General features: G+C 43.9%; 1 non-coding gene and 1 pseudogene across 1 annotated transcript; both read left to right on the top strand.

Annotated features, from left to right (window-relative positions):
* The first annotated feature begins 42,318 nt into the window (after positions 1-42,318).
* Positions 42,319-43,210, top strand: LOC117723458 (ADP/ATP translocase 2 pseudogene; annotated as a pseudogene).
* A 16,714-nt stretch (positions 43,211-59,924) lies between these two features.
* LOC117723571 (small nucleolar RNA SNORA17) lies at positions 59,925-60,052 on the top strand. The gene has a single exon (XR_004608680.1). It is a non-coding gene; the product is annotated as a small nucleolar RNA SNORA17 (small nucleolar RNA).
* Positions 60,053-72,089: the final 12,037 nt, after the last annotated feature.

The raw sequence follows: 72,089 nt of genomic DNA, 5'->3' as shown, positions 1-72,089 counted from the left end.
TAAGTGAGAGCAATTGGGCCTGGCGACAGCGAGGCACATCCTCTCGGCGAGGGTGCCAGGGCTCAGCTCGGCGCAATTAGAGCTGAGTGTCTAAATCGGCCAGGCCCGCAGCGGAGCATGTCCCAGCTTCCAGCCCGCCAGCCCTACAGCCACCCACAGGCCCCGGGAGGCCAAGCACCACGCCTGGCTCCGGCCTCTCCCTGCCTAGGCTGTCGCACCCCCATCTTGTTCCCTGTGTCTGCCCTTTCCCTTCCCAGGCCAAAGGATCCGTCCTCTGTGCCACTGACTGGACACTGTGCCTTCTGAGTTTATTCGGTCCCAGAAATTCCAAGGCAGTACATTCTGCCAGCTCCTCGAAGTATGCTGATGGTGTTATGTTTATTTCACAGTGGAGGAAACACTTTTGCACACTAATAGTGAGGATCCAGGGCTTGCACCTGACCTCTGACTTCAGCATCTCCAGCTCCTGACATCACACTCAGCTTTTCAGGGAGGGACCCATTGGGAGAGACCCATGGCTCTAGCTGTATATGTAGGGGAGGATGGCTTTGTTGGACATAGGTGGGAGAGGAGGTCCTTGGTCATGTGAAGGCTGGATGCCCCAGTGTGTGGGGGGAATTAGAGGGCAGGGAGGTGGGAGAGTAGAGGCACACCCTCACAGAAGCAGGAGGGAGGAGAATGGGATGGGGGAAATGGGGAAATGGGGAAGGGGGATAACATCTGAAATGTAAATAAATAAAATATCCAATAAAAAATTAAACAGAAAAGAAAATGATGTATTCTACCAAGTACCTAGAGAATGGTTGCAGGAAACTCAGACTTCACTGCACACATCTTTCCTCCACTGGCTCTACAATCATTTTGAGGGAAGCCTGAAAACTTATCTGCCCGCCCCTGTAAACATCCTCAGTTGATGGAACTCTGTTCCTGCTGTGCCAAGCCAATAGCTGGGGTGAGCACAACAGGGGCCAGAGCCCTGATAAGAGCAGAAGAGCCTAGGAGCCACACAGGCAAAAAGCCACCAGCTGTTAATGCGACTTTGGAGCCAAACCTAGAATGGGTTAAGGCAGAAGAGACAGGAGGCAGATTATAGCTGCGATGGAGTTACCTGGTTATAGCCATGATAAGTTGAAAACACAATCAAAAATACATTTGCTATAGCTACCTACCAAACATCATAGCCTAGCCTGGCTTCCATTGCCCAGAAGGCTCACATTAACTTACACCTGGGCAAAATCGAGTAAGGCAGAGCTGGCTTTCTAGGAGCTGATGGTCTCATTCGTACTCAGAGATGGGTGTTTCCTAGACAAGCGATGCAAAAAGAGAACCACAGCATCCGAACCCACTGACAGAGAGCAGAGCACGCTGCAGAGGGTTGGATATGTGCTTTCACAATCTCATGGCCCTAGAGAGGGCCAGACGTCAAAATTCCAGGGAACTTCTTCTGAATGTGCATCACCGTTCTACCATCATAAATCTGGAAAAGTTTTAAGTCACATCACAGTAGGTCAAGGATCGTGTATAATCCAACCATCTCATTTTTCAGTTGAGGAAGCTGAGGCCTGAAACTTGTGGTTGTATGACGGGAACAGAATGGCAGGTGACCATCCCCGTTTTATATGCATGGCCATTGAATGCTGTCACCTGAAGGGAACCAGGGCCAAGGTCCAAAAACCTCTATCTAGTGCTTTGGAGAATTTCCCTAATCCTGAAGAAAGAGGAGACTAGAACACTGAAGCCTCCTTCTTCTCTCTTTCCTTCTCATCCATGTTCTCCTGGAGAGTGGCGTGAGTTGAGAGGATCTTATTTTTATTTTATTGTCTTCTAGAATTGTTTATTTCAGTTACATATTCAATGTGAATTCACTTCCTCGCTTAAGGACACAAACATTTTCAAGTATACTGGTTTAGCCTTCCCTTCTCCCTCTCCTTTTTCTTTTTCCTCTGAAATAGGTTTTCCCGTTTGTAGAGCAGCTTTTGATTCACAATCTTAAGCAAAGCACACAGATTCCTCACACACCCTCTGCTTGTGCAAATCCATAGCCTCCCCATACCCAACACCTACCACAGTAGCACATTTCTACGGTTTCCATGCTCTTAATGTTTGAGGCCTCTCTCCTACATTCATATGCTGAAAACCAATCTACAATATAATAGAATTAAGCAGAGACCTTGAAAGATCAAGGTCTCCAGGGCTCTGCTTCGTGGCTTTCATGATGCTCTCATAAAAGAGATCTGAGGGATGTATGTTTGCCTCCTCTGTCACATGACTGTACACAGAAGATCCCCGCTGTGAGAAATGTGCCCTTACAGACAATGGATCTTCTGGGGCGTTGGTCTCGGAGTTTCCAGGCTGCAGAACAATACATTTCTATTGTCCTCTCAGCAAGCCATTGCCTGAATAGTCTCACGCAGCGAAGCTACATTGACACATCACTTGTCACTCAAAGCCTGTCGACTAGCGATGTCACATTTACTCTTGGCATGCATTCCCTGGGCCTGAATAAATGTACAATATGTGTCCACCACTACCGTGTCACACAGAGTAGACTCACTGCCCTCCAAATCTTCCACACCCCGCCCCTCTAACTCACAGACACCACCAATATTTTCACTGTTAGCGTTGTCTTACCTTTTCCAGAATGTCTTATACTTGGTGTAGCAGAGTGATGCGCTCTCAGATAGCCTTCTTCTACTTTAGGATATGTGGAGATTCCTTTATATCCTTGCATTGCTCCATAGCTCACCTCTCCCTTTTGCTAAGTAATATTCCAGGGTCTGGGTGTACCACAGTTGATTCGCCCACCCTCCCACTGAAGGGTACATTGATTCCTTCTAAATATTGGCAATCACAAATAAGCTCTCTTGGAGGAACACCAATGTTGATTACTGAGTTATATTATATACCTGAGTTGGTGTGGAAAAATGCTGTGTCAAGGGCGACTTAAAGAAAGAAGGCAGTGTTTGGCTCACAGCCCGTCCCAGGGGAGGAAGCTGGGGTGGTTGGGGCTTGGAGCAGGTAATCACAGACACTAGCGCTCAGCTCACGTTCTCCAGTGTGTGCAGTCCTGAATCCTGCCCAAGGGTTGGTCCAGACCACAGTTACGATGGGCCTTCTGAGACTGGGCAGGTGGCTCTGTTGTCAAGAGGAGAGTTCAGTTCCAAGTAGCCATATTAGGTGGCTCACACCCAGTTCCAGGAGTTCTGATGCCTATTCAGGCACTGTCTGCACATAGATACACCAAGATGCGCACGCACATCAGACACAAATAGTCTTTCCACATCAACTAACCTAATCAACATAATCCCTTCACTGACTTTAACCTTAATATAAAAAAATCCCTCACAGGTGTGCCCACGGGTGTGCCCACAGGTGTGCTCAGAGGTGTCCTAGGTGATTCTAGCTCCTGTCACTCTGTCGACACTGCCTATCATATACAGTAAACACATGCTTGCTTCTTACAGAAACTACTCAATGAACAAGCTAGCATTCCTGTTGACTGTGTTCTCATCAGCATCTGATATGGTCTCTGGTCTAGACCTGGTCATTCCAATAGTTGTATAGTAGTGTCTCTTTAATTTACATTGCCCCAGGGACATATGACATGGAATAACTTTTTATATACGGACTGCTATCTGTGTGTCTTCTTAACTGGTCTTAACAGGGTTATTTATATTCTAGGTTATCAGCCTTTTAAGAATTATTTCTATATTTAGGATAACAGTCCTTCGTTAGCTATATCTTACGGAAATCCTTTCTTTCAGACTGTTGTCTTTTCCTTCTCATCTTTCCATGGAGCAGAAAATTTTAATTGTAATGAAGACTTGCTCATCAGTTCTTTCATTAATAAACCATGCCTTCGGTATTACCTTTCAAAAATATTTGCCATCCATGGCTGAGCATGGTGACATATGCTTTTAATCCCAGTTGAGGGGCTGAGGCAAGAGGATCACGGGTTCAAGGCCAGTCTTGGCTAATAATGACTCTGAAGCCAGCTGGAGCTATCTGAGAGTCCTCATTTTATAAAAGGTTATTGCCAAACTCAGCATCATATGAGTAATCTCCTACATCACAGCCTACAAATTTCTTAGTTTTACATTTATGTTCATGACCCACTGGATTTAACTTAGATGACAGATGTAAGATCTGTGCCCAGATGTGTATTTTACACATGCCTATCCAGTTGATTGGTGCTATTTGTTGAATAAAGAGTATTTTCTCCACTGACAAAAACCTTTTGCTCTTTGTCAAAAATGAAGTGTCTATTTCTGTATAGCTATTAAAATCCGTTCTGTTTGTCTGTCTTGTTATTTGCCAATACCTCACTGTCTTGTGACCAGTGCTGTTTAATAATTCATTTTGAAATCACATAGCACCAGTCCTCTGACTTTTTTGCCTTTGATATTGAGTTGGTTTTACTGAGCCTTTTGCCACTTCATATATTTTTGAGACAGGGTCTCATGATAACCAGGACCTGCCTGGAATTCACTGAATAAACCAGTCTGTCCTCAAATCCAGAGTTCTGAGAGCTAAATTTGTATTTTGCTAGATTTATGCAAAAGTATTTCATTCATATGTGTTGTTTTAAATGTCAAAATAAATTTGTTAATAATATATACTACATAACAATTGACCCTAACACATTACATTTATACCCCAAAGCCTTGCTGTAGGTCATTGCTGCTTTATTGGAAGACTTTTCTCTATTCTTTCAGACTTTTGATAGATAATCTAGTAATCTGTGAATGTTAACAGTTTAATTTCTTCTCAATCAGTGTATCTTTTATTTTACCTTCTTGTCATATTGAGTTAGGTCTATCAAGATAATTTTGAGGAGTGATCAAGACTGGGAATTCTTGTTTTGTTATATTGTGAGCAGGAAAGTTGGTTTTTTTGGCATCACCAGGGCTAGCTAGAGGTGTTGTCACTATTCCTTGTGAAGTAGATGACATGTTCAGCTATTTTCCTTCTCCATAGTTCTTAAAAATCATGAGTGAGTGTTGGATCTGGTCAAGTAACTTTTCTTTGCCTATTATACAGTAATATGGTGTTTCTACTTAGCTTGCACACAGTGTCAATTACATTGGCTAATATTAAAATGTTAGATCAATGTTGCCTGTCTGAAATAAATTCCTCTTGTTTTCAACGTAGAAATCTTTGTAATCAACATTGTATTCAGTTTTTCAATATTTTGCTACAGGTTTTTGTGTGGACTTCATGAGAATATTGCTCATGTGTTTTTTCCCTCATTGTATCTCTGTCTATCCTTGGCATTGGGTAATGCTGGTCTCATAGGATGAACTAGAGAATATTTCTTCTGTTTCTGTCTTCTGAAAATTTTTGTAGAGAATTTATTCCCATTTTGTGTCTATCTTTTCATTTAGTTCAAAATATTTCTGAATTTCTCTTGATATATGCTTTCTAACTCACATTAAGTTAGAAATTAAGGTTATTTAAGTATGTGTTATTAAATCTCCAACAACATAGGAAATACCCAGCTATCATTATGTAACTGATTTCTAGGTGATTTAGTTATGGCTTGAGAACAGGCATCCCATGACTTCTGTCTCTTAGATGTGCTAATATGGCTAAGAACATGTATGATCTATGTGAGCTGGACAAGAACAGCTATTCTGCTTTTCATGAATTAATTACTCTATGGGATGTCCATTGTGTCCACTTGACGGAGGCTTCTGTTAACTCCAGCATATCTTTATTGACTTTTGCCTGCTAGGTCGGTGCATTTCTAATGGAGATGCTGACGTTGAAAATTGCCCAAGCATATTCCTTCTTTTCTCCTTGAAACTCAACCAACGTTTGCCTCATATACTTTGATGTTCTGCTGTTATGTGCATATACATGCAGAATTACATTTTGCTGGAAAAGTCTCCCTTTAATGTTACATCATAACCCTCTTTGTCCTTGTAACTTTCTTTGTTCTGAAATTCTGAATTAAATTGACCTATTTATGTATATTTTTTAAATAGGGTCTCATGTAGCCCGGGCTACCTCAAACTATGTAGTTGAGGATTACTTTGATGATTGGTCCTCCTGTGTCTGCCTCTGAGTGCTAGGTTACAACGTGTGTACCCTTACATGTGTCTCTCTGAAATACTGGGGACTGACTCCTAGGGCTCTGGGTACACACCAGGCAAGCACTCCACCAACTGCAGCCCCAGCCTCACTCCCTGCTGATTAGTGTTCATATCACTTTGTCCATCCTTTTACTTTTGATCTATGATCAAATGCTTGTACACATGTAAGGCACATTTAGGTTTTCTTGTGTTCAACTCATAGCTGTGTCTTGGATTCTGTTTTGCTCAACAAGTCTGTCAGTGGCCGTATTTACATCAACCTTGAGAATGATTTGAGCATAGCTGGTTCTATCCAGCATGTGTGTCCTATTTTCCACTGAGACCCTACCTCTGTCTTGTTTCTGTCTTCTGCTAGTTTATTTATGTGGTTCAATTTTCTCCTTGCTTAGCAAATTCATACTTAAGTTTATGTATGTGTTATTTTTATTTTTGCTTTGTGTCACAGTTGTCTGACAGCTTACAGGGTGCACAGCAGCTTTGAGATAACCCTATACCACCCCCTGGGTCTTGTAAGAACATGGGGTAGTGACAAAGTAAGCCTGATTCCTTCTCTTGCCCCTAAACTCACTGCTCACTTATCTCACTTGAATAACGGTATAAATGATTACATGTGCACACATAAATGTGAAGGCATACCGGAATATAAGTGCATAAATAACTGTGAGCCACTATCATTGATTCAAACAAATTACTACAATTAAGAGTAAGAAACAAGTGAGGATTGACAAGACGGAGTAAAACTCAGTGGATGAAGGCACTTGCCCCCAAGTCTGATGAACGACCTGAGTTTGATCCCTGAAAACCACGTGGTAGAAAACTTCCAACCTCCACCCCCCCAAAACACACATACACACACACACCACACACACACACATACACACATACACGTAAATGTAGTAAAAAAAAACTTTTAAAAGAAAATAAAATTGTCTTAATTTATTTTCCTCTGTCCTCTTCTGACCTAACCTTCACTTACTGCCTTTCCTTGTGAGAGTTCAGTTCATGACCTATGTAATATCCCTTCTCTTTTCTCTGACATTTCTTGCAAGGCATATCTATAGTCCACATGCTCCCTAAAACTCTTTTTTTTTCTGAAAATAAAAATATTCTTCATTTCCCCTTTGGTTCTGAAAGGTAATTGCACCAAGTGTAGAAATTCATAATTTTTTTTTTTGCACTCATGGTTTCTGAGAAGTAGGATATGACTTTCTTTGTTCTTGAACAGAAAAGGTAACTTTTTTCTTATGTCTTCTTTGGAAATTTTTTAACCCAAAATATATATATATATATAAAATATATATATCATGTTATTTTGATATGCATACATGATGAGAAATAGTAAGTATATCAATTATCCATACACACATGTCACCTTTAGGGTTTGTGGAGTCAGAACACATATCTTACCCTCAGTGTGTTTCAAGTACACGATACACAATGCAGTGTTCCTAACTTCTTGGTTTTAGTCAGCTTTTCAGCACTGTGATGGTACATGGAATAGATCATTATAAAGATAAGTTGTGTTACCTCATGAACCTCCTGCCTCTTGCTTTTAGGCCTGTGATAAATTCACACATGACAGGGGGTGTGGACCAAAAATATGTTCACTTCATGGCACTGAGAAAGCAAAGAAAGAGACAGGGCTGGGGTCCCAGGCCACGTCTAACGAGGTGCCACCTCTTGAAGACCTCCCAGGACCACGGTGAACCTTTGGAAGCCATTCAAGTCAACAGCACACATGCACCATGCCATATAGGAAAATACCAGAGTTTCCTCATCCTACAAAGCAGAGCCTGCACACTCTGACCAGCAGTTCCCACCTCCCTCCACTCCCAGTGCTAGCGGCTGCCATTCCGCTCTTTGCTTCTATTCTGTTGACTTTTTCAGATACTACACATCAGTAAGTGAGATCATGTGATGATTCCTGTCCTCCAGTTTTAGCTCTACCTACTTAGCATAGTGTTCTCTCTGACCATATCTGTCTTTGCATTTTCTGTCATGCTCTGAGCCTTGTGGCAGGCTGAAAGGTGAGAGGCAGAAGGCCATGGATGGAAACTTCTGGAGCCATGAGCTAAAACTCAAGCTTGCCTCTTTATAATTCATTCTTGGTGTTTCCACAGAGTTGGAAATCTGACTTAAAAAGAAACCTATCCTTCTTTTTAAAGGTTGTATAATATTCTACTACAACATGACACACTTCTTATCTGTTAGTGGGAATTTAGGTTATTTCCCATCTTGACTGCTGTCATCAATGCTGAGCGGAGAATGGGCATTCTGTCCCCCTTTGGAATACTGATTACATTTCTTTGGGGAATATATGCAGTGTGAGCTTTGCTAGATCTTATAGTAATTTTTATATCTTTATGTGTACGAATTGTGTGTATATAGTATACGTGTGTGTGCGTGTGTGTATGTGTGTGTGTCTGTGTGTGTGTGTGTGTGTGTGTGTGTGTGTGTGTGTGTGTGTGTTCACTTGTGTGAAGGTTGTAAAGGTGGCAGGCATGAGCCACAACATATATACATGTGGAAATCAAAGGATACACTTGGGTTTCTTTCACCTTTGTCTGAGATAAAGATTACAGGAATTCTCCTGTCTCCACTACTCATTATAGAAGTGCAGAAATATTAAACATATGGAGATTCAAACTCAGGTCTTCACACTTGCATGACAAGTACTTTTACCCACTTTGTGGTCTCCCTAGTCTTCATCTGGTGACACTATTTATAACTTTTTGTGGAAATTCTGTATTGTTTCCCATACTGTCTCTACCAATTTATGTTTTTGATGATAATGTTGAAAATTAGCTTTTGTCTGCACTCACGCCAACCCTTGTTAAAGTTGGTCGTTTTGTGAGTAGCCACCTTGGTGAGTGTCACACTGCTGCTATGAGGCGGTGACACTCTGACCTTTGCCCACGTGATTTTCATCTACATTCATGCTGCTGTTCTCAGGAATTTCTCTGAAGCATTTCTTAGAAGGCAGGTCTCATGGTGGCCAACCTCAGCTGTTATCTGGAACAGAAGTCATTATTTTTTTTCTAGAAAGCAGATCTTTGCCTTCCAGAGAATTTCTACTTGGCTGAATTTGGTATGGGAGGGGAGAGCATTGATTTTAAGACAAGGTCTCTTTATGTGGCCCACAGTGGCCTCCATCTCACTCTCCTCCTGCCTCGGTCTCCTGGGTGCTGGATTACAGATGTGTACTACAATATCCAGCTCCTCTCAGCACTTTGAATATACCATCTGCCCTGTCTAAGCATGAGCAAGCCAATGATGGTCTCGTGTAGGCTGTCCCTTCCATGTCACTGTCTCATACTGCCTTCAGATTTTCCTGTGTTCCTGACTTCTGTCAATTTAATAGCAACATGGTCTCCTAAGGTGATTTTACTGGTCCTATGGTGGTCCTACTGGTCCTATGATGGTTCTACTGGTCCTATGGTGGTTCTACTGGTCCTACGGTGGTCCTGCATGTTCTATGGTGATACTACTGGTCCTATAATGGTCCTGCTAGTCATGCAGTGGTCCTTCTAGTCCTATGGTGGTTCTGTTGGTCCTATAGTGGTCCTACTGGTCCTATGGTAGTCTTGCTGGTCCTATGGTGGTCCTGCTGGCTCTATAGTGGTCCTACTGGTCCTTTGGTGGTCCTGCTGGTCCTATGATAGTCTTACTGGTCCTATTGTGGTCCTTCTGGTCCTACGGTGGTCTTGCTGGTCCTATAGTGGTCCTACTGGTCCTATGGTGGTCTTGCTGGTCCTATGGTCCTATCGTGGTCCTGCTGGTCTTATTGTAGTCTTACTGGTCCTATAGTGGTCTTGCTGGTTCTATGGTGGTCCTACTGGAGATGTTTGAGCTTTGTGGCTCTGGGTACTGAGTTCCCACCAAAAACAAGAGCTTTTCAGTCATGCTTTCTGTCCTTTGCTCTCTTCTTCTTAAATCCCTACAATGCATAGCTTATCCACTCTATTTTCATTGCTTTTCTGTTTCTTCCTTGTCTGTATCATTTGACCCAGTCATTCTTGGAATTCACAGTCTTCTGCCAGATTGGCTCTGCTATTGACAGAAACTGAACTTTTTGCTCATCTGTTTGCTTTTTTTAAATTTCAGTAATTATGATATTCAGTCCCAGAATTTCTGCTTGTGTCATTTACCTGGCTGTCTGTGTTCTCTACTAGGTCACTGCGCTTCTCTGAAATAATTACATTTAGTCTCTGTAGCAGTTTGTAGACACGTGTTTTTCTCTGCTCAGTTAATGAAGAGCCTGTGTTCACTGGTGCTGTCTTTCTCTGGGGTGTGTGTGTGTGTGTGTGTGTGTGTGTGTGTGTGTGTGTGTGTTGCAGCTTTGCCTTCTTTTCTTCAGTCTCTGCTTCCAAAGTTCACAGGCTGGCCTGGGCAGAGAAGGCCCTTCTCCTAGGACTCAAAAGTACCAGCAGAGTGAGGACCGTGGGCCTTCAGATCCAAACTCAGATCAGGATATGCCGGGCTGCTTACGCCGTTTAACATGGGAAGCCATTTTAGAAGCTATGTCTACTGACACACAGACACACACAGGACAACAGATTCCTGGTCAGGAGCTAGCTATGGTAGATATGGCAGGCACAGCTGAGGTGGATGTCCAGTCCCATGGGCATGCATATGACACAGCAGTGGGCATCAATCCCACAAGCTTATGCACAGCAGTCACTAGAGCAACCCTGTGGCACACATACAATGGTGTCTGCAGAGAGTAGGTGGGACACCTGAATGCTCTGGAGCATAGATGTTCACAAACTGTCTGGAGTTGATGGGAGAGCAGTGAGTCCTACTCTAATATGGAAAGGTGTGCATAGTAGCTGCAAGAGTGATGGTTCTAGCCCCAGACAAGCCTGGGTTAGTGAAGACTGGGAAGTCCCCTGCAGTGGTCCCTGGAGCTATGGATTGAAGGCTGCTGAGGTCAGCACTTTCTTCTGCCACCTCAGGGAGTGCGCAGATGAGGGACCTCAGTCCTGGGCTGCCCTGGACAGGAAACTAGACAAAGCAGTCACATTGCTTCCTCTATTTCCTGCAGGAAACAGAGCTGATTTCATCCCTGGGTGATGACGTCACTGTAATGTGTATGTGAGTGAGGACTGGGATTTCAAATTCTTAACACTCGAATCAAAGATTTTTAAAATTAGGCTTCTTCTACAGTTTGAAAGTGATATGCCACAAAGTAGCATCTGTAAACAGTTCATCTACTCAGTGTTCTCTGGGCATCCCGGAGTCATTAATGGAGACATTAATTTGCAAGAATTCCATCAGCATTGTTTCAAATGTTTCCTTTGTTCATTTCTGTCTCCTGCATTCCTGCTGTGCACTCTTACACCTTCTGTAGCCATCCCCTATGGTGTCCCCTCTAGTTTAGGACATGTTCTGATGAGAGCAGCCACAGTTACATATCTGGAACCTACTGATTGGTGGCACTGTATCAATTGCTTCTGCAGGTTCCCTCGTCACCTCTGTTTAACAGAAGAAAGAACCGAGGCTCTAGCAGACATTATGTGGCCCAAGGTCACAGAAGTATTAGTTGGCTAATGAAAAGTCAATCCGGGGTGGGTCTGACTTCTGACTACAATCTTCACCACTAACGTTCCAGCTTACAGAGCTTCTGATAGCACACTCCCCAGTGGGGATAACAAACAAGAAGGGTACAAGTGTGAATACCTGGGATTCTCAGTTCATCAGACAGATTAATTCCAGGCTTCATTACTCTGCCCACCAGTGACAAGCCAGGATGGCTCACTCAGCCACCCATGCCTACTTCTGGCAAAGACAGCTCAATAGTAGGTCAGCAGCGGGGTTACATTCATCTGTGTTCTGAAGCCCACATAACCTTGGTACACAGAGAAATCTCCTTCAGTTACTGTGTGCTGTAGGTCATATCCTTCTGCATTGCTTTGCTACTGGTGGCTTCCAGGTACAAAAACTAGGCAGCCTTGACATTGCCAGAGGAGGGAACTTAAAATAGACTTGGATTCTAACTCCCAAAAGCACGCGGCTTTCATCTCCGAAGAGTCACTCCTTGGGTCAAGTGAATCAGGCACCAACTAAAGGGACGAAGAGTGAGGGAGTCTTTTTTCATCGGTAGGGGCTTCAGGCCCAAGGATGAGGCCAGAAAGCCTAAAATCCTGATGCAGCCAGTTTCCTTCTCTCTCCCTCTGTGACTTCCAAGTCTCTTGTGGACTCTGATTCATTTTGTTCTGTCTTGGGATAATCAAGCAGGTGCTTTAAGATGGCTTATATTTTTCAGTCACGTAATGAAGGCCATCACCCAACACACCTTTGGTATTTGCTAGATAAAATTTCCAGTTCTTCTGGAGTTATGTCAGAAAGTAGAGAAAATGAAGGAAAATGAGTATTGTTTGTGTGTGGTCACATAGCTGGTACATTCCAAATGGACCAACAACCAAGTGCTTTCTCACCACCCTGTTGCCCACTTTTTGGAGGAATAGTATGTATCCTCTCCTTCGGTCTAACAGTACCTCCAATAGCCTTACACTCCAGCCTTAGCCTGGTCTCCAGCAGCGCCCCTATAGTCCACTGTAAATATGTGCCCCTCACAACATTCTACACCATCAGTGTGTTCTCTTACAGCACAAGAGGGACTCCGTTGATGTGAAGAAGGATCCTGAGATGATGAGCCCGGGTAGTCTTGTGGGGCCCCGATGTTATCAGGAGAGACAAAGAGAAGATGCGATAACTGAAGAAAGGTTGGGACACGCTGCATAGCTGGCTGGGAAGAGGGTCAAAGCCCTGTGCCCAAAATGCAGGCAGTCTCTAGGACCTGAAAGAAACAAAGACATGAAGTCTCCTTTGAAGCTTCCAGAAGTGACACAGCCTGTGGCCCCATTTCAGATAAAGATACCATTGAGGGAGGCCAAGGCAGCAACTCAAACAGAAGCCATGGAGGAACGTTGCTTACTGACTTGTTCCCCATGACTTATTCGGTCTGTTTTCTTATGCAGGCACCGCCCACAATGGGCTGGGCTCTCAGCTTTCTTATGCAGGCACTGCCCACAATGGGCTGGGCTCTCAGCTTTCTTATGCAGGCACCGCCCACAATGGGCTGGGCTCTCAGCTTTCTTATGCAGGCACCGCCCACAATGGGCTGGGCTCTCAGCTTTCTTATGCAGGCACCGCCCACAATGGGCTGGGCCCTCACATATCAATCATCCGTCAAGAAAATATACCACAGACTTGTCTACAAGCCAATCTGATAGAGAGAACTTCTCAACTAAAGTTCCCTATTCCCAGCCTTGTGTCAAACTGACAAAAAACAAAACAAAACAAACAAACAAACAAAAAAATACCTAACCCAGCACACTTGCAAAGAGTAAGAAATGAGTACGGCTGTGCTATTTGTTACAGCAGCCATTGGACATGACTATCCCACCCTTCTGCTTGGGTCTCTCTATCCCTGATTTTTAGAATGTTATCAGGCTCCCTGACTTAAACAGAAAACCCACCTACTGGGCACACCCTGCTGAAGATACAGCTCACCCAGTACAGTCTACTTTCAACCCTTGGAGGGAGGGCCGTGGCTTGTCACCTTTACTAATCAGGCACAAACGCAACTCCAAGACCTTCCTTCCTGTCTCTGGAAGACCAGCCTCCCTGCTACTACAGGGTCTTTGGTGCTCATTCTAGCTGGCTTGGAGTGGTATGAAGGAAGCACCCCTTTGTCTACTGAGATGCCTTTTCCAAACACCCCCTCCTTCACCTTCCACATCATAGCGCTGGGACACTATGGTGGCACCAACAAGTCCCCAGGCACTCACTCCATTTTACACAAGTAGCTAGCCCCTTGCTTCAGATTACCCTGATACCAGCCATGCCATCTTCAGCCTTTGAAGAGAGCAGAGGCAGAGAGAACTGGGGGTCCTTGAGGGAACAACAAAGCCCGTGAGGGCTGGTGTCTGCAAGGGCTTGTTATGAGAAAAGCACTGTTCTCGGCACCTTATGTGAACAATTTTCTTTAGTCCTTGAACAAGGTGCTGCCATCCTCTTACTGATAAGGAAACCGAGGCAGGGGGATTTGCTCAGGGTCACATAGCTAGGATTCAAATGAGCATCACGCTCAGCAGTCAACACCTAAAGTCCAGGTTATGACCCCAGGCTGAACGACTGATAATGTCAGAGACATCTGAAGAGTGTAGAAGGATTGAGCTGGAGACTGAGAAATGGCAAAGGAGCTTTGTATCACTGTGGCCGAAATCATCTGACAGGGTCAGTTCAAGGGAGGAGGAGTTATTGTGGCCATGGCTTCCTAAGATTCAGTCCATGGATGCTTGGCCCCAGAGCCCTAACACCATAGTGGCAGAGCATGTGCTGGGGAGAACCATTCAGTTTATAGCTGACCTAGAAGAGGTGAAAAGGAATTCAGTTAAGGAGCCAGATCAAGAAATACCCTCCAGGACAGACTCAGTACCTACAGCCTTCAATGAGGTCTGTGGTGGTTTGAATACACTTGGCCCCAGGAATGGTACTGTTTGGAGCTGTGGCCTTGTTGCAGTAGATGTGGCCTTGTTGAAGGAAGTGTATCATTGTGGGTATGGGATTTAAGACCCTTGACCTAGCTGCCTGGAAGCCAGTCTTCTCCTAGTGGCTTTCAGATAAAGGTGTAGAACTCTCAGCTCCTCCTGTACCATGCCTGCCTAGATGCTTGCCATGCTCCTGCCTTGATGATTATAGACTAAACCCCTGAGCCTTAAAGCTGGCCACAGTTAAATGTCCTTATAAAAGTCGCATTGGTCATGGTATCTATTCACAGCAGCAAAACCCTAACTAAGACAAGATCCTACCTCCAACTTTCACCAACTCCAATATGGACATCTAAGGATCAGTTCAAATGGCCATAATCTCATAGGTTCTGAAAATACCCTCAGAGACAGCCTGGAAGCATGCTCCACTAAGCCCCTAACCATTTCTTAATGCAACCAACTATAGTCAAGCTTACCTAACATGGCAGGCTTCTGAGAAGGCTGTTTTAGCTTGTTTGCTTAAACTACTTCTAAGATGATGCTGTTCCTAGTGGTCAGGATCTGGGTCAGGGGTTTCAAGCCTCTTAACCTTTTAGTCAAATGATTAGAATAAAGGCTCATGCTGATTTGTAAGGAAGATTTATTCAAAACAAAGAGATAGAACGGGCCAAATACACTGTTGAGAGTGACAGTAACCCATATGAATGAGGGTACTCAAGGACCTTGGTTATTTGAGGGGCTTCCTTTATGAGGTTCAAGGGAAAGAAGGGTTTGGTTTCTAAGAGACATAGCATGGCAGTTCTCTATTTTGATTGGTAAGCTTGGATTATGTAGGCCTTTGTTCACTGTATATGTCCTTTCCCATAATGCATCTGATTTTAATCATGTGCATACCCAGTTATATATAGGCATAAGATGATAAAGATGGATTTTCCCTAAAAGTTCACTCAGTGAACAAGCTTTGCTTTACATGTTCCCAAAATCAATTTAGTCTGGGCTGGCCCTCCTGACCTTCTGTGCAGATGCATTCGGAATAGAATCTGTCTAAGTTTGATGGTATTTAAGGAGAGAAGAGAGTCTACAATTCAGAGACGGCTGTGAATGCACCTTGATACAGATAAGGTTCTAGTTTGCTAACAGTCTGCTGTTGTTCAGAGCGAGGTGTATGCAAATAGTATGCACAGATAAAGATCCTAATAATATACTTCCAAATGTATTATTAGAAGAGGGATGTCAGGGAAGCCCAAACCAAGTGGAGTCCCAGGTTGCTAAACTATTACCTACGAGCGCCTACCACAATATCTACCTAGGACCTCAAAATGTGGTTTTGTTTAAAAGTAGGCCTTCGTGGTTATAATTAGTTAAAATGGGGTCATGCTAGATTGAGTGGACCCTAAGTCCAATTAATTGTATCTTTATGAGAAAAACATGAAAGAGGCAGGTACCGTGGCTACATACTTGGTAACCCCAGAACTCAAAGAGCTGGTGATTTTGAGGTTAACCCTCTCTATATAGAAAGTTCTAGGGCAACCTGTGTGACAAGGGTGATCCTGGAGGGCAAGAGAGCTGTGGAAAGTCACAGAAGCATACTGGGAAGGTTAAGTGATAAAGGAGGAGAGATTGTAGGGGAGAATCTACAAGCCCAGAGATGCCAATAACTGTGGCATGAAGAAGAGCCAGGGGATGGTTTATCCTCTAGGGTCTTCAGAAAGAACAGCACTGCCCATGCGCTGGACTTCAACCTCCAAAATTCCAGAGAGAAGAGATTCTGGTGTTTATATAGCTCAGTTTGTGGTTCTCATAGTGGCTTTAGAAAACAAATACAGGTGTTAATAAATTTTGGATCCTAAACAAGATTTTTAAAAATGGAAGGGAAATGTGTTTCTACCCAGTGAGTCTTTAAAGAAATAAGATACGATAATCAAATAAGTCTATAAACAAATAAGCAAGACCAGGTGAGGGGACGGAAGACTCCACCTTGCTTCTGCCTTGGTGGAAGGCTAGACTTCAGAGGAACTGCCCACTTCCCCCACTTTCACAGGAAGGGAACAGCTGCAACTTGCCTTATGCTCTGTCCTGTCTGTGAGTAAAGGTGGTGCTGAAGATCTGACCCACCCACTGCCTTTCCCTTAACTAAGTACCTCTGGAAGGATCTAGCTCAACAAGACCATAGGCCAGGGAGAGTCAATGATACTGCAAACATTTCATATGAACCCAGATGTGAGGGCACACTCTACCAACGCTCAGCATCCACATGGCAGCTCACACCTGTCTGATGCCAACTTCTGGTATGCAGATGTACATTCAGACAAAGTACTCATTCATATACATAAACTACATAAATAATTTTTTTTTAAAAAGAACTTACACATTCTGTCCCTTTGGGGACAGAAGAGGGGGACAGTGGTTTGAATGGAAATGGTCCCACAGTCTCATATACTTGATTACTTGGTCCTCGGTGGGTGGAACTTTTTGGAAAGGACTAGGAAGTGTGGCTTTATTATAAGAGATGTGTCACTAGAGGCAGGTTTTGAGGTTTCAAATGCCCAGGCCATTCCCAGTAAGCTCTCTGCCTCAGTATCTCAAGATGTGAGCTCATAGCTCCTTCTCCAGTGCCATGCCCACCTGCCTGATTGCTGCCATGCTCCATGCCCTGAGGATACTGGATTCTAATCCTCCAAAATTTTAATAACCAAAGAAAACTGATTTTTCTATAAGTTGTCTTGGTCATAGGGTCTTATCACAGCAATTTAAGTGTAATTAAGAGAAAGGGATTGTATACATGTATGAGAAGCTGGCTGAATTGTGTCCCTTTATACTCTGACATTAGATAAATTACCCAACATTGTTGTGCCTGTTTCCTGGTCAGTATCATGAGAGCAATGCTATTTCCTGTCACTGGAAGTTTTAGTGATAATATGTGCAGCAGCACTAAGTGTGAAGTCTGCCATAAACATACAAATGGTGGCTATTACATGCAGAACACCCTCTACACCCAGTAAGTATATCTCTCCTTCCTCCCGAAGGCTGTGTTGGATGTTTGCTAGTCTGTGAGTGCACTGGAGAGTGGAGCTGAGCTCCCCACCCCCACCCTGCTCATCCAGGTACTTAGGAGGAAAACAACACTACAAAAGGACTCACACAAGATATAAGAGGAAGAATGGATAACAGGGAACAAATACGAACACTGTCACCAAGAGCTCTTCTTATGATCGAAATGTGTGTGAAGAGAGAACAGACAATTTGTAAATCCATCTGGATCAGGACAAACCTGTGAAGAGCACAGAGTAGGCTGGGATGACACTGCCCTACCAGCACAGAACAAGAGGAAGGGCAAGCAAGTGTGGGAGCCTTGTCTAGTCCAACCTGGATCCTTAGAGCACAGAGAGCAAGCACTGTTAGAGGGAGGTGAAGCCTAAATAGCCACAGGAAAGGTGAGTGAGTACCAGCCCCAAAGACAACTGGGACAGCAGAAAAATCAGTCCAGGCTGCCAAATCAACCAATAAATGGAGGATTCATGAAGGTTTAGAGATGGAAGACACAGAAATACCTTAACCATTCAAATGAATGCAAGTGTGAACAAAGGATCTGAAGTTGGGGCAACCGAGTGGCAGGGACTTGAACATTGTAGAGTATACACAGCACAGTGTCCAGCTAGCATCAGTGGACTTGGAATCAACTGTGCCTTCAACACTGGAATCCTTTTGGTTAAACAATATTATCCTCCATATCATTGTACCTCTACAAGCTGGGGGATATTAATGCAGGCCATCTCATTATCCACTGGCGGGACAGACAAAATAATGATGCCATGATGGCCACGTCATTATCCCTGGGATTTGAAACCATTTACACACTGAGGAGAGATGAAAGTGATAGAAGCCAGATTATTAATCAACCATGAGATAGCATTGGTGCAGAAAGATGGTCAGATATCATGTGAGTAGCAACCACAAGGAGGGAGGGGAGGGATCTCAGAGCGATAGAATGAAGGAAGCAAAAATTGGAATGATACAGTTTGAAGATCAAAGGGGTCAAGGGCCAGGGATATACCCATCCTGTAGAAGCCAGAATAGACAAGGAGGCATATTTCCCTCAAATGATAGGGGCTATTGCCTTTGCTGTTAGTTGCTTACCAGAACTTGCTGCTAAGGCCCTTTGGTGCTGAAGATACCACTTTAGTCACAGGACATGAAGACATAAAAATAGTACTGACCAGGAAGCCTCTTTCCTGCTGGCAGTTTTCATAGTACCAGATGCTATGTAAGTCACTAGCGGGGAAAGTCATCAACAGTCTGACCCAGCTACGAGCCCAGTGAGCTACAGTAATGACTGGAGTGGCAAGCCATGCTCATGAGTGCAGTGGTGTGCCACTAATATTGTGGGAGTTACCAGCTGATTTTTGGATTGAGTTTAAAGTGAAGGTGAGATCTTTCCCCCAGAATTTGTCCTCTGCCTTGACACATGACAAATTACTGGAGGGGCTTTTTCTGTCTCATCCTGTCTTCCTTGGTAAATGCTCATCTTGGCACACACATGCCCATACATACATACATACATACACACCATAATAAGTAAATAAAACAAACAAAACCCATTATGACAAATTCAGCGGTCGGGATGAAGAAAATCAAAGGATGGTCTTAAGTAATTCATGGATTCCAAAGTGCTGGTGACATGATGAAGCACTCTGTGGCTACCCCTCTGCTCCATAGACAGTGGTTTTCCTCTGTGTGAAAGCTTAGCTGGCCCAGGAGGAAACTCAAGCATGGTGTAGAGTAAGTGTCAATGGGGTACTCACCTAAAAATGAGACATCTGTCTCTCCACCCCTCCTCAAAGCTCTGAGACCATCAAGGAAGGGGAAGGAAAGATTTTAAGAGCCAGAGATGGGGAAGCGAGAGAGAAGACAGTGCTCAAAACCACTGCTTCCTCTTAATTTGTCATGATGGAAATAGGCAAATGACACAGCTGGCCTCTGCATCTCCTCACATCTATTCTGATCAATGAACTGGAGTCTATCTCTACCCATGATCCACTTGCCTGTCTACCTAGCTTACCATCTGCGAGGCTTTCTCTAATAGCCTGCAGCAAAGGCATGGAACTCCCATCTCCCCTGCTTTACAGTCAAGGAAAGAGGAGCTTGTAAAGTGGAAATTTCTAGTTTCTTTGGAAATTCAGTTGTGTCCCGTGATGTTTTTCTGAATGCTGTCTTATGAGAGGGTGTTTTGCTGAAGCAGACATGTGAGAGGATGTTTTGCTGAAGCAGATGTGTGTAAGAACTCCGTGATGTTTAGAACGAGTATAAGTAACCCAACAGAGAATGAACAATCCTCTCATATTGGTTCACCTTGCAACACTTGGCTGGTCTTCTTTGATCTTCACTTGCTGTGACTTCATAGACAGAAAAGCACCAAAGAATTTCTCATGGTATTCTGGCTGCTTCTTGCCACTTCCGCAGACTCGTGCCGATTTGGGGGGAGCCTCATGGTTTCTTTTAGATTGAGCCACTGCTACTGATTTGTGTTTGGTGTTTGCTGATTGGACGGAACTTCCACTACTGATTCTCATTTGGAATCGGACCAAAGAACTACTTCTAAACAGGTCCACACCCCCCATTTCCTATTAACCTTTCTTCTCCCCTACCTTTGGTTGGTGAGCCAGAAGGGAAGTTGAAGCGTTTAAGAACCCTAATCAAAGTAGGTTTTGAAAAAAATCTAAGCCTACAAGCTTGTCTCATTTCCATTTAAAATTTCCTATCAAAGCATCTGAGCTGGGCTGCTTGTGTGGAGGCATCTGCAAATGCCCCACCATGACTGCGTGGCTGAAAATTAAGGATGTTGAGAACCTTTTCTCTGCCTCAACACTTTGGGGCTAAGTGTTCTGGTCAAGAGAGAGAGTGGGGCTCTTGGGGCAGGAGACACAAAGAATGGAGATAAGACAGAGGTTCTGATCAAGTCTCAAGTCTCATACCAAGTCTCAAGTCTCTCTTCTTGAAGGGAATTCTGAGGTATTTATACGCTTTTGCTACGTGCCTTGTAGGTGCGTGGATGCCACATGCCTCGCAGGTGTTGATATGACATAAGCCTTACAGGCGTCTATAGCGTGGATACCACGTGCACTGTATGCCTTGCAGGCGTGGCTACCACGTGCGCCTTGCAGCTGGGGGCAATAAACAGCAACACAAAATATGTGGGATATCACAGTGTGCTTCAGCTGTTGTAGGCCATTGAAAACCAAATCTCTTATCAGGGTATATGGTTCCAGATGGCTGCAAAGATAATCTAGCCGCTTTCTGCTAAAAGTCGGCTCCCAACATAAGGACAGGGGAGGAAAGCAGTTACTCAATAAATTAGAAATCTTAGTAAATATTAATTCCACAGTAGAGAGGTTCTTTAATAGAAAGGTTAAAGGGGAGGTGGGTTTCATGCTCCTTACACACAAGTTATTTGAAGAACCTTTCTTTTGAGACAGGGTCTCACTATATAGACTTGGCTGGCCTGAAGCTCACTATGTAGACCAGGTTGGCCACAGACTCACATCTGGGTGAAACACCTTCTTGACCATCTGGCTCAGGACCCAGTGGCAGAGCCAACTCTCAGTGAATGTTCAGCTAAAGTTCTTCAGCAATTGGCCCATGTCTTCTATGGTTTTGCATTGGAGAAAGTATGCTTTTGTGTGGAGGAAAAACACTTCGGATGCACAAGAGCACCTCACTGGGACACAGGCACACAAATTTATTCTTAGATATCACATCATTCAACACTTAGACATCAACAAAGTAGTTAAGGTCAGCCCTTAATTCTGTTCAGCCTGGTTGTTGAATTTGCCATACTGGGTTTTATGACTAAGACAATTTGCAACTTCCTCAAACAGATAAATGATAAAAAAAAAAAAATCTACTATAACTCTGCCTCAGTTGTCCACAGTGGCCTACTCCCAGCTGTGGAGCTCAGTGCAGTCCATCTGGGTTTACTGTGTAGCAACACTCACACGAGGAAGAAATGAGCCTGGAGCAGAACCTGGATGAGCAATTGTGAACCAGACAGAAAAACTGAGGCTCTGCCTCACAGTAGTCACCAGCACGGAATCCAAGACAGTAAAAGTCCGGAGGGGTCAGTAGCAACAAAAGACCTCGGGAGAAGCCCAAGCCAATGGTGCACCCCCTCAAAAGAAGATGGCGTATACACATCTGGCAGGAGGAAGGACTAGGCCAGTTTGGGCTCACATACCTGGACCCCAGGATTTGCTATTTTGTTGTGGTTTTCTTTTAAAGCAACCAAATACTGTAAAGAGCTTCTACTGTGCTATCTTTTTCTCTCTTCTCCTTTCTCTCTCACCCCTCTCTCTGTCTCTTCTTCACCTCTCATCTCTCCCTCTCTTTCTCTTCTCCCTCCCTCCATCCCTCCTATTCTACCCTCACCTCTCCCTGCCCACTGTGTTGGAAGAGGAAGATTATGGTACCAAGGGCTGAGATTTCTCCTTGAGCAGATGCCCAAGAGTGCTGGTTGCTTAACATTCAATACCTGTGCACAGCTTGCGAGCACATCATATTTTAGTGTCTGTGTGTGTTTAGTCAAATACTGAGAACATATGTCTCTTCATAAACCTCCTTGGAAGACTGCTAAGAGTAATTCAGAAAACAGTCTTAAATGTTCCAGAGTCCACCTTTGCCCTCTAGTGGGAAAGATTCACTCCAAAGAGCTCACTAACTCTCCCTGGACCTGTCCCACCATTACCTTCCCCATCAGTAGTCCCTGACCCCTAGAAAACCTTAACATCCATAAGCAAAATGGGCAGACGTGGCACGCCAGATGCAAGTGCCCAGCACCTATCCATCTTCAGCATTTAATGACGATGCTTCCAAGAATGAAGTAAAACATGCCACCCGGCACTGCAGAAAACCAAAGACACTAAAATTTAAGAGTGATGTAAAACTTGTTTATGGACCTTACTGAAGAAAAGTCGCTGAACACTGCACCTAGAGACCCATCCTGATGTTCCGCGGGAGCTGTCGGCAGGATCGGGAGGCCACCAAGGTACTTTGTCTAGGTTGAGCAGTTGCTTGTTGCTATCACGTGCATGAGATTGTTTTTAGTCAGGGTTTATTTCCAGGGGGGCAGGCCATTTAACAACCCAAGAAAGCATAACAGTGCAAAACTAATTCGGTAGAGCACTCTGAATGGTGCGCTCGCAAGTCTTAGGCATGGATTTCAGAGAATTCTATAAGCAGACTTCTGGAAGAGATTTCTGCTTACCAGTATTGCTCAAGTATCGGTAGGGAGTGGCTGCTGTCTTCTGAGAAATTTTCATATCTTGTTTCATTTATGACTTGGAACAATCTTTGGAGTAGCTATCAATTTCCCCTGCTTTCCAGATAAAGAAGTTGAGATTTGGAAACAAGAAATCACTTCTCCAGAGCATCAAGATGGCTCAGCAGTTAAAGGTGCTTGTGCCAAGCCCAAATACCTAAGTTCAATTCCCAGATCCTATAAAGTGAAAGAAAGGCCAATTTCTCCAAGTTGTTCTCTAATTTCCTCATGTGCACTCTGGTATGTGTGTGCATGTACACATACAATCAACAAATAAATGTAATTTTTAAAGTGATTTCCTGATGGTACTATCGTGACAAGTGGTGGGCAGGGACTCAGATGCAAGTCTATGTAACTCAGAACCTGCATTCTTTCTCTGGCCCCTCTGCTTTTTGAGCTTTCTGGGATGTTTCAAAGGGTCGTTGAGGAAGGATCCAGATACACTGAGGTAGAATATCATGGAGAATGGCCTCCATGGAGAATCTGGACCCACTTTCAGGGTCTTTCCACAGCAGACACACAGAATTGCCAACTGTTGACCTTAGAGAAAGATACTGGTTCTACTCTGCAACGTGGCCCAGTTTCTTCATACAACAGGGAATCAGCTACAGATAGCCAACTTACCCAATTTGGTACAAAGTATTTTCTAACTCGGTTTCAGCAGTTGCCTAAATCACATACTTGCTAGTCTCTCTGGAAAATTAATTAATTAGTTATTAATTAATTGATTGATTAATTAGTTATTGGATAAGATATGCTTCACATATCAAAGAGTATTTCTTTTACCGCTCATTTATTTCATCCAGCAATCTTGTGTAGTGAATATTATATATTTATAGGATGATGAGTAAGTTTTGTGTGTGCATCAACTCATTCTTCAAAGAGTATTCAGTGTCAACTGCACATGAGAAAATGCTTAGGGCTTGATCCTGCCCTCTGGGTATGAGACAGTAGACAAAGTGATTTTTATTGCTTTTTTGTATCATTATTACTTCTGTATAACAATTCCTTCTCTCTCTAAAATTTATTAGCTTGGTGGATAATATTTAAACAGCATTTAAAAGTATAAATGTGTTCAAAGATTGAGAGACTCAAAATTGTTAATAAGTCAGTTTCCTGGAAGATGGTGTACAGATTTGATGACAATTCCAGTCAAGGACAACCCCAGTCGATCTTCCTCGAAACACTGGCAGACTGGGTCTAAAATCTGCATAGAAAAGCAAAGAACCTGGTGAGAGAAAAAAGAGTAATGTTGGAGGACTCACATGATCTGGTAGTCAGACTGAATGTGGGGGTGCAGAGATGGCTCAGTGGTTAGGAGCACCAGCTCTTCTTAAAGGGGACCCAGGTTCAGTTTCTAGCACCCATGTGTGGGCTCACAATCATCTATAACTCCAATTCCAGACAATGTGATAACCCCTTCCAGCGCCCAAGGACACAGGGCATGCACATACACATAGTGTGCTGGTAGAACGACCAGATACCTAAAATGTTTTAAAAATAAAAAGACTGAATGTACAGCTGGTGTGAGGATAGACACACATACACATCAACCAGTGGAACAGAGTTCCAGAGAGATCTTTATATGGTTAATTGACAAAGATGCTAAAATAAGTCAGCAGAAAATGAGTTGTCTTAACAAGGGGTGCTAGACACCAAGAGAAACAAATGAACCTCACCAATCCACATTTTTCACTGTATTCAAAATTTCAAAATGGATCACAGATAAAAACGTAACACCTAAACTTCCAAAAGAAAACACTAGAGTCTCTAGGTTGTTGGGTTAGGTAGATGTTTTATAGTACAGCACCATGATTCATGAATAATACAACAGAATGAACTACAACAAAATATAAATCTCTGTTCCTCAGAAGATGCTGATAATAAAATGCAATTCCGTGCCACATGCATGGAAGAAAGACCAGGTGTATCAGGTGAAGGGCATTTATTGAGAATACAAAAGGAAACTTGCAACTCAATAAAAAAAAAATAAAAAAAAAATTAAAAAAAAAAAAGATTTAGCCGGACGGTGGTGGTGCACGCCTTTAATCCTAGCACTTGGGAGGCAGAGGCAGGCAGATTTCTGAGTTCGAGGCCAGCCTGGTCTACAGAGTGAGTTCCAGGATAGCCAGGACTACACAGAGAAACCCTGTCTCAAAAAAAAAAAAAAAAAAAGATTTAAAATCTTTTGAAAAACAAAAAAAAGGGAAAAGAAAGAGGAGAAAGAGGAGGAAGAAGAGGAGGAGGAGGAGGCAGTAATTTGAATAATGGCTTCAGAAAGTACTGGTGAGGATATAGAGAAAGAAATAAGTGATGTCTGTGTTCATCAACTCAACCATATGGACAAGAGTATGAAGGTTCCTCAGACAGCTGCTATAAGATGGAGACATTAGTACACAGCTTTAATCCCAGTGGACTCAGGAGGCAGAGACAGGCAGTCTCTGTGAGTTCAAGACCAACCTGGTCTACACAGTGAACTCCAGAGTAGATCAGCCATATGATTCCAAGCCATCCCACCTTTGTGTGTATAGCCAAGGAAATCAAAGCAATGGAAGCTGAAGCACTGCTGCATGCCCAAAGTTACTGTGAGATCATTCATAGTATGATATGGAAAGGATGAGATGCCCAACAACAGATGACCGTCTAAATAAACTGTGATACAAACATACAATGAAGTGTTACTCAGCCATAAAGGAGAACGAAACCCTGTCATTTGACCCAAAATAAATTAAAAAGGAGTGAGTATGTTAAGTGGAAGACACAAAAGACAAGTACTTCGTGTTTCCATGTGCATAAGCTGGAAAACATGGAGTTAAAGCAGAACATGATAACTATGGGGAGGGGGAGGGGGATGTCAACAGGACATGCTCTGTGTGTGTGTGTGTGTGTGTGTGTGTGTGTGTGTGTGTGTGTGAATGCCACACTAAATCCCACTTAATGAATGATGACTACATGCTCATAAGAAGTAATAAAAGAGAACACATAAGTAATAAGTAAGTAAATGAAAATTTACACAGAAGAAGTAAGATTAAAATCACAGCGAGGTAAGCTATATTCACAGAAACAGCTTAGTGTGTGGATGGGCGCAGAGATTTGTGCACCAAGCATCATACACTGCTTCACTCAATAGCAGTAGAATATATGTTATTCTCAAGTCCATATGGTTATCTCAGCAAAACGCATGGCATCTTAGGCCAGGAAGTTCACCTTAAAAAATTTAAAGTAAGAGAGATCATATGGTGTCTAGTTTCAGACCACAGTAGAATTAAACCGGAAATTTGTAACAAAAGGATTCCTGAAGAATTGTAAAATGCTAGAAAATTAAACAACACAATCACCAATAATAAGTCAACCTCAAAATAAAATTTAAAATATTGTAACTAGATGAAGATACAACCTGTCCAAAGTCATGGTACACAAGTGATGCTGAGGTGGAATCTGGAGCCGAGGATGCCAGATTGAAGGATGCCAGAGTGGAGGATGCCAGAGAGGAAGATGTCAGAGCAGAGGATGCCAGAGAGGAAGATGTCAGAGCGGAGGATGTCAGAGCCGAGGATGTTGCCAGAAAGAGAGATTTCTAAAAAGCAATACTGTAAATCTCAAACTCAGCAAACAAACAAAACCACAAATAAAGCCCCAAATAAGTAGGAAAAAACATAAAAAATAATAAAATAATAAAAAATAATAAAACCAGTACAAAAATCAATTAAGTCAAACACTGGAAATCAAGATACAAAATAAAAAAACAACAACAATAATAAAATCATGGGCTGGAGAGAGAAAGCTCAGAGGTGAAGAGCATTGACTCCGATTGCAAAAGACCCACATTTGAGTCCCAGCACCCACGTGGTGGTTCATAACCATCTGTAAGCCCAGGTCCAGAGGATCTGTTGCCTTCTTCTGACCCCTGCAGGCATCAGAACTGTACACATACATCCATGGTGCACATACATACATGCAAGCACAACCACCAGAAACATAAGATAATTTTAATTTTTTTCCAAATCAATTAAATCCAAAAATGTTCTCTGTGAGGTAAAGAAAACTGTGAGTCCTTTGGATGCTCTAAGAAAAAGAAATTAAGGCAAAAATTATGAATATCAGAAATGAGAAAAAGATGCCCCTTGATCCCACAGGCATGAAAAAGAAAGGAGACAGATACGGTACATCCACCTATAATTACAACACAGCTACACTGTGCATTACATCACACTACAAACCTGAGGCTAGCCTAGGCTTTATTGCAACTTCCAGGCTAGCTTGGTCTACCTAGGCAGACCCTTTGTTAAAAAATTGAAAAGGAATGTTGATAAGGTAGATGAAGCAGACCCAATAATTAAAATATGCAACATGCTAACACCCACACAAGAAGACATAAAGAATATAACCATATCTGTCACAGTGTAGGAAGGACTCATGAGGTCGGCCTCAGTGAAGAACTGTGGGCAGTCAGTGATTGCTGGAGGTGGTGTAGTCACTGGTAAGTTGTTCTTAAGTAAACAGCCCTTCATCCACGCTCACACATGCAACCTTAATTAAACATAATTAGATAAGTCACACATCCCTAATTAAAGCAAGGGTTCAAAATAATAGCCACAAAAAAACCCACTACAAATGTCAAAGGACAGCATGTTGAGATGAAGAAGGGATTTAGTGGGGGAAGGAGGGAAAAAGAAGATGATGAGACCAATATGATCCAAGTGCCCTATGTATGTCTGTGTGTGTGTTTGCGTGCTCATGCACACGTGTGTGTGCATGTGTGTACATCCACATGTGTGTGCATGTATATGCTTTTGTGAGTGCATGTGTTTTTATGTTTGTGTGCGCATATGTGTACATGTGTGTGAGTGTGTGTGTGTATGTATAAACTATAAAATAATTTTAAAAAAATACAACATTGTATTAACAGATGAAGAAGGAAAACCAGGCCATTCTGTGTTATGGTCCTCAAAACTTTCTTCTGAAATTCAAAAAAAAAGATGCAAGGAAGCCCCTCTCTCTATTTCTTGTCTCCCCACTTTTTGTCAACATTGTTAACACTAAGCTAGTCAGATAGATCAGAAGAAATAGCCGAGCCAAATAGTACAGGCCTACAATCTCAGCTTCGGGGGTGGAGGGTGCACAGGATGTTGAAAGTTCAAGGCCTGACTAGAATACAAAGTGAGTTCAAGGGTGGCCTGCCTAACTCTGTGATCTCAAAACAAAAAAGTAAAACAAGAGCCATGGATAGGCCCAGTGGCAGAGCACATGCCAGCATGGGGGCTCGACCCTTACTGCACAGAAAAGAAGGAACAAATTGCCAGTGTTAGCAAATGGTGTTCTCCTGTATGCTGAAAATGCAAAGGCATCAATTCTTTAGCCCCAGAACTAATAAATGATTATAACAAGATATGAGAGACAAAGTTAATATGCAAAACTGAACTGCTTTCCGATAAACCAGGAATGAGTAAATGTGGACTTTGAAATTAAAACTATCTATGTCATTACCAAAAACTAATACATAAGTATAAATATAATAAAATATGCACATACCTAGACACAGGTATTGTTTCCCACTAGCTCGTAACTTGATTATCCCACTTATACTAATCTAAATTCTGGCACATGGCTGGTTAATTACCTTGCCTCCCTTCCTGGCCTGCTTCTTCCTCTGTGTCTGGCCGGCTGAATCTCCCACATCTGACTCCGTCCCAGAGTTCTTTTCTCCTCCCAGAAGTCCCACCTTCTACTTCCTGGCTTTGCTAATAGGCTATCAGCTCTTTATTTTAACCAATCAGAGGGTGCCTCAGGCAGTCAAGGAAGGACAGCAACACATCTTCACACAGTGTACAAAAGTGTCACTCCAACACACATGCAAGAGTAAATGAGTCAGTCTAGACACCAATCTTATACCATCACACATTAACCGAACGGGCCACAGAGTGTGAAGGTCCTGAGGACAACACAAGTTCAGACTGCCACCATCATCACTAATGACACTTACATATGAGAGAAAAACATTCCTGAAAGAATGAGCTGATGGGGCTGAAGAGGTGGCTCAGCAGGTTAGAGCACTGGCTGCTCTTCCAGAGGACCCAGGTTCAGTTCCCAGTACCACATGGCAGCTCACAACTGTCTGCAACTCAAGTCCCAGGGAATCTGGCACCTTCTGGCCTCTGTGGGCTCCAGATACACATGTGGTACATGGATATATACAGGCAAAACACCCATACACATAAAAAAATAAGAATTGATAAACTGGGCATTGTTGAAATAAATAGTTCTTCAGAAGGCTGTAACCATACAGTGAAAACCAGACCAGCCTGGGAGGAAACATTTGCAAAGGGCTCATTTGGTAATGGACTATCATCCCAAATAAATGCCCCCTAACTTGTGATAGGATTATATTCTTATAAATTAATAACAGTGTAAATAAAGACACGTTTCTGCTGGTTGTGTGGCTCACATGTGTAATGCCAGGGAAGAACAACAGTTTGAAGAGAGCGATATGTAGTGAGACCCAGCCTTACAGAAAGCAACGGCCCTGAGCACACATAAGCTGCTGACCACCACAGCTGAGCAGCACTGTCACGCTGACCATGAACACTCATGACTGTGACTGACAGAGCTTCAGCTACTGTTGCCCAGAAACACTATATGTCATGAGCTCAGGGCAAACAACGCCCACACAGTTTTCACTCAGTGTAAATTGTTTTCTCATCACTGTGAAATCAAAAACAACCAAACCTTTGTAAGTCCAACTGTCCTAAACTGAGAGCTATCTGTTTGCAAAGAACTCCTAAAGCTCAGCTATAAGAAAACAGAGGAAAAGACACACCAGCAAAGAGTGTAGAGAGATGTCAGATAAGCCTCTGAGATGCTTCATGCCAAGGGTCATCATGGAAATGGAAACCAGAACAACTAAGTCGGCATGGAATCATATGATAACCCCAGCACGGAGGCTGGGGGAGGCCTCCTAGCTAACTGTATAGTAAGACTCTCTCACAAAAATAGAAGGAGGGAAAATGACGAGATGTCACTGCACACCTACTCAAAGAGCCAAAGTCCCCAAAATAAAATAACCCCAACAATAGTGCCAAGGACGTGAGGTGGTGTGGACGCTCACTCACTGGAAAGCAAAAGGTCACAGCCTCTTCTTTTCCTAAAGCTTCAGTGTGAACAGTGATGCCCCCACTCAAAATCAAACCTTGGAAGAAGCCTTAACCCCCAACATGGCAGCGTTGGAGGAGAATGGCCTTTGGGAATGGAGTTCTCATGAACTGGATGAGTATCCTATTAAAAGGCCCAAGAGAGGCCTCTCAGCAATTCTACTATGCGTTTATCACAGCAAACGGGAAGGAAGAATTGTATCAGGAGGTGGAGAGTCATGCTCACTGAGCCTGCTTGAGCCTTCACTCTGAATGCACTAACCTAGAACTGTGAAGGACAAGTTTGCCTTTAAACTTCCCAGTGTAACACACTTAATCACACAACTCCAGTGGACTGACACAAAACTGATTTTGTTCTCCCACACTCCTCCCATATGATCCACACTCACACTCCTGGATTTTCCTCAAAAGAGGTTAACATTTATATCATCTGTGGCAAATCCTGTACAAAAAAAAAAAAAAAATACTGTAAAGCAGATCTATTCAAAATGGTCACAGATAAATGCATAAATAAACTAAAATCTCAAGGTGGAATATTATTCAGCACCAAAAAAAAATAATAATAAGTAACCATGAAAAACATGGGAAAACCTTAAATGTGTAGTGGTATATTAAATAAACTGTCGTGTTGATATGAATGTTTCATTCAGATTCCTGAGTTGAAATCTCATAGGTAATGCATTTGGAGTAACTGAGGAAAACCTTAAGAGGGTCCAGAAGACCCTCCACCTTCTGGTGGACAGTTTCTCCCTTGTCTACAGTGAGGTGACTAGCCTGTGTTACATGTTCCTGACACTATGATATTCTCAGACTAACAGCCAAGCACTAAGGACTAAGTCCTCTGAAACCTTGAGCCCAAATAAATCTGCCCCTTAACTTGTTCACGTCAGGACATTCACTCAATGATGGAAAATCTGACTGACACAGGAGCTGAGGGAGGACATGGACTCTGAACTGCAAGGGTATTGCTGCTTCAGTTAACAATCACACAGACATCCAGAAAGGCAAGACTGAAAGCAATGAAACATTAACGGTTGCCAGGACTGGGGGTGGGGGGGATACACAGGGTAACTAGGAGACATAAATTCTACTGAACTCTCCAGGAAGATGCCTGTCATTTGAAATGTGTTTAAACCTGTAGAATGTACACATTGAGAAAATCACTAACATGTGCCTTTAATCTTGAGTGGTAACAATGTGTTGATGTACGTCTACCAGCTGTAGAAAATGTACCACTCTGGTGGAGAATATGGATAGTGTAGAAGGTAACACATATGTAGGGGGCGATGTATTTAGGGAATCTCTGTGTACACATCTCAATTTGACTATGAACCTAAAACTGCTCTAAAATTATCTAAAACTAACTTGACAGCACAGCTCAGCAAGGATAAGAAGCAACCAGATTTCTCACACAACGTTGGTAGGGATGCAAAAAGGTAGAATCATTCTACAATGCACTTTGATGGTTTCTTGTGAAATTAAACATTATAGCACCATATAATCCCACATATGCATATGCCCCATACAAACAAATTAATATAAATACCTACACATAAAGGTTTAGAGCAGCTATTCTAAATAACCACAAACTCTTACGTTTCATTGCTGTTGCTGTAATAGAACAGCCTGGAAAATCATCTTAGGGAAGGAGTGTTTATCTTAGCTCACAGTTCCATGGCATATACCAGGACTGTAAGAGGCTGGGAACTAGGGCAGAGAACGGAGTGTAGAGGGTTATAAGTGACATCAGTATAGACACAGGGTTAATTACACAACCAGGCCAGGCAGTGGTGACACACGCCTTTAATCCCAGCACTTGGGAGGCAGAGCAGGCGGATTTCTGAGTTCGAGGCCAGCTTGGTCTACAGAGTGAGTTCCAGGACAGCCAGGGCTACACAGAGAAACCCTGTCTCAAAAAAACAAAACAAAAAAAAATTTACACAACCAGATGTAGCTTTCAAATTTTTGTACACACAAGGGAGTGCCTGTGGTCATGAGTTTGAGGCCCACCTAGTCTGATATATAATGAGTATCTTAGTTAGGGTTTCCATTGCTGTGAAGAGACACCATGACCAATGCAATTCTTATAAAGCTAAACATTTAATTGGGGCTGGCTTACAGTTTCAGAGGTTCAGTCCATTATCATCAAGGCAGGAAATATGGCTGCATGCAGGCAGACACGGTGCTGCAGAGGCCAAGATTTCTACATCTTGATCCAAAGGCATCCAGAAGGAGACTCTCATTCTGCAGGCAGCCAGGAGGAAGTTCTCTTCCACAGTAGGTGGAACCTGAGCATAGGAGGAGACCTCCAAAGCCCAGTCCAACAGTGACACACTTTAAAGGCCACACCTCCCCAAGGTACCACTCCCTATGGGCCAAGCACATTTAAACCACCACAAAGAGGAACAAAAAAAGAAGACCTTACTATATTGTACAGGCTGCTCCTAAATTTAATACCCCTGCCTCAGGCTTTCAAATGTTGGGATTATAGGCACACATCACCACATCCAGCTAGTGGCTTATTTTAAATATCTACATTGCCTAATTATATATTATACTTAGAAATATAATTGATTTTTGCATGTTTGTCTTAGAGCTACCAATATTTGTGGAATTTCCTATTACTATAATAATTTTAATCTCGGTGTAGTTGATTTTCTATGTAGTAAATGATGGAATTTCTGAGCTGTGAGAGTATTAATACCTAATGCTTCTAGAACTTTTACTGTCAATTCTAGCTGCAAGAGTCTCTTAGCAGATGCTATTGTTTGGGAGATTTTTTTTGTCTTCCTGATTTAATACTAATTTTTTCCTGAGAATAGACATTACTCTTTTGCCCAGGCTGCCCTGGAACTCACTATGTAGTCCAGGCTAACATCAAATTCATAGTAATACTTTTGCCTCAGACTCCAACCAAGTAAAAGAATTTTTGGTGGAAGATGCCACATGCAGTTTAGTTACAACTTTTACTATAAATGAGTGCATTTGTCACTTTTGAGTTACCATAACAACACCCACAACAAAAGGCCATACAGTAGACATCTTAAATAATAGAAATTAATGTTCTCAAAGTTTCAGATCTAGAAGCCCCAGATTGTACAGGCTGGTTTTGTGTTCAACTTGACACAAGCTGGAGTTATCACAGAGAAAGAAGCCTCAGTTGAGGAAATGCCTCCATGAGATCCAGCTGTAAGGCATTTTCTCAATTAGTGATCAAGGTGGGAGGGCCCACTGTGGGTGGTGCCATCCCCAAGCTGGTAGTCTTGAGTTCTAAAGAAAGCAAGTTGAGCAAGCCAGGGGAAGCAAGGCAGTAAGTAACATCCCTCCATGGCCTCTGCATCAGCTCCTGCTTCCTGACCTGCTTGAGTTCTAGTCCTGACTTCCTTTGGTGATGAACAGCAATGTGGAAGTGTAAGCTGAATAAACCCTTTCCTCCCCAACTTGCTTCTTGAGCATGATGTTTTATGCAGGAATAGGAACCCTGACTAAGACACAGATAAGAGAATCATTTGATTTGATTCCCAGTGATAGCTCTCCTCCTGGCTTATAGATGGTGAGTTCTTTATACTCATTCATATAAGAGGGGTGGCAGAGAGAGAGAGAGAGAGAGAGAGAGAGAGAGAGAGAGAGAGACTCATAAAGTCACTAATCTTAATGTAAGGACCCACGTTCATGATCTCTTCCAACTCTAATTACCTGCACAAAGCCCCATGAATAAGTACCATCACTTTGGGTTCAGGACTCAGAAGATTCATTATAATTCTGTAGCAGTAGCTATTGAGTTTTTATTAAATGCTTTTGCTATACATTTTGAGATCTTCATAAAAATTTTCCCATTTACTTTACCAATGTGCTAGATTAAGTTAAAATTTTTCTAATTTTAAATCTTCATTAAATTCATGAAATAAGGTCTACTTGGTGATAATTTGCTTGTTACTTACTTCTTAATTCCAATTGCATTGCCAATAATTTGTTTAAAATTTCTAAATAAACATAAAAAGTGTAGTTCATGGTGAAGTTTCTATTCATTTTCTGCCTGTAAAGTTTTGCCTTTGTTCTGGGAGGTTATCAGAATAAAACAAGGGCAGATTTTCACCTTATTATATTAGACAAAAGTGGAGCCAGATAGATTATTCCTTGAAACTGCACAAAATTAACCTGTAAATACAATTGGACTACAAAAAAAATTTTTTTGAGTAGATCTACAATGTATTCTGATCTCTAATGGTAATATCTATTCAGCTTTTTCCACTTGACTAGGAGTCTATTTCTGTAATGTCTATTTTGTGCATGTTTTCAAATTCAAAAATACTGCTCATGCTTGTATTTTGCTTAGTAATTTTTCCCTTGCCCAGTAGTTATTCCCTTCTCTGGAATAAGACTTTTCCCTTGCTCTATTTTTATTTAATCATATCTTCCACAGCCTCTCATGTTCTTGGTATTTTGTTTTATATTCTTTATGTTCTTTCTCTGATTTTGCTCTTGTCTCCACCAATTTTCTCCAACTTGCTTTGTATACTTCTGTGTTTTCTTTTCCCGACAAATACATTTTATTTGATGGGGGTCCTTCTGCACGTGTGATGATGACCAACTACTTGATGCTGGTTAAAAGAGTAAAAAATAATTTAAGAGGACTCTGTCCATACAACATGGCTGAAAAACAAAATCTTACTCTCGTTTCCCACTTAGAAGCAAATGCTGCCTGGCTTTAGAGGCTATCTGTAAATGTATATTTCCTATGCTTTTTACTATGCATCTATATAACCAATATCACGGCACAGTATTATTGTATACGATATAAATTTACTGTAACGGAGGTTCAGTTATTGGGATGATAGGAGCTTCTAGCTCCTGTATCATTGCAGAAACATCCATCTAAATGACCATCCAAACAATAAAAACAGCCATAGAACCTCAATGAGAGTTTGGAGCACCTGGTGCAGCACAGAAACAAGGAAAGATGAGTGGAAGAGGATGGGAAGGAGAGTTGCACAGGACCCACCCTGCCCACTCTATGCCAAGGCGGTGCAGCAGAGGAGGAAATGACCTTCCGTATGAAGATGGGGGCAAAGTAAGGACTCAGCTTAGCCACAAACCTCAACACCAGACCTGCCCAGGTTCAAGCCAGAACCTACAGCCTTAGGCTCCAGACCAATCCCCCAGATCCCAGCAGCAACCATATCTCCATCTACAGTCCTAGACTCTAAGCACAGCCCCACAGACACAAGCTCCAGACTGCCCTGATGGATCCAAATACCCGGTTCTCCCTTGTAGACCCAGGATCCAAGTTTACCATCTATTCACTCATACATCAGACAACCTCGAGGAAGACTCCAGACAAAGGCATCTAGCAGCGAGCCCACAGTCTCTGTGTGGTTCTGCCACTTAAGGACTTTCCCTATATATAGACATCTGTGGGGCTGTAGTGTGTGCCCGGGCGTGGGTCCTGTTGGGCTGAGTTGTGGGTCCTGAGTGTCTGCCACCCCAGGCGGCTGGAACCACGGCTCATGGGACAGAAGTGCGGAAACGAAGCGCCGAATGGACACTGGCCTATGGGAAGTCACAGAGCTCCACTCCGGGCATGGGGACATCCCAGTCTGAGGCCCCGCGGGGGCCAGAGCTCTTGGGTTGGAGATCCCCAGGCAAGAAGGCAGGTAGGGATCAACTGGTCTCAGACCCTTGGGCTCCCAGGTGCCACTGAGAGGCCACAGAAGAGTTGAGACCAGGAGCATACAGGCTGGACCTGCCCGCAGCTGAAAGGGGAGGGGGGGAAGCTCCGGTGGCATCCTGCAGGGTGGATGAGGCTCTTGGTCTAGGCTACTTTCTTAGCTGGGTCATGACTGGCTCGGCTAACTCCGTTTGGGTTAGCGGCCTCTCTGTGGCTGGAACGTAGAGAAGTCCTCGGGTAGGAGATTAGACTTCAACTCATTAGTTGAAGGCCCCCTCTATGGTTCTGCACAGCGGGGCTCCAAAGACAAGAGGTAGTCCATGGTTTTAAAAGATTTATTGTCGCGACAGAAAATGGATGAAGCTGTACCCCACGTTCTCAGGGCGGGCCTGAGGTTAAATACCTTTGGCAAGTAGGAGGAGGGTCTGGGAAGGAATGCTTAATTGGCTATGCCCTCTGGCCTTTAGATATCTTATTAACATGGAGATCTCTTGAGGCTCTGTGGCCTGTAGTCATGCCCTCTACCTGTGCTATGTGACACAAACCTCTCTTTGGGAGGGGCTGTAGAGGGCTGTCCTGAGTGAAAGGAATCAGGGCCCAGAAGCAAGGCCAAACACCTAACGTCCCTTTAGCGTCTCCGAGGTTCCAGGCCTGAGCTCAACCAGGTACCCAGCTGCCTCTCATAGCCCACCACCCCACAGACTCCAGTCTATACTTACTGAAAGTGTCCGTATTTCTTCAAATATGCAGAGAGGCACAGAGCCACAAGGATCGAATGCATGCTCACACATGTGCACACACAGGCACATGGGGATGCATGCACACACATCAAGAAAACACCGCTACTGGGTGAGTGAAATAAACACAAAGCACTGGTAACTGACGCCAGAAAGAAATTTATGAGCTTCCTACAAACAATACAAAATAATTGTCTTTTAAAAATCTCAAAGGAGTACTGGAACCCACAGACAAATAAATGAAATCAGAGAACAGTAAATGAACATAAGAGAAGCTCAACAAAGGGATATAAGCCATTAAAAGGAGCCAAACTTAAAATCCTATAAGTAAAGGATAAAATAACTCAAATTAAAATTCCATATTTAGCTTCAGGAACATATTCTATCAAGCACAGGGATTAATGGCTTTGAAGATGGATTATTCTGAAATTACTCAGAACAACATAGAGAAAAATGAAAACAAATTTAAAGGAACTTACAGATGTTACAGGAAGCTGATCAAGTGAACAAAACATTATATCATGGCATCCAAAGAAAGTAGAAAATACAAAGGTTATTTAGACAAGTAATGGGGGGGGGGGGATGAACATAGAGTTCCATGGAGAGAGAACGCCAAATACTATCCTCACCAAGACGCAACATTCAAATTCTCAAAAAAGAATCTTGAAAACGAGAGGAAAGTGACTTATTACATGCAAGAGGACCGTGAGGAGGATATCTAGAGATTTCTCAACCAAAACCTGATAGGTTACGAGTAAGGAATGATACGTTTAACCTTCTGCCAAGAAAAAATGCCAGCCAAGAATAATGCTACCTGATAAAATTTTGTCCTTCAGAAATTGTGATGGCTATTATTGATTGTCAACTTGGCTACGTGTGGAATTAACTAAGACCCAATGATGGGGCACACTTGTGGGGAGGGGGGCTTTTATGTTAATTAGATCATTTGAAGTGGAAGACTCATTTTTAATTCAGATCTTTGAACTGGAGAGACCAACCTATAATCCCTATCTTTTGAGATGGGAAAACCCACCTCTAATACAGGCCACACTTTCTGCTGGTAGCCTATATAACAGACATAGAAGAAGGAAGCATGTTCTTGCTTTCACTAACAAGTCTATTCCTTCACTGGCTTTAGAGCCTACTTCTTCCAGATTCCAATGTATACTGAAGACCAGTTGAGACAGCCAGTCTCATGGACTTAACATCTACTGGAATATTGAACCTTCTGTTTATAGACAGCCATTCTTGGACTAACTTGACCATAGCCAGTAAGTCAGTCTAATAAATTCCCTTTCTACATATAGAGAGACATTCATTCTATAAATTGTGTCCTTTTAGAGAACCCTGACTAATACAGAAATTAATAAAGACATTGACAAATAAAAGCTGAAAAAAGTCCATTATCATGCGATCTGCTTTTAATAAATGTTAAAAAGTTTTCAAGCTGAAGCAAAGGACACTAAGTGTATGAGAATATTACCTAAGCATGGTGTTGTACATCTTTAATAACAGATTTCAGGAGGCAGAAGCAGGCAAATCTCTGAGTTCAAGGCCACCCTGGTCTACAAAGAGAGTTCCAAAAGAGTCAAAGACACATAGACTCTATCAAAAAATTATGTATGTGTGTGTGTGTGTGTTGCATGCGCATGTATACATACATACATACATACACACATACATACATACATACATACATACATACATACATACATACTTCCCTAATGTTGAAGATTTCTTTAAGTGCTTCCTGGCCATTTGAGATTCCTCTGTTGAGAATTCTCTGTTTAGCTCTGTACCCATTTTTTAACTGGATTATTTGGTTTTTTGGAGTCTAACTTCTTGAGTCCTTTGTGTATTTTGGATATTAGCCCTCTATTAGATTAGGGTTCATGAAGATCTTTTTCCAATCTATGGGTTGATGCTTTGTCCTATTGACAGTTCCTTTGTCTTACTGAAGCTGTTCAGTTTCGAGAGGTCCCATTTATCCAGTGTTGATCTTAGAGCCTGAGCTATTAGTGTCCTGCTCAGGAGATTTTCTTCTGTGCCAATGTGTTCGAGGCTCTTTCCCACTTTCTCTTCTATAAGATTCGGTGTATCTGGTTTTATGTTGAGGTTCTTGATCCACTTGGACTTGAGCTTTTGCATTCTTCTACATGAAGACCACCAGTTAGACCAGCACCATTTGTTGAAGATGCTTTCATTTTTCCACTGTATGGTTTTGAGTTCTTTGTCAAAGATCAAATGTCCATTGGTATGTGGATTTATTTCTGAGTTTTTGATTCTAGTCCACTGATTGGCCTGTCTGTTTCTGTGCCAATACCATGTGGTTTTTTATCACTATTGCTCTGTAGTATAGCTTGAGATAAGGAATGGTGATTCCTCCAGAAGTTCTTTCATTGTTCAGAATTGTTTTGGCTATCCTGGGGCTTTTTGTTTTTCCATATGAAGTTGAGAATTATTCTTTCCATGTCTATAAAATATTGTGTTGGAATTTTGGTGGGAAATGCTTTGAATCTGTAGATTACTTTTGGTAAGATGGCCATTTTCGCTATGTTAATCCTGCCAATCCATGAGCATGGGAGATCTTCCCATCTTCTGAGGTCTTCTTTGGTTTCTTTTTTAGGGGCTTGAAGTTCTTGTCATACAGATCTCTCACTTGCTTGGTTAGAGTCACACCAAGATAGTTTATATTATTTGTGGCTATTGTGAAGGGTGTTGTTTCCCTGGTTTTTTTCTCGGCTCATTTACCATTTGTATAAAGGAAGGCTACTGATTTTTTTGAGTTAGTTTTGTATCCAGCCTCTTTGCTGAAGTTATTTATCAGCTGTAGGAGTTCTCTGGTAGAATTTTGAAGGTTGCTTCTGTATGCTACCATGTCATCTGCGAATAGTGGTACCTTGACTTTTTCCTTTCCAATCTGTATCCCTTCATCTCCTTTTGTTGTCTTATTGCTCTAACTAGAACTTTAGATACTATATTTAATAGGTAGGGGGAGAGTGGGCAGCCTTGTCTTGTCCCTGATTTTAGTGGGATTGCCTCAAGTTTCTCTCCATTAAATTTGATGTTGTCTGTTGGTTTGCTGTATATTGCTTTTATTGTGGTTTTATTGTGGTTTTATTGTGTGTGCCATGAATTCCTGATATCTCCAAGACTTTTAATATGAAAGGGTGTTGGAGTTTATCAAAGGCTTTTTCAGCATCTAATGAGATGATCATATGATTTTTTTCTTTGAGTTTGTTTATATAGTAGATTACATTGACAGATTTTCATATATTGAACCATCAGGGAAATGCAAATCAAAATGACCCTGAGATTCCACCTTACACCAATCAGAATGGCTAAGATCAAAACCTCAAGTGCAGCACATGCAGGCCAGGATGTGGAGCAAGGAGAACATTCCTTCATTGCTGGTGGGATTACAAACTTGTACAACCATTCTGGAAATCAATCTGGCAATTCCTCAGAAAACTGGAACTAGTTCTACCTGAAGACCCAATTGTACTGCTCCTGAGCATATACCCAAAAGATGCTCCACCATATCACAAGGACACGTGCTCCACTATGTTCATAGCAGCCTTATTCATAATAGCTAGAAACTAGAAGCAACCCAAATGCTCCTCAACTAAAGAATGGATATACAAATGTGATTCATTTACACAATGGAATACTATTCAGCTATTTAAAAAAGAGGACATCATGAATTTTGCAGGCAAATAGGTGGAACTAGAAAATATCATCGGGAGTGAGGTAACCCAGATCCATAAAGAGTACATAAGTGAATATTAGCCGAAAAGTACAGAATACCCATGATACACCCTACAGACCCAAAGAAGTTAAACAAGAAGGAAGGCCCAAGTGATAGTGCTTCAATCCCACTTAGAAGGAGGAACAAAATAATCATGGGAGGCAAAGGGAGGGAAGAACTCAGGTGGTAGAGGGGAGGGCAAAGGGAAAGGGGGCATGGGGGAGACAGGAGAGAAGCCTAAAGGGCCAGGAGAATGAATAGAAGTATGCTGTTGCCAGGGATGAGGACAACAGCATACTTCTCTTCATTCTCCTGGGGGTGGGGGGAACCTCTAGAAATTCCCAGAGACCTGGGATGGGGAAGGCTTCCAGGACTCAGTGTGGATTACCTTAGCCAGAATACCCAATGAGTGGGGTAAAGCCTGAAGAGGCCACCTCTAGTAGCTAGGGATGGGGACACCAACCACCTTCAAAATTTTTGACCTAAAACTGTTCCTGTATTTAAAAAAAAATCCATGAACAAAAATAAAGCAGAGACTGAACAAATGGTGGACCAGTGACTGGCCCAACTTGGGATCCATTCCCTGGGTGGGCATCAAACCCTGACACTATTACTGGTACTATGTTGCTTGCAGACAGGAGCCTAGCATGGTTGTCCTCTGAAAGGCTCTACCAGCAGCTGACTGAGACAGATGCAGATACTCACAGCCAAGTATTGGACTGAGGTTGGAGACTCCTGTGGAAGAGTTAGGGGAAGGATTGGAGGAGCTGAAGGTGATAGTAACCCCATAGGAAGAACAACAGTGTCAACTAATCTGGACCCCTAGGAGCTCCCAGAGACTGAGCCACCAACCAAAGAGTATGCATGGGATGATCTGAGGCCTCTGCCTTGTCTGGACCCAATGGGAGATGATGCACCTGATCCTATAGAGATTTGATGCCCCAGGAAGGGAGGGTGCCCCTCTCAGAGGCAATGGGGAGGAGTCATGGGGGTAAGAACTCTGGGGGGGGGCAAAAAGTAGGGGCAACATTTAGGATGTAAATAAATAAAAATTAATAATAATAAAAAATTAAAACAAAATATATATGAAAATATAAAACACTATAGAGAAAAACCCAGAGCTACTATTCCTCTGCACATAGGGATCTTATAGTACCTCATGAGAAAAAAAGCATTATATGTCCAAAACATGGTGTTATTTAAAAAAAAAAAAAAAAAAAAAACTCTATTCTAAAAGTAGTCTTGACATCATGTAGTAAATTAAACTATCTGACAAACTATTCTAGATTCTATAATTAATCTCATCTCTACATAAATTACCAGGATTATTAACATTTCTTATTTTTGATATCTTAGGTAATAAATGCAATTCGAAATTATAGCAGCTGTGGTTGTGATGTCGATTTTAGTCTAGATTGCTGCACAGAGATTTTTAGGGAGGAGGGGGTTTGGCAGGGCGGAAGGTCAATAAGGGAGACTGGGATGAGAGTTATTAGAACACATAACGTATACGCATGAAATTGTCAAAGAAACATTTTAATTAATAATAACTTTTAAAATACAAAGTCTATAATTTAAAGGAGTAAAAATAAGAAAATGAAGTTGTTATTAATAGACTCCACTACATATTTTTCTAAAACATACCATTATTTTCTTCAGCACTAAGTGGCTAAAATTCAACAGAATAAATTGTACGTGTAGTGTGTTCATTTAACTGCTGTATAGTATTGATTCACCCATTCATTTATCATTCCTTTGGAGGGTTTTTTAGTTTCATTTTTTAAATTAGGATACAGAGTAGCAGGCTTTCTTCCCACACTCATATACTGTATTAGTTATTTTCTCCCTCCCTAGCTGCTTCCTTGTTCTCTTTTGTCCCAGCCAACACCTCCGTTTCTACTTTATGTCGCATATGTTCTGATCCCCTCCCTAACCGCTTCCTTAAAACCTCTTTTCCCCCTCTTGAGGTCCTCTTTCTAGCTTTGTGGTCTATACCTACACTCAGGCCCATATAACCACACACACATAAAAATTAAAAGCTTCAGAGTCCAGGCGACAAAGCTGGTCGTCAACCCAGTCCTGTCCCGCACGTGCCTGCCGCTTTTTCGCTTTCAACATGACAGAGGCCGATGCCGATGCCAGTGTGTCCTTCACCAAGGACTTTCTTGGCCGGTGGAGTGGACATGGCCATCTCCAAGATGGCAGGAGCACCCATCGAGCGTGTCAAGCTGCTGCTGCCGGTGCAGCATGCCAACAAGCAAATCACAACAGATAAACAGTACAAGGACGTTATAGACTGCATGGTACGTATCCCCAAGGAACAGGGAGTCCTGTCCTTCTGGCATGGTAACCTAGCCAATGTCATCAGATACTTCCCCACACAGGTACTCAACTTTGCCATCAAAGATAAATACAAGCAGATCTTTCTGGATGGTGTGGACCAGAGGACCCAGTTTTGGCACTACTTTACAGGGAACCTGGCATCAGATGGTGCCACTAGAGCCTCTTGATTTTGCCCATACCCATCTAGCAGCTGATGTGGGCAAAGCTGGAGTTGAAAGGGAACTCAAAGATCTTGGTGACTGCCTGGTTAAGGTCTACAAATCTGATGGGATTAAGGGCCTGTACCAAGGCTTTAATGTAGGGGGCAGGGCATTATCATCCACCAAGCTGCCTACTTTGGTATCTATGACACTGAAAAGGGAATACTCCCAGATCCCAGGACTACTCACATCTTCATCAGCTGAGTGATTGCACAATCTGTCACTGCTGTTGCTGGCCTGACTTCCTATCCTCTGGACATGGTTCACTGTCATATGATGATGCAATCAGGATGCAAAGGAACTGATATCATGTATACTGTCATGCTTGATTGCTGGTGGAAGATCGCTTGTGATGAAGAAAGCAAGGCCTTTTTCAAGGGTGCATGGTCCAGTGTTCTCAGAGGCACGGGTGGTGCCTTGTGTTTGTCTTGTATGATGAGATCAAGAAGTACACATAATTATGTCCTAGGTATTCTCCCTGAGAACAGGCATGTTGTATAATATACCATGTCTTGAACATTCTGGACAGATTATCTGGGCTTGTCTGTTTTATCAGTGGCAACTGTTTACCAGTTGAAAAGTGGGAAGCAATAATATTCATATGACCAGTTTTCTCTTAAAGCCATTTCCATAATGACAATAATGATGGGGCTCAATTATATTTTTTTTATTTCAGTCACTCCTGATAATCAAAATTGAAGAAATAAAAATATCCAAAAAAAAAAAAAAAAAAAGCTGAGACCCGCATATAAAAGAGAACATGAAGCATTTGTCTTTCAGTACCAAGGTTAACTCACAACATAATATTTTCAAGTTCCATTCATTGCCTACAAAGTTTTTTTTGGAATTGTTGTTTTGTTCTGTTCTGTTTTAAGATAGGTTATTTAGTTCCTTGAACTCATAGAGCGATACCGGCCTCTGCCTCCCAAATACTGGGATTAAAGGTATGTACCATCATGCTCACCTCCCTGCTAAGTTCTTAATTTTGTTTTTCTTTACAGCTATTCGTTCGTCTGTTGATGGATGGTGCTGATGGAATGTTGGCAAGTTCTGTTTCTTCGCTATTGTATGTTCTTCAAAAAGCCTGTCTCAACCCTGTTCAATTCCAGCTTCCTGCCTCATTCATTCCCAAGATAGTCTCCTGCCCTTTCATTTGACTAAACCCTTAATGACCAGACTACTGCTGCCCTGGACCCTTCGGTGCCCTCCTTCTCTGGGGAGCAGAGCATCAGCTCACCCATGTTTTCCACTTGTGCCCTGGCACTGGGCACCTTTCTCTTCCTTCCTATGTCCCCCAATTGACCTTGCTGGTGTGACACAACTCACATTCATAAGGATAAACAGCAAAGGTTCTTCAAGTGATCTCATGCTACCTCGGAGCTGGAAACAGAGTGCTTCCGAGGGTTTTGAGCAAATCGTGACATTGCAGATTTACAGTTTTAAATCGTTCCAGTGGATTAGTGAAATCTGACTAAAGTAAATGAAGAATCCTAAACCTATGTATGGCCTAGCTGCAGAAAAGTATCTCTCCCCACGAGAAATATCAACCAAGACACCGAAAACAGAGTGGTGACCCACTTAAACCTTACTCACTTCAACAATCATTTTTCACTTGGAGAAACTGAGGGGATGAATTTTGTGGCTCACCCCCAGATACTCAGCTGCATGTCAGATGCCGAGAGCATCCTCTTAACTGTTTCTCTCCACAGCTGGCTTTTCTTCACTATGGTAGTGTTGTGGAGGATTTCATGGCAGAGCCTACAGTGGAGACTAATTGATTCCATGTTTGGGGGCATAGAGACTTCTCAGGTGCTGTCAACAGAGAGATTAATAAGAAGTGCCCCTTGCCCTTAAGAAGCCCACATTCTAGCAAGCTGGGCATCAATAAAGCCAAGAATAAAGGCTACCACAGCTGAGTGCCTGGGGTGGTCTGGAAAGACACAGAAGCTTTTGCCTAACTTGATTGGTGAGGTCGGAAGGGTGACATTCAATCTCTGCAAATCCATTCTCCTTTGTTTGTGCATCTAGTCCAAGAGAAGAATAAGAAAATGTTCTATTTTTAACTTTATTTATTCATATCATTCCATAAATATTTACTTGAATATTTGCTGGGTTCTAGCCTCATATCAGATTTCTTGTGGCAAAAGCCAATAGAGAATGACTAGGAGAAATGTCGCCTTAGTGGCGATGGGGACACTCTAGGACAGCCTCAAAGATGATAGGTACTATGCAAAGCAAAGTCAATAATAAAAAAAAAAAATCGAAGGGCTAGAAAATGTGATTTCCAATCACATTAGACTCTGACAATTGCACACATCCTTCCTCCTCGTTTGAAATCTGTTTTGGGGGTGGAATAAATACATCTATCATTCCTATCTTGGTGCAAATTTAAATTTCAACACATAACTCTCAGAGGTCATCGTGGTTTAATTTTTATGAAAACAATGTTTTAATATAGACGTGGTATTGTCAGGGCTCAGGATGCAGCCCAGAGACTGACCTGGCATGTGCAAGGTGTTGGGTTCAACACAAAAAAAAGGGTGGAAGAGAAGGTGATGCTTTCATAGCATATTATAGGAAGCGTGACACCCGTGGAGGGAAAGAGCCTGGTTGCATCATGCATGGCTGCTGTACCATGCACTGCTGCACCTGCCATCCCTGGACCCCACACCCACAGCACAGTGCACACAGACTCTGTTCCTCTCCACGTCACGTCTATGTCCAAATCACTGCTGCAGAAGTGTAGCTTCTGTGTTGGTCCCTCTGTGCAAGAGCAGTCAGATCATGTGTCTCACCCCGATCTTCGTGGTTTATTCTCAGTTGCTGCCCAGGGTATCTCTAATGCAGCATCCTGGGGCAGCCACTCAAAGCTATGCTCTCCTCAGCACACACACCCTGGAAATAGAATATAGTCAATTCTCCTGAGACCATCTTGATTTAGGGGGAGTCAGGTGAGCTGGTGGGTTCTGTCTTTGGTCTCTTAGGCGGACACCCCTGTGGGCTTCAGAATCCCAAGCAGAGCAAGGGAGCTATAGCAGCTGGCAGCTCAATAACCCATCCTGAGTTGACTGCCCTCATGACCCTGCTGTCTAGGCATGAATTCCAGGAACCTTCAATGGCAAGCCTTTGGCTTGGGCCTTGATTTCTGGGTAACTCAAGCTTAGACTAGCAGGATCTACTCGTTTATTCTTTCCTTTTAAAATCCTTCTGGCGAGCTTTGACAAAAAGGGTCGTACTGGTTTCCAATAATCTAAAAATTCTGAAATTTGACAGGAATCCACAGGTGTGACTGCCACTCCGTCTGGAAGGAAGCCCCTTTGTGTTACTGAGGCAAAGAATTAGGACTGATGTACGTCCTCTTCAGAAATGGTTTCTTTCAATATCTCATGCTAGATATTGAAAGAATATTTCTCAGATTTTCTGATTGCACTGTAAGACCCCTCCCCTGAAGGGAGGACTTCCCTCAAGCCTCAGAAATTCACAGCCACCCAAAAACTCATAAGACACCATTCTTGATGCAACAGCATGAGGTATATTTCAGGATCAGTCGACTGATGGTCAATTTGTATCCCACGCAGGGGCAGAGGAATTGATAAAGAATGGTGGGTGAGGAGGGCTTATATAGGAGAAAACCACAAACCAAGGGGGGTGAGGGGGTTACCAAGGAAACATAACATAAAAACAGTAGAAAGTCTTAAAAAGTCCCAACCCAAATTTAGTCAGGGTCATGTGGAAAACATCTTATACACTTATCTTTTGTAAGGAATGGATGTAACCAACCATTCATCTTGTGGTCAGCCAGTTCCTGGGACCACCCAGATGACTTGCATCTTTCTTTGTAGTCAGGAATGTGTCTTCCTGCTTTGGGCCTTCCCCACCCACAGATGGGTTCTCTTCCCTGAGGCTTGAGGAATGTTAATCCAGCAAGTGTCCTCTGACTCAGGGATAATGTACTCCTCCCGGAATGTATCCCGGGGCAGTAAAGGCCTGAAATCTTACATTCAGTTCTGCTTCCTTGGAACTAGTGAACCTGCATTCTTTTGCTCAGGTCTAGGGGTCATAAAACTTTCTATATTTTTTCATAAGTTTTCAATATCTTTCAGCACATCGGCCTGCCAGCAAGAATTCCTGGGTCTCGGATACTGTTTTCATGTGCATATTTTGTTTTTCTTATATCTAAAGTGCAGAGAGATTTGCCCCATGACTGCCACAGGCTGATGACTTACACTGCTTGTAAATGGGCCATTCTTCCATGAATATCAGAAACCTTCTCAGATCCAGGTTGGTGGGAGCAGAGAGAAAGCATACAAAAAGTTCCTATCTAAGTTTTCCATGGAGATGCCCAGCCTGTCCAGGTCATGGTGATACCCAGTTAGGTAAAGATGTTTGTATTTTTCTAATTTGTGCCTTCCTTACTTAAAAGAGTCAACCCTTGCATGTTGCTAGTACTGAAAGTCTATCTCAGACATCTAAAAAAGATTTGGCATTTGAATCATCTCACTTTCTTTTGGGGGGGTTTCAGTTGTTCAGATGTTTTGTTTAGCTAACTGGTAGGTTGGTTAGTTGGTTAGCTAATAGGTTGGTTGATTGAATGGCTGGTTGGTTAGTTGATTAGCTGGTAGGTTGGTTGGTTGGCTGGTTGATTGGATAGCTGGTTGGTTAGTTGCTTAGCTGGTAGGTTAGTTGGTTGGTTGATTGGTTTTAATGCAGAATCTTACTATATACCCCTGGTTGGCCTAGAACTGCTACATAGACCAGGCTGGCCTCAAACTCATGAAGATCCTCCTACCTCTGCCTCTCAAATGCTGAGATCTAGCTTTTCAAAGCATGGTTAAGTTTTCAGACCCAAGCTTGGATGACATTATCTCAAAGTCTTCAAGAGTCCGTTTCCTGTACAGTTCACCTATGAACTGCTATAAATCTGGGGAAAGGTGACCAACCCAGTTAGTGACAGAGGGAATTGGAGAATGAATAATCACCTTGACTCTGACACCTGATTGACCCAGCTGTCTGATTGTAGATCCAGATGTCACCCAGATACATAAGCATTTTGATTGGCGCCTTACCTGTGACCACCAGGAGGCTTACTTTCTTCACTAGGAGGCTTACTTCCTTAAAGCCTCTCACAGAAACTGCTTCGCACTTTACACTGCAAAGTCTTACAGATTTTTTTATTAGATATATTAATTATATAAAATTATGAGAAAACTCTGCTAATTAAAGCTGAAGTCTACCATTGACCAGCCTTCTTGAGTTCTGTGCTATATGGAGAACTTTCCCCTTCATCAGCAGGGCTTGGCCTTCTCTGACCTTGTCTGGGGTGTTCAAAAACCCCACACCTCTACCTGAAGAATGTCATATAACACAACATCTGGAATATTTTCCCATGCTAATGAGGCATTTTGGTACCCTAAGCCTTCAGCCAATGGCCTTCCCTTCCGGGGTGTTCCTTACCCCTGGTTCACCCTGAATAAAATGTATGTGCCCATATCCACCCTCAATAAAACAATATGAACAGTAAATGATCGTCTCAGAGAACTGGTTCATTAAAGATCACTTGGGAAAGGCCTTCACCTAGACAAGCCATGCCTAAGACTCCAGAAGAAGGCTTTCTTTCCTCCAGCCCTTCCGATGCTCAGCACTCACTTCCACCCCAGATGGATTCTGCCTCAGGCTCTGCCTTCCCCTTCCTGCCTGACTATGTAGATGCCCTGAGGGCCAACATAACAGCAACCGTGTTCCTGACTTCTTCTGGGGGTGGGGGAAGGGAGGGTGTATACTGGCTAACTGGTGGTGCCTGGGTACCCAGAGAAGAAATTGGGTACCACATCATTCATCCCACTTCCTGCCTGTAACGGTTTCTGATACCCCAGTTGGAAACACAGGCTGTGGACTCCCTGTTCGAGACTTTGCCCTGCCTCCTCCTTGCGGTGTGCCGGTGCTGTGCTGGCGTCGCCCCGGCACCCCTGGCAGAAAGGCAGGATGCTATATAACATAATGGCCTCATGATGACACTTTCATATATGTATACACTGCACTTGATCATATTCCTTCTCATGTTCCTCTCCACACTGCTGCTGGCTATGTCTTTTTATTCTTTTTTTAAGTTAAAATATAATTACATCATTTTCTCCACTGCCCTCTTCTCTCTAGCCCCTTCCCACAAACACCCCCTCTCAAATTCATGGCTGCTTTTTAATTTTTATAATTATTGTTATTATTGTTGTTATTATTGTTGTTGTTATTGTTACAAATACATAGATACAACCTGCAGAATGTGTTTAGTGTTGATCTCGGGCTGACCACTTGGTACTAGATAACCATTTAGGAGGCTGATCCCTGGGGGATACTAATTTTATCTCTATCTCTCTCTCCCTATCTCTGTAATCAATTGATTGTATTTCTTCATCTAGGACCCTGTGAGATTTCTCCCATCTGTATTGGCATGTCATCTGATTTTGTCATCGTTCAGGTCTTGTTTGGGCAGCTGTATTGTTGAGATTTCATGGGATTTAATTTCCCTGTCATGTCTAGAGGCCACAATCTCACAGTAGATTTCCTGGTCCTCTATTACTTGTCTTTCTGGATCATCACAGGAGCTCTAGCTCTATCCATTTTCCTGCAAATGGAGCTTGTAGAACGTCATCCTTTGGAGGGCTGAATAAAACACCATTAGGTATGTATGTCTGTGTGCATGCATAGTGTGTGTTCTCGTGTTCTTTATTTGGTTTGTTGGTGTCATCTAAACTGGTTACATTTCTTGGCCATTATGGGTGGTGCAGAAATAAATGGGAGTGGGCAATTCTCTCTGGTGTGCCTGCTTTGATTCCTCCAAATATACCCCCAGGGCCATTACATGAGAGGTACAGCAGTACTCACCACAGCAAGAGTGACGACACTGCAGTTCCTGAAGCACACAAGACCAGGACTCCACAGTCACCTTCAAAGTCCCACCCTTAGTTGCCTACTTCCACCAGTCAGGCCTTCCTGCTAAACAGACCATAACCTAATAAATCGGTGCTCCTAGCTGGGGAACAGAAGTTCAAACTTAAGCCTGTGGGGGACATTTCATATCCAAGCCTTGACAGTTGGTTAGGGGCTTTCCCCCAGTCCAGGATGCTGTAATTCCTCTCTACTCCATAGACTTCTCCAGAGGCCCTTGAACACTTATACACCTTAGGGTTATATGAAGTAATATGGGGAGACACTAGCTGTTCTTTGACATGGCAGAGTCAGAACAAACTTGTCCAACACCCCCCTGGTCTCCCTGCCTTGCCCCCCAATCTTGAACAGACTCTTGCTACCAATGCCTCTCAGCTGCTAGGATATCTGGGTAAATAGAACTGCAAAACTCTAGGCTCACTTGGCTCCTGTGGCATCCCTTGAGCCCTTAGAGAGTATAATCTTGCCACATCAGATGATTAAGGTTCATATTTCACAACCTCTCTGCCACCTCTCACAGCTAGCACAGGCTGATCCCACTTTCCACTCTAGACAAGAACTGGCTCCAGTCCAACCTTTGCTGTATGACCCCAAAGCTCTGTAGCTGCTTCCTGTGCTAAGAACTCCTCTTCCAGAAGTACCCCCCCCCGAGGAGCCCACAGTTTCATCAGCTCAGTAGTGTCCATGCTAGTGTGAGGTGTCTGACTCCATTCTCAGCACAAAGGTTTCAGATTACCCATTACATGCACCAAGAAGGGACAGCCTTAATAAAATGGCATGTCACCTTCTCTAGACTTCTGACTTGGAGTCCCTACAGATTCTTCACACCAGGGAGAAAGTGAGTGGGAAGGCATCATGTCCTCTTAAGCCATTCTGGAAAATGAGTCTGTGGCTCACTTGGTGCTCTCTTTGGGTTATAGAGGGTCTTAGAGAGTTATTCTGAGTAGAAGCTTCAGCGTGCCAAGATGGTGGGATAATGTCCCCTCAAAGGAGCAGTGTCTTAGTAAACTCTCTATTACCATAAAAAACCCCATGACCAAAAGCAACTTGTGTGTGGTGGGAGAGGGGGATGCTTATTTCAGCTTACCACAGTAGTCCATCATGAAAGGAAGTCATGGTGGGAACCTGGAGACAGAAACTGAAGCAGAGGGAATGGAGGAGTGCTACTTACTAGCTTACTTCTCATGGCTTGCTCAGCCTGCTTTCTTAGAAAATCCATGGCTGCCTGCTTAGAGGTGGCACTACCTCCAGTGAGCTGGTCCCTCTCATAGCATCACTGTTTGGTTGGAACCCCTGCTTGCCTCCACATAAGCTGGGAAACCCTGTCTGCCCTCCTTCCCACAGCCTCAACCTCATCACCCCTTGCCTCTGCATTTTCAGCAATCCCCTATGGAATAAGATTTTTAGTGTATGTGGGTACAACCCCAGCTCCTAGCTGACACATCATCATCTCGCCCCTGAGAGCTATACCTCCTTGACTTAGCCAGGGCTCACAATTCCATGACCCTGTTCTTTGGGACCAATGAACCTGCCTGGGAGCAGCGCCTAGTAAACCTACATTTATCTGCTTTTAATCTGGTCTCATCTGGCCTATATTTGCATCGTTGAGAGAAGACAAAGCCTATTAATTGCTGATTTAGAAAATGTCCTACTGGCAATCTTGATAGAGCCATCATCTCAGTTGAGGTGCCCCTTCCTAGACATGTCTAGATTTTTGCTAAGTTAGCAAAAAAAACCCAACCATCCCAAGCACTTATTACAATTGCTCCTGTGACTTTATTCTCTGTGGTAGGTACTATTGTACTTCTTCTCTACGTGAAAACCCTATTCCAATTTTTACCTTAGGCTTGTATTGTATATTAGAGAGGTGGTGAGGATATGGAAGGGTGGATGGTGAATGAATGGATGAGTAGATGGATGTGGATGGATGGATGGATGGATGGATGGATGGATGGACAGATGGACAGACAGACAGGCAGACAGATGGACAAATAAATTTCAGCTTGTTAAATCAAACTAATTCTCATTCCCAGGGTAAACCCTCTGCCTTATCACCACTTACCATCTCAGTGTATTCCAAGAATTTTAAGAAGACCCATGTAGAGGAAACAGAAGTCCAGAGACCCCATTGGCTGTGGCTCTACTCACTATGAATAAATCCAGACCCAAGAGACTCAGTGCTACTAGACTAGACCAGCTTCTGGTATCATTATAGTTTATTATCTCTCTCTCAGTAAGTCAGTAACACCCTGCAAACTGCTCTGGGTTAAGACCTGTGAGACCATGTGTAAATGTCTAAAAAGAGACAGAACCATTGTACAAGGCATCTGTGGACAATCACAGAAGTCGTGGCACTTAGGAGGAGGCAGTCAGCTCCAGCTTCAACTTGGTTACCTGAAGGACAAGGGAGGCATGTCTGTGCCAAGTAGACACCACTGGCAAACTAATTCAAGTCTATAAAGTCCTATACAATCTCCAAAGAGCTGGGCATGGTGGTATATGGCTTGTTATTTCCAACATTTTTAGCAGGGAGTTCTTGGGTTGATGGCTTTTCACAAACTGGCTCATGTCATGTGCCAACTGTAGTGGTTTAAAGAAGAAATGTTCCCATAGAGCCATGTGTTTGAATGTTTGGTCTCCAGTTGGTGGTACTGTTTGAGAAGGTTATGAAACCTATAGAGGTCCAGCGTTGCTGGAGGAAGTATATCACTAGGGACAGGCTTTGGGGATGTACAGCTTTTCCCCACTTCCTGTTTGTGCTCTTAGCTTCCTGTGTGTTGCTAAAATGTAATGTCTCAGCTTTGTGTTCCTGCCACCATATCCTTCCCAGTATTGTGGGCATCTATCCTTCTGGAACCCTAAGGCAACGGAACTTTTTAAAAGTTGCTTTTGGTCGTTGTATTTTATCACAGCAACGGAAAAGTAGCCAATACAGCATCTCTTGAGCCAATCCACAAATGCAACAGAAATATAACTGATTATATCATATTATCACATACCCAGCACAGAGTTCAGGAAGAGTGGCTCTCACCAAAATCGTAGGGGCCAAAGGGAGAAAGAGAGCGAGTTACTAGGACCCCTTATGGTAGACAGCTGAAGCAGGAGTCCAAAGTTGCTTTCTAACTCCAGTTCTCAGGTCCCCCAAGGAGAATATAATTTATCTAGTTAAAAGACAAGAGCAGATCAGCCCCAGGGGCTGTCATGAGATACATGTAAAACTGAAAAATGCCAGAGGGAAAAGAAACAGAATTCTTCTCGTTCCTCTTACTCACTGCTGAGGGAGCTGAGCCCTGGAGCCACCCAGGGAGTCAAACCCCCATAGTCCTCGGACTCTGGCAAGAACTGAACTGGTAATACCCAACAGTGGGGTGTGTGCTCTGTCCCTAGCCCCATCAAGAGCAGATTTTTCTTAATTCTCTTTCAAAATGTCAGACAGAGTATGTCGTCATTATGATGCTGGGTGGTAGTCTCTGCACAGTGGTGTCCTTGGAGGAGCAGGCCATCCACTCTTGGCTCCCACGCAAGCAGGTGAATCCACACCTGTCCCAGCAAAGACATAGGACACTGGGAGGGTTATGAAACTGGCTGGGAGTAAATCCATGCAGGAAAGACGATGCTGAGGCCGACTCTCAAACCAGTCTCTCGGTCAGATGCAGAAGTGCACCACAAGGACAGGAAGATGACTAAAGGTGATTACCGTCTACCTTTAAACTACGTGGAAAGATGAAGGTAACCAGGAAGAGGGGTGTGGGGGAAAACAGAGGTGATGCAGAGGAGTTCGAATGAGCAAAGCACAATGATGGATATGGAAGAAAAGCCCATCATTCTGGATGCTAACTAAAAAATAATAAATAAATAAATCTCTCAAAACAAGTTCAGAAGGAACTGAAGGCTCAGCTCCAAGGGGAGAGCCCAATGCTGTCCTCAGCCTTGTGCCTGCTGCCTTTGAGGTAGAAAATGAGTGACAGATGTGGCCGTCCATCACAATGGGGACAAGAGTGCTCCCAAGTAGGACGGCATGGACACTCTGAGAAACAAGGAGAGAGTCAGCTTCTTGTCCGTTGTAGGCCAGAATTCAACTCACACAGAGCCGAGGATCACAAAAGACTGACCAGTAACTCAAGCATCGAAGACAGGCCCACTCGCTGCGTCAGAAGAGTATCAGTGGCTCTAGATAGGGCAAAAGCCTAAAGCCACCAGCCAACCTGAGAGCTGGTCTGAGCCACCCAGCTTGAAGTAAACCCTAGTGGATAAACAGGAAGAGGAAAGGTGCCCCACATGCCCCTCCTTCCTACCTGCATGCTCCTCCTTCCTGCCCTGCAAGCCCCTCTTTTCTGCCCCGCATGCCCCGCCTTCCTGACCTGCATGCCCCTCCTTTCTCCCCCCCCACCCCCCGCATGCCCCTCCTTCCATGTCCTGCATGCCTGTCCTTGGCTAGCTTCTGCTCTTCCCTAGGCAGGCAACAAGTTTGCCAGCAGCTCTGCCCCAAGGTTAAAGGCAGTGCAGGTTGCTTTCACTGCCTAGGCAGTCTGTGCCTCATCCTCCAAGAAATCCATTAGAGGGTGTCTGTGACAAGGTCCTTGCCACCTTCAAACAGCCATTTTTCTCTAGAAGTTAACCAGAGTAGACCTCTGCCCTGTGTGTTCACAGGCCACAGGATATTTATCATAAAGGAAAAGGCTCTCCAGGCTCTTCTCCAGTCTCTAGGATCCATGACAACTTAAAGGGTTTGCCGCCTAGGATTTGCTTCAAGTGTATTCTGCATTCCCGGTTCACTTGACCATAAGGTGCACCTGTAAGGACCCAATCGGAGTTGTCCTCACCTGGAAAAATGAGCAAGAACAGAGAGGATAAGAATTCCTAAAATCACACAGCCAACCCAAAGTTTGTCTCCCCAGTCTTTCATTCAACATGCCTTTCAGTACACCTCAAAGCTTTCTTTTGAATATAAAATACCACTGTGAAAGTTATACTCTATTTCTTCAGAACTTAGCTAAAAGCAGGAGATACTGGCATTGCATAACAATAACGTATCCTCCAATTATCAGCTAGGTAACAAGCTCAGTGAGAAGGGATTTGTTCAAGCCAGGGTCGACCCCTGGAACTCACAACTGTAGTAGCTGCATTGATGGGTTGTTCCACCCTTAAGCCAAGTGCAGCCATCAGCAGGGACAACCATCATGTGCCGGTAGCACACAGTAGAGACCTTCATTTCATCCCGGCTTGTGGCTGCTGGTTCCTGACACCCAGAGGTTGGCAACAACTATGTTGGTTGCTTCAAGTAGGGAATTTTTGAGTTAAACACAAATAGACAGTAAAGGCACCCTCACCTCACTGGGGGCAGCAAAGGATGGGGGTTGTAGTAGTCCTTCGGAGCATTTGACTGAGCCCAGAGTCACTGCAGTCCTGAACGCCATTTTCTCAGGACCCTTAAGTTCCTAAGATTTGCCCCACTTAACCTATCATGTGTGCCTTCCCATTGGCTGCCTCACTAGCTTCTGCATTTAGAAGCTACTTTTAATTGTCTTTAAACAGAAACCTGTCCAAACCATCAGGCAACAAAAGCAAAGGTGTTCCCAGTGGGCGGAATAAAAGGGCTGTTTTTATTTATGTACCAGTCATGGAGAACAACACGGAAGCATTTCACAAGCTTTCTCAACTTAGAGTTTTTATTTTGATTTTTCAAAAGTGCAAATCAGCACCTGGGCCCAAAGCTTGGGGCAGCAGAAACTTAATTAGAACACAGAGCGCTTTCTATAAATATATTCCTTTCTGGTGTTGTCTTAACGCTGACAGGATCACTCATCTGCTTAAATATAATTGAGTGCAGAAAGTGAGAAAGGAAAGAAGACTTAGGCTGAAAACTTAATTCCCACGTAGCTAGCCTGGGGCTGGCTACTGCCACTGACTTTGAACTGGGGCTTCCCTGCCTCTGCTGAAGAGCCATTGAGATGATACCAGAGTCAACCTGGCACACTGACCTTTGATGAACTGAAGTCTCAACTACCCACACTAAACACATAGGAGGAACAATAAATACATTTTTTTAATTTAAACTACTGAGATTTGATAGGTAAGGAGGTATTTGTAACACAGTATAACCCTGTTTACCTGACAGATTTAAAACTACTCCTGAGCTGTAACTATACCAAACATCTTGCTATATCTTGCAGGCAACATCTAGGATAGTACTAGGCACCAATTGTAATAAATAACTGTTGAATAAATAATCATAGCAGTAATGTTATCAGCATAATCTCTAAAATACAGTAAGCACTCAATAATTTAAATGTGTGTTTGCCTCAGGAAGCCTGGGTAGTAATACTATCACTATGCCCATCCTTACAGACAAGAAACATAAGCTTTAAAGAGATAGAGGCATTCATGTTTGTGACATAGAAAGTCAAGTAACCAGTCTTCAATCCCAAGTTATCTCTGAACTCTGTATCTTAACCATAATACTACCACTAAACAAGTAAGTAAATAAATGGGAATAAAAGTCTTTCCTTGAAGATGTTATGTTGTTGGGCCTAACACAAGGTCTAATCTCCATTTCACCTCCACCCTTCAGTCATGTACACAGGTGGAGGGCGTGAACAGGCCCTAGAGAGATTTACATACTAATGAGGTACCTGAAGGCCAGAGGTGGAGCCAATTAAACATTCCTCCCCAGCCCCTCCCCCCTTCTCCCCTCCCCTTTTAACGCAGGTCGATCCTGGGTTTGAGGGGTATGCATCCAGATCCATACACGATCCGCCATGTGAATAAACCAGTTTTGGAAACCCAAGGGCTTCCTCGTGTGTTGGGGCTGCGCCGCTATGAGGAACCGTGAGGAGCCAGGGAGAGACTTTTAGTTAATGAACAGCCGGGCCCAACTTCCAGCTGGAGAAACCCAGAACATTTCCAGCCGACTACCCACAGCATGGCAAGAGGAACCTCGGGATCCCCAAGCCTTTTTTTTTCCCCACATTATGTGATAGGCAATGGTTGAAATATGTAAACAGTTACAAATTCTAAGTAATCTGAGCCTGGTGGAACTGCAAAGATGGTGCTTAGAGAGTGATATTTGAGCTGGGTATTGAAGAGAAGTTCAAATATGCTAACAGGCAAGGAGAAGACATTCGTGGTTTGGACAATGGTGTGTTCAAGGGCATGGCAGGAAACAACACCACATTGCAGGAGTGATAAATCTTTGTCATCTCTACACCAGGAACTTGACAAAGAAAGACCTTGATTGTAACAAAAAAAAAGAGTCTCAAATGGGAAAAGAAAAGCGGGTACCTTGCTGACTACCTGTCTTCCCATGATAAAGCCTAGCATGGGGAGGTACCTCAGTGGTGGAGCACTTACCTGGAGTGTACAGGGCCCTGGGTTCTGTCTCTAGCATCACAGAAAAATCCAAACCATCATTCCTTCCCAAATGCTTGTTTTATTAAAGCACATCCAACAATCCTGGCATGGCACTCACCCTGAGCTATCAAAATGAGTGACTGCCAAGCATTACAGATCAACACAACAAGCTTCACAGGCCAGTCTGCTGCACTGATAAGCTCTACAGAGTCTGCGAGGGTTCAGGAAGAAATCCAAGCCTGGTGACTGACCTTTGGGAGGATTTTGAACAAGCAGCCAAAATCCCTAGGGCAGAAGTTCATCTCTCTCAGCCGTTGTCTGCCCTTGGGGGGTAGCCAGCATATGCATCAAGTTGCTTAACTGAGCATTGGAGTTTGACCAAGAGAAGCTAAGGTAGCAGAGAAGTCCAAAGGCAGCTTTGTCTCCTGACCCTTGCTGGCCTCTGGGTACTGCTGTCGTTATTGCACTAGCATGGAGAGCAGTTTAAACCACCTGAGAGCCTGCTGTAAAAGGCTTCAGAGGCTTGCAGGAGGATCAAGTTTCCAGAAGCTTGGATCTGCTTCAAAGGCCACAAATTCCAGCTGGAATTAAGAAACAAGGTTCTTCAGAAACCTCTTCACTCGAGGTGTGGAGGAGGGGTTAGGTTGACGATCAACCCTGCCCCCTTCACTCTTTCCCTTACTGGGGTTTAGAGGAATAATCCAAGGTGCCCTGTCCAACTACAGAGGGACAGTTAGGCCCCTCAGTCTGCAGAAACCAAATAGCCAAAGTTTTCAGATCTGAACTGGCCCTGGAGAACAGACCAGTCTGCTAAAATTCTCTTCATCAAAATCCAGCCTGCAAAATAGCCAATTTGCCAAAAACCCTATAAGTATGTCCAAATTAGTACTTATCCCCCTAGATGATTCTGACATTTAACCTTGACTCTGCCTTTGGGTATTTATCTTAATTTTTCTTTGCTTGGCTTTTATTTTACGTGCATGAGTGTTTTACCTGCATGTGTGTCTACGTAGCACTTGAATGTTTGGTGTCTTTGAAGTTCAGGAGACAGCATAGGATCCCCCAGAACTGTTACAGATAGCTGTTAGCCACCATGTGGGTGCTAGGAATTGATCCTAGGTCCTCTGGAAGAGTAGCCATTACTATTAACTGTAGAGCCACCTCTCCAGACTCCATTTGCTTGTTAATGAAACAGAATCTTGCCCCCTAGCCAAGCTGGTCTCAAACACACAATTCTTCCAAATGCTGGAATAATTAGCATGAGCCACCATGCACAGGCCTGGCTCAAAGTTTTTATCAAAAGGACCAAACACAATAAACTGGCTGTTCTTTGAATTGATCCTTGCTAAGTTATTTCCACAAATTGATCAAAATTCCTCCCCCTTCCCTGGGGTGTACAGCTCTCTTGTCTGCAGACATGGTCTATCTGCATAGCTCCTAATCCTGACTCACCTATCCAGAAGGTCCTGTGAGGATGCAGCAGCCTCCTGCAAAGAGAAGGATACTTGGTGTTGGAAACATGCCTGCTGTTTATTTACCTCATCTTGGGCCCTTTCTCTGACCTCCCTGCAAAGTCATTATGAGAGACCAGGCTCTTGGCAGGTGTGTGTATTGTAAGTGACACACTTTAAAAACACCTCGTGTAAATCAGATATTGCCATAAAATGGAAATCACAGCTACAAATTACATACTTATTACCATTGTGTCTGATATATGAGGCAACGTTGACACTATATAATAGGTAGCCAGAGAGATGGAAAGTTACACGTGGGGCATAAAAGATCATTATTTTTCAATTCACAATGATACAATCTCTCTTACTCTGATATCACAGGCTCCTACATCAAAGCCGGGGCAATTCCTAGGCCATTATCCAAACCCTTTATTTGACAGATGTGAAGGCTAAGGAAAACTGCCCAAGGTCACTCAGAAAGCCAGCTTGTGACACAGCCTAGAGCTCTCTGCTCTAAGGTGAGACTGAGAAGACTACTTGTTCTGCTCCACCTGGGTCCTGAAGAGCTCTGGAGAGACCCTGAGCTGACCATGGTACCTGCTGCTGAGAAGCTAGCTTTGGACTCAGTGCAAATACCATGTGTAAGGATTGCCCTGTCCTTTCTCTGTGTGTGACCCAAGCAAGACACTTAATCCCACTGAGTGTCAGGTCCTTAGTCCACAAAGTAAGGTTGATTTCACCTACCTACCTTGCAAAGGCATCATGAAGAGTTGGACATTTAAGTTTGAGTTAAGCATGTTTAATGTAACAGGAGGAATGCTCCTGGCAGGCTCTGCAAAAGGCCAGCATTGCAGAAAGTGAATACCATCACACCTCAAGGCCAGAGACGTGGCAAAGGGACTCTGGAACTGTAGTCATGTCTGGTGATCTTCTACCCTCCTCTCATTGCCCATCTGGGTTCCACAGAACTCCACCATGTGGCAGAATCACTCTGTCTTTTCTCTTAGGACTACCTTCAACTTCACAGGTTTTCTGACTCCAGAAAGTGGGTTTTGAGGCTGTGCTGCTATCCACACAGACAGCTCTGCAACTGCTCAAGGACTGGCACGTCTTGTTCTTCATTCAGCAGATACTTTTAAAAAGATCCTACTGTTGATGCCAGACTCAACAGTAGGCACTGCCAGTGTCACAGTCCACTAGGGAACAACCTTCCTGTGTAGAGGAAAAATGGTAAACAGGCTGGTCATGGTGGCTCGTGCCTTTAATCCCAGCACTTGTGAAGAGGCAGGCAGATCTCTGTGAGTTCAAGGCCAGCTTGTCTACAGTTGAGTTCCAGGCCAGACAAGGCTACAGAGAGAGACCCTATCTTGACAGAGAAAAGGGGGGGAAATGTAGGAAACAAAGGAGAAATTTAAAAAAAAATACCAAGACAACCTGCCCCGTGGTTGTAGGTATGACTACTGTGTCACATGTGCATCAGTAGGGGGCAGAGAGGAGAGAGGCTATGTCTACACTAAGTGTCCTGACCTATGGACATCTGAATGATTAGTAGTCTAACATTTCCTGAAAAGAAAAATGAGCCTGAGACCACAGCCAGGGTGGAGGGGCAGGGGATATGCTCAAGATGAACCCTTTCCCTGTGCTATAATGCATAAGTGAAGCATAGCATGCCAGAGACCATTCCTGAGCCAACCTCAAACACTCAGAGACCCAGGCACCACTAAGAGGAGCACGTAAGGGTGGAAAAGGGAAGAGAAAGAGAAACAGAAGAACGTGGGCATAATGAAGAGAGGCAGAACTTGAGACTCGGGGGTAGTGAAGAACAGCCTCATGTGAGTAGCCAGTGATGCCACCTGGGACCATGGTGGGATCCTGGCCTGTGCTGTCACCAGAGGCCATGTCTGGGTCCATGGCCCTGCAGTAGCAGGGGTCTGTTACCACCAAAGTCCAGGCCCACATCCCTGGTCTGAGCTGCATCCCAGGGCTTATTGATATCTGAGGGCTGTATCACCTGGGCATCCTTCTGCCTCATCTTCCTGAGTGCTGAGGTTACAGGTGTGACACTTTTCAAGGAAAGTGTCACTAATGGTTCAGTTTGGAGCAAGATCTAAACAGGAAGTCATGTAGTGAGAGTTTTAGTGTCCTTTAAAAAAAAAACAGTTATGTGAGTATGTTTTTGTTTTAATCCCAGGTGTGGGATAAGAGGCTGCTTCACAGAAGGTGATTATGATTTGTCCCATGCTCATGCAGGGGCGTGATCTTTACCAGCTGCAGATACTAATTCTGAGAACTCTGGAGAAGGTATAAATGGGAGACCCCTGACAGGGCCTGTGGAGGCTACTCTTCCCCCTGCTGCCTGAGAAAAGAGAAGAAGAAATTGAATCCTGATGATGAAGATTGGACTTGCCCCAAGAAACATAGTCTCTAATCAGCAGGAAGTAGTCTGAAAAGGTCCACACCCCCTTTTCCTCTAACATTTTTTCTCTTCTACCTAGTGTTGGGTTGGAAGAGACTAGGGTGGAGTAAGGGTTGGAAGGTAGGTAGGTATAAGAACAATAAAGTAGCCCCTAAAAATAGCACCAACAAAGTCACGTTCAAGAAGCTCTGAGCCAGAGAAGAACTCTCTGGGGGACAGCAGCATGTGCCAAAGACCTGTGGCAGAAACAGGCTCAAAGTAGAGAAAAGACTGCTATGGAAACTCAAATACAGGAATCGCTGTGGCCAGCCTCTGAGCAGGGAAGGATGGCGTAGTCAGTGTGCCAGAGCCATCTCTGGAATATGCTGGACTGCTCTAAGTGGGACACAAAGATGTGAAAAGCATTTAAAGACTGGACTAGAGTTTTTCAATTTTCTTTTTTCTTTGGAATTCTGAATAAGGTCTCACTATGTAGTACAAGCAGGTCTAGAACTCAATGTTCCTGCTTCTGCCACCTGAGTGCTGGGCACACTGAATATGACATCACGCCAGACAGACTGTGACTTTCTAAAAAGCTGCTTTTATAAAGCAAGTGTGTGTCCCTGGTAGCTAGAATCACAGTGGCCACACAGCAAGTGCTAGACCTGTGGTTTTCAACCTTCCTAATGCTGTGAACCTTTAATACAGCTACTAGAGTCGTGCTGACCCTCAATCATAAAATTATTTCATTGCTACTTCATAACTATAATTTGTTACTGTTATGAAACCTAATGTCAATATCTAATATGCAGGATATCTGTGCAATCTCCAAAAAGGAATCACTACCCACAGGTCGAGAACTGCTGTGCTAGATGACCAAGCCGATGCACTGATATGTCCATATCTTCCTGGATTCTGAGTGAAAACAAAATGTCCTCCTAGACCACAAAAGTGCTTCTCCTGCTCTGAGAATCTGAAGTCTGTGATTTATGGGCAGGTTTCCTTTGTTGCTACTATGGCCTTGATGTTCTTATTCCTCCAAAAACTCATGTTGAAATGTAGCCCCACAGCCCAGTGGTGCTAAGAAGCAGAGGGTTGCCATGGACCCAATGCTGAAACATATGTGTATCACGTATAAAGCTGTGGCTTTGATCCCAAGCACCACCAAGAACAAGTCAGAGTCATTTGGGGGTTGGAGTGGTACATTTAAAGGTGGCATTTAGGTTGATATGATGATCCTGATTGATCTATGGGCCTTAGGGGCAGTCTCACATTCTGTGCACCAGGTAACCTCCCAGACATCTTGCTGTGCTTCGGGCAGATGGAAATACATCAGCTCTCCCACAGACCTCAGCACAAAGAAGCCTAGTTGAGAAGCACCTGAGTATAGGTGTGTCTCTGCTAACACAGAGGATTAGACAGAAGCCAAGTACCGTGCTGCACGCCTGGAATCCCAGTGCCCAGTGTGCAGGTGAGAGCATCTGGAGTTCAAGACCAGCCTGGGATGCATACATACAGTTTGATACCAGCCTGTACTACATGAGATCCTGTCTCAAAATCCCAAATATATGGAGGGGAAAATGTGCTCACTTGAGACTGCCATTTGCACATGTAATTTCACAGCCTGGAGTTCACAAGTAATTGTTCTCATTCACCCTCTCCCCCTCCCCCTCCCTCCTCCCTCCCTCCCTCCCTCCCCCCCTTCTTTTTCTCCCCCTCTCTCTCTTTCCCTCTGTGTGTTTGTGTCTAAGTATGTACATATTATAAAGACATACTCATATTCTATATTGCCAAATGTAATCTGCACACTGCACATACATGTTGCTAATAGCTTAGCTGTATCCACTGTTCATGCTTTGTTTGTTCCAAATCCAACCCTTTCCTCCCAAGTCAGATGTTCCTGGAGAAGTACCATGTTGTTGCCAGCAGATACTAACTAGAATCAGCATTTCAACAAGTGTCTGAGCCCAGACATCCAGAGAATGAGGGACAAGTGCTTGGTATGACAATGAGAGAGACTGCCATCACAAGTCTCAGACACCTGACCAGAGGGCGAGCACCTGACCAGATGGCGAGCACCTGACCAGACTGAGCACCTGACCAGAGGGCGAGATTGAGCTCTCAAGTGATTGGCTAACTTGTTTCCTAGTTCTCCCTAGGTAGTCTGCTGGCTGGAGATGAGCGATGATGCAGTTGTTTTAGATGTTTATCTGCTGCCTTCTCAGATTACTGACTCTCCGAATTAAGCTCAACCTAAACACGTGACTCCAGTCTCTGCTCACTGGCCTTCATGATGACAGACAGCTCCACGTTCTAGTATTCTAGTTTGTGGGTTGATACACATCTTATTGCTAACCCAAGAAACATTGAGTTTTCTGCTTCTAGTCAATTCGTCAGCATCCTTATATGTCAGACACCATCTTGCCCCTCTGTCTGCTGTGGCTCCCCAGGCAAACTTTACTTAATTATGGGAAAAAACTCAATTCAGAAAATGATGTCACTTACTTTCTGAGGTTTCCATGGAGTTCTTAGTCTGTGGCATCTTCAGACTGTCAGAATGATCACTTCTTTCTGTGTGCTCGTCCGTAGACTCACTCCCCGTTTAACCCTTTATTGGGCCTTACTACAAGGCTACATAGACAGGACCAACCCAGCCCTCAAGCAGTCGACATGTGCAAAGAAGAGATCTCTGAATTACGTGACATTAGATTAAGTGCCCAAAATGGATTTTCCTAAGCCAGGCAGGGTGGCACATGCCCTTAGTCTCAACAGTCAGGAGGCTGAGACAGGAGAATCAATAATTCAAAGCCAGTCTAGGCCACACAGGGAGTTCCATGGCTCAGGCTACCTAGTGACATCCTGTTTCAAAAGAGGGGTGGGAGAGTTGAAAATGTGGCTCAGCAGTAGAACACTCACCTCATACACACAAAAGCCCCCAGCATTGCAAAGAGAAATAAAGAGAGCAGAGTTTGTGCAGTGGGGCCCACCTGATAGCCAGTGCCTGGCGCCACTGGTGTCAGTGACACCCAGCACTAAGATGCTTCTCCTGCTCTGGGAATCTGAAGCCTGTGATTTATGGGCATGGTTCCTTTGTTGCTACTATGGCTTTGATGTTCTTGTTCCTCCAAAAACTCATGTTGAAATGTAGCCCCACAGCCCAGTGGTGCTAAGAAGCAGAGGGTTGCCATGGACCCAATGCTGACGCATATGTGTATCACGTATAAAGCTGTGGCTTTGATCCCAAGCACCACCAAGAACAAGTCAGAGTCATTTGGGGGGTTGGAATGGTGCCAGTTTAAGTGATATGAGTGATTTTCCTTTTTTTTACTTGCCCCATGGGAGACAAAGCAACAAGGTGTCATCCCAGAAATAAAGAATGACCTTTGGTGAAGTCCTAGACATAATGATGCATTGATCTTGGACTTCCTAGCTTCCATAACTGTGACCAATAAACACACAGGCTTTTCTTAAGGATGTTTTCTTTTTTAAGCATGTATGTGTATGTATGTGCAAATGAATGCAGGTTCTCACAGAGGTCTGTCCCAAATAAGCAAAGCAGAAAAAGCAAAACCATGTTTTGAAAGAAAAAGGCAAGAGAGAAATTCTGGTCCTGTGTCCTATGTTTTATTCCTCTGAGAGGATGCAAAAGATAGGGACCAACTCCTGGAGGCAGCAAGGGAGACCAGAGATCAAAGCAAACCAGAGTGGACTTTCTGCTGTCTCCCCCTTCGTAGCACTTCAACTCTATGAATGTGGCTGTTACTTTCCCAAGAAAATTATGGAAAAACAACTGAGGCAGGGTCTCTCTATGCTGTGTAGCCCAGGATGCCTCAGCCTCCTGGGTGCTGAGATTACAGGTGTGTACCACCATGCTCAGCTTAATGAGATTTTTAAAAAATGGACAAAGGAAAACGTAGTAACCCCACAAACCCTGAAAGCCTCTGTTCACTGTGACCCCTCCATAGACTCTTGTGCAGAGACCCTGGCCCATGAGAAGAGATAAGCCTTCTCTGTCACCACCACCACCATTGTAACCTTTTAAAGAGTTGTGCTGAGTACAGTAAGTATCCCACACCTCACGTGAATCTTTATAACAACGATATACTGCATGTAGTATCATTATAAACAGTGTGCCTAAAGCCACACACTTGGTGGGAAAATAATGAAGCTAAGATTAGAACTCCATCAATCCAATTACAGACCATGGTTCTCAACTATGGCATCCCACTGTCTTTAAACAAGGAAGTAGCTCATGGTTGAGGAGCCCAGGTCACACAGAGTTGTGTGTCTGCTTGCCCAGAACCTGGGAAGGGGTTCACTGGAAGCCATTCATCTGATCCCCGTTTTGAATTTCAACAGAAACTTGGACTCACTGCACATGACCGATGCCTGTTGGAGGTGAGAAACCTGTCTGTGCCGGCTAAGCAGGGGAAGATGGAAGGCTTATCTGTTTATTTTGATGAATGTAAATGAATTCTATTACTTGTCAAAATGTTATCAAGACCCTGGTGAAACGAGAACACCCCCCCTCTTTAGGGGGAAGAGAGAGAGAAAAGGAAGAGAGAGCAATGTTTATGATAGGTTGCTTTGATTTGAAATGAAAACACAACTTTGGTGGGGGGCTTTCATTATTTTAGAGACCTTGGCATTCTTGCATATACACTCATGAATTAATCATTAAAATCCTGAACTGTCGGATAAACCATGTGGGTTTTCAATGCCATCCCACAATAAAGGGGTCGTCAAACATAAAAAGATACGACGTTTGCACTGACACTGCCTGGAATGACTTTTCTCTAGGAATAAAGTGAATGAGGTGAGTGAGAGCGAGTGTGTGTGTGTGTGTGTGTGTGTAAGACAGACAGCCTCAGGTCCCAGGCCAGAGCTGTGTGTAAGCCAACTCCAACCGTGTCACCACAGATTAGTGCTATTTAATATCTGTTAATGGAATGGCTCTGTCTGCCTTCAACAGCAGGATCAAAAGAGGACTGTGCAGCTTTTAAATTATTAGCACTAATTAGGCAAATCAAAGAGGAGGAGGGCAGGGAGACCAGAGAACGAATTAGCGGAAATGCAAGGGGATCACTGCCTACCTCATACTGTCAAGACCAAGCCGCCAAACAGCCAATTAGTGTTGAAGACCCTTCCAGTGTGAGGAAAGAACCATCAGACCCACTCTGGGAGGAAGCAGAATGGCTTCATTACAGTGACTTCACTAATTAAAATGTAAAGGTTGCTGATCATTGCATAATTAAATAAGGTAGCAGGCTACAGCCCAAATATCCAGAGTGTGTGGATTGAAGCCACCTCCAGGGCCTCCTCAATGACACTCCCAGTCTGTCTGGAGCTGTCCATCGTCCTGAGAAATATACCATCTAGTAAATCGTCTAAGAGAAAAAGTGTTCTGCGGGGATGTTTCTCGCGACCACTGCCACCACCCATCACCAAACCCAAGATCTACTTCCTTTAGAACCTTTTTCAAGCTAATTAGCCAAGGCAAAGGAGGCAAGCGGTGTTCCGTGGGAAGACGACCAGGCCTAATTAGCTCCCAGCCACCGGAATCTAAATATAAAATCACGGAAGCGGAGGTTGTCCCTGTTGATGTAACCTTTATCTCTTCTCTCTTTTACCTGCCAAGCAGAAATACTATTTTCCTGAGAGTTTGGCTGGGGATGATTTCCATGTTTTACATGGAATCTCAGGCTACTCAACCACACACATCTCCAGGGCTTGCAGATGAGAGAAGGCAACAGGCTGGGTGGGCCAAATAGTTCAGTCCCTAACTAGGGTATGGGCAGCTTTTAATACCAGGTTGAGTTTCAGGCAGGTGTGCTAGGAGAACCAGGTGTTCTCCTAACTGTAGGAATGATTCTGTTCAAATTTTACCCTTTTGAGCACGGATGCATGCTGTGTCCTTTCTTTTATTTTCTCTCCTCTTCCCCATTTTCTCTCTCACATCTCGAGTTTCTCTTCTCATTCTTTCTTTTATCTCTCTTCCTATTCCTCCTTGTCCCCACCCACCTTTTGAGACAGGATTTCACATACCCCAGGCTGGCAACAATCTAGTGATATAGCTGAGAGTGTCCTTCAACTGCTACTGATCCCTGCTCCTCCATTTCCCAAGTGGTAGAATTATGTGTGTCCCACCACTAAGCTTTTGTCGTCTTTTCTCTCTGTGTGTCTGTTTCTCTGATTCAAAAAAAACCTACATTTTTTACAAGAGAATAAGGAGGAGAAAGAGGCAGAGGGCAGGAAGGATCACGGCAGGAAGGCAAGGGTTGAATCCAGAGCTGTTGGGTACAACACAGCTAACCCCATTCCTTGCTGCAGAACTCATCCTGGGAATCTGAGCTGGACAGTGAGGGGCCACTTTTGACCCATCACCTGCTGTAGTGTGGGGTCTAAAGGGCACGGGATCCCATTTCTGAGTCAGATGTGGAAAGAAATCCACTTCTTCCCAGACTCGTGACCTTGACCGTGGTGTTTCTATTCACCTGGGTTTCTCTGGAAGATGAGAGAGAAGCTCCTGCTTCCTCTACGGTGTCTCTGAAGATGGTGTGAAATCCAACATGCTCAGTCCTCAGCATGGACACTACTGACGTGTCCCCGATCTTCAGTGCATTCCTGTTCCCTCCCCCTTTCCACACCTCATCTAGTGTCGCCTTCTCCAAGAAGCATCATCTTTCCTAATAGTGCCCAGTGCCCCACTTCATTAAAGCCGCTGCCACCCAACTGAGTGACCTGAAATTTGTCTACTGTGGATGGGTACCGATGATCCCTTATGTGGCTCAACTTGCTATTTATCGTATCTTAGAGCCTGGTATGGTGTCTGCTATATAATAGACACTCAACTATTCTATTTGTTTAATGAATGTTCAGTGACTATAAGATCCACCTCTGGACTTGGTACAGTACCCTAGATAGATACAGAATGGGGAGCTTTGGGGTTATTATCTGACTTTCAGTGACAGCTTGTCTTATCTTCTTAATGAAATTGAACCCACAGTAGCCAGGAAAATCTTCCCTTTTGTTGGATCCCTCTGGAAACTTCTCTTTGCCCCTCATCACAGGGGCCAATAAGGCTCTACTGGAACTGCTTGACACCCTCCCCTTCTTCTAGTCTACCACCCTCTAGTCCCACAGACCTCCCTCCCTTCTAGCCAGTATCATTCCCCTCCCTCTGGCTTTATACTCTGGGGATATTTTGTGAGCTGGACCCTTCCCATCATTCAGGTTGTAGCTCACACATCACCTAACAATGAGGGTTTATATGGCTTCACCATGTGAAGTCATTTCTTTCCATCAGCCATTCACTGGCTTAGTTGGCTTCCTATTGCAGTGATGAAGCACCATGACCAAAAGCAGCTTGGGGAGGAAAGGGTTTATTTAGCTTACTTAGCCAAGAGTCACAGTCCATTAAAGGAAACCAAGGCAGGTACCTGGAGGCAGGAGCTGAAGCAGACACCATGGAGGAGTGCTGCTTACTGGCTTGCTCAGCCTGCTTTCTTATAGAACCCAGGACCACCTGCCCAGTGGCTCTGCACAAAGAGGGCTGGTCCTCCCACATGAATCATTAATCAAGAAAATGTCTGACAAGCACATCCACAGACTGGTCTGTGGGAAGCAAGTCCTCAGAGCTGAGGTTTCCCCTTCCCAAGTGGCTCTAGTTTTTCTCAAGATGACAAAAACTAACTGCCACACTCTGGTTGTTGTCAATGTCCCTTTTGTGACCTTGCCCCACACACACACACACACCATATAAAGACTTTATAGTGAGCAGAAATGAGTTTGGCTTACAGCTCTGGAGTCTGGGAAGTCCAAGATGGCAGCGCCTCACATGGTGGAGCTCTAGCTGTGTCACAGCCTGGTAGGAAGCATCACATGGAGGCAGAGGAAGGAGATGCACCAACCTTTTCTTTTCTCAAAAACCAACTGCAGAAATAAACTGGAGGCTGCTGATCTCAGAGCCCCCAGGCCTCTACCATTCAACACTGTAGTTTGCAATGAAATTTTCTCTTTCTTAAATAAATTTTCTTTATTCTTAAAAATTATTAGTGTATTTTCTTATACAGGTGTTTACCTGATATATATATATGCTTCGTCTACATGCATGTCTGTGTATTATATGTTCCTTGGTGCCCGCAGAGGCCAGACAAGAACACTGGATCCCCTAAAAGAGGAGTTATAAAAGCCATCATGTGGGTTCTGGGAATCAAACCTGAGACCTGTTGAAAGGATGACCAGTGCTGTTAACTGCTGAGCCATCTCTCCTTACCCATACATTTACATCTCATGGCTTTGGGGTATACACTTAACCCATAGTAACCAAGCCCTGACCAGCTCTGAAGGAGGCCTGTCTGTGAGGGGTATTCACTGCCTGCCTTAGGATCAATATTCATGGGCAACGAAGGGAGCATGTCTGAGCTGAAGGACTCGGCTGGGACTCTGCCCTACATATACTTTGGGGGACTCTGCATCTGGGGTATCCCTGTGAAGGTCCCCACCCTGACCTGAGGCAAGGATAGGTCAGGCCTTGTGCACTCTTATTCTCTCTCTCTCTCTCTCTCTCTCTCTCTCTCTCTCTCTCTCTCTCACACACACACACACACACACACACACACACACACACAGCAAGTTGACCAGGGAGGCAGTGTGAGGCCCTGGTTGGGCCTATTTCTTCACACTGAGGGCAGTTTGCAGAGGTTGGTGCAGCCCAGCACTGACACCTAGGAACAGGGAAAATGAGTGTGTGAGTCCTGGTGGCATGTTCAAGATCAGATGGCATGTATTCCACGTCCACCCTGAAGCTCTCCAGGCCAGATCCCTTCATCTGTTCCACCCCATTAACACCTCTGGGAACTGGCTGAGCTTTTCCTGGCAAAATTATAAGAGAAAAAAAGAGTGTAAAGCCCTCATCCCCACACAGCACACCCTCTGGACTAGACTGACACCTCAGGCACCTCTTTCTCTGCCTTTCCAGAGTCCTCTGGCAAGCATGCTAGTCTTTAAGGTAGATGGCTCACCTAAGAACTCCTAGCTACAGACACCATGCCCTTCTCGAGCCACAACAGCAACATTTACTGTCAACGTTGGTCATTTAACGTCACCACAATGTCCTTGATGACAAATGTACTCTCCCTGCCCTTATTGTCTAATAAGTTCTTTGTCCCACCAAGAGTTGTAAGTGAACAGGTAGCAGTCACAGCCTAAGATGCAGTGACTCTGTTCTCCTACCCACTGGCAGCACCCAGCTCTGTGAACCAGTGTGGGACCTTGAAAGGATAGCTTGGTTCCTGGTTGAGCACAGGCCTCAAAGCCCAGACCCTAATGCGACTATAGTAAGTGTCCGGCCACCTCCCCAGACTCCAGGCTCCTGACACAAGGCCCCCTCCCCCCCCCCAGACCTCCATTGATCTGTGCCTTCCAGTCAGGTAGGGCTACACCCCTACCAGCCCCTCCCTCCACAGGTAGAGTGACTACAGGCCACTCAGACTCAAGAGATTTCCATATTAATGAGATACCTGAAGGCCAGAGGGCATAGCCAATTAAGCATTCTTTCCCTGACCCTCTTCCATCCTCCCTCCCTATTTAAGTCAGGTCCACTCTGAGTTTGGGGGGGGGGGGGTGGACAGCAAGATCTATCTACCATCCACCATGACAATAAAGCTTTATAAAAAGGATCCTTGGAGTCTCTAGCTGCTGTCTAATCTCCTATAAAAAACTTCTCTGCGTTCTCGCCACAGAGGCTGCCTCTTCAAGCAAGCTAGCTGAACAGCCAGCGATCCAGCCAAGCAAGTACAGTAACAAGGAGTCTCTTTCCCACGGGGCGCTGTCAGGGCACCCTTTCTCTCTCCCACTCGTGTGTCTGTTCTTCCACGGTCCCCAGCGGTGTCTGGGAGCCGGAGGACAAGACCATCAGCCTCCAGTCCACTCAAGAGCCCTACCCCAGTGGGACTTCGGACTGAGTTCACCCCACACCCAGGCAAGGCCCTGCAGTACCCACTCAGTGCTGCATGGAAGGGGCTCAGTCAAATTCCCATGCTTCTGCCACTCTGAGCCACGGTTCCAGCCGACTGAGGTTCCAGCTGACTGAGCCATGGCAGACACGAGGACACCACAACACAGCCCAACAGGATCCACGCCTGCCCCCACGAGTGAGCTAACAACCCCACAAACCAAGACCTCCAGAGCTCCTGAAGACTGCTCCACCCTAGAGGGAGAGACAAGGCTAGCACACTGACTACACTTGCAGTTACACAAAAGTCTTCCTTCTTGAGGAGGTGACTCAGAGGGCCACAAAAGTATGAGGGCCTGAGTTTGAATTCCCAGAACCCCCATATAAAGCCAGATCTTAAAAGGAGTATAATAGTGTGTGCCTCTGTAATCCTGGTACTCCTATAGGAAGATGGGAGATGGAGGCAGGTGAATCCCCAGAAACTTTTGGGTTTACTAGCTTGGCATATGCAGCAGAAAGAAAATAAGAGACCCTGTCTCCAACAAGAAATGATGTCTGAGGTTGTCCTCTGGCCTTCATGTGGGCATGTCTACAATCACACACACACACACACACACACACACACCAGAGAGAGACAGAGACACAGAGCGAGAGACAGAGAGAGAAAGGAAAATACTTTGTTCTATGTGGTACACGTCTCATTTGTCACATTAGCTTGTCACTTTTTCTCATGTGCTGTCTCTGGGCTCCCCTGTGCTCTCTTTGTTCCACCGGAGCAGGAACTCATTCTGCTTGTTCACTTCCGCATCCTGGTGCTGGATACAATGCCTGCCTCATGGAAACTGTTCAATCAGTATTTGTTGAATGAATGCATGAGCTACATGAATGACACGGTGGCAAAGTCCTCGAGGGCAGCCTCCGTGCCTGCTGTTCTTGCAGCCAGAGCAGTAACTCTGTGAATACTTTATAACCACTGCCCTCCCCAACTGCCACCCCATCCTCTCTAACCAGCTACTGTGACTCTGAATTCAAGAGGCCTCCCCGACACAATCCTGGGCTATTTTTGGTCTGTTTTTCCCCTCTCTGCCCTATTATGGTAGTGAGAAGAAGCTGGCTACCTGCAGCTTGCTGTCACTCTACAGAAAACCAATCTTCCTGTCTCTGCAAGCCACTAGGAGGTGTCCTCTGTACCAAGCTACAGGGCAACAGCCACCCAGGTTGTGTTTGCAGAGAACCGTGTGATTACAT

This window comes from Arvicanthis niloticus, chromosome 18, assembly GCF_011762505.2.
Source record: "Arvicanthis niloticus isolate mArvNil1 chromosome 18, mArvNil1.pat.X, whole genome shotgun sequence".
Classification (NCBI taxonomy): Eukaryota; Metazoa; Chordata; class Mammalia; order Rodentia; family Muridae; genus Arvicanthis; species Arvicanthis niloticus.
Note: the sequence above shows the minus strand (reverse complement) of the source record. Positions and strands in the feature narration are given on the sequence as shown.